The sequence below is a fragment of the Pelecanus crispus genome, chromosome 1 (genome assembly GCF_030463565.1).
Source record: "Pelecanus crispus isolate bPelCri1 chromosome 1, bPelCri1.pri, whole genome shotgun sequence".
Lineage (NCBI taxonomy): Eukaryota > Metazoa > Chordata > Aves > Pelecaniformes > Pelecanidae > Pelecanus > Pelecanus crispus.
Genome location: NC_134643.1, coordinates 223,605,090 through 223,666,803, shown reverse-complemented (window position 1 = coordinate 223,666,803; position 61,714 = coordinate 223,605,090). Strand labels below are relative to the sequence as shown.

General features: G+C 50.9%; 2 protein-coding genes across 2 annotated transcripts; both read left to right on the top strand.

Annotated features, from left to right (window-relative positions):
* The first annotated feature begins 3,389 nt into the window (after positions 1 to 3,389).
* On the top strand, positions 3,390 to 60,859 carry CAPN5 (calpain 5). The gene is made up of 13 exons (XM_075718908.1): positions 3,390 to 3,423; positions 20,668 to 20,844; positions 40,452 to 40,583; positions 51,580 to 51,788; positions 52,823 to 53,015; positions 53,586 to 53,779; positions 54,485 to 54,562; positions 55,100 to 55,295; positions 56,673 to 56,795; positions 57,316 to 57,512; positions 57,881 to 58,002; positions 60,059 to 60,195; positions 60,533 to 60,859. The coding sequence occupies exons 2-13, from the start codon at positions 20,683 to 20,685 to the stop codon at positions 60,713 to 60,715; spliced, it is 1,926 nt and encodes a 641-aa protein (XP_075575023.1). The 5' UTR covers positions 3,390 to 3,423; positions 20,668 to 20,682; the 3' UTR covers positions 60,716 to 60,859.
* OMP (olfactory marker protein) lies at positions 45,798 to 46,277 on the top strand. Its single transcript, XM_009486714.1, has one exon. It carries the CDS (start codon positions 45,798 to 45,800, stop codon positions 46,275 to 46,277), a length of 480 nt encoding a protein of 159 aa, XP_009484989.1.
* Positions 60,860 to 61,714: the final 855 nt, after the last annotated feature.

The following is a 61,714-nucleotide window of genomic DNA, read 5'->3' as shown; positions in this document are numbered from 1 at the left end:
GCTGGTTTCTCGGTAGCTTCAAAGAGCAGCAGAAGACTGAAACCTGGTGGGATCAACAGTGCCCAGGTTGCTCTCACCAGGCAGCTCCTGCATTAGGGATGGGGCCGTCGGAGGTTGTTCCCTGCATCTCCACGGCATGAAAACGAGGATATGGGCACCAGCCGCCCACCTGCAGTCATCTTCTCACTTTTCTCCCCCAAACATGCCCTCGGAAGGGGAGAGCTGGCCTCGTGGGAGCAGGGGTGGCAGGAGTGGGCGGTTCTCCGCCTCCCCCCGCCCCGGGCAGGCAGACCCTCACCTTGAACCACCCCAAGACCAAACCTCACCTTGGGGGTCCCCTGCATGAGCAAAACCAACAAGTTATTTCCAGGAGGGAGGAAAACCTCACTAAGTCATCTGCTTTGAAATCCCAGAAGGAATAACGAAATCCCATTTGTTGGAGGAATCACCATCTGCAATTTCCATCCTCCGCTTTGCCTTTTACCTTATTCCTACTTCTTTGCGGGGTCCGGTTTTAAAGCCTTGCTCTCTCTTCCTTCCCCCATGCGCAGCCCTTGCGTCGCCCCCGTCACTGCGGCCTCATTTGCATCACGCAGAGAAGCAACGAAGCGTCGTTATAAATCGTATTTACATAATTTTCCTTCCCCTGCTGAGGCTGAAATCGAAAATGCAACTAAGTTAATCGGTGAGATCTGGCCCTGCGATGAGAGCGGGCTCGGGCTCCGCGTCCCCGCGGGGAGATGGGAGCGCCTGGGGACCCGCTCGCTACCTTAATTCAGCGGAGGAGCTTTTCCCCAGTGTTTTCCAGCCTGTTAACAAAATAAAAGCCGGGCTCCCGCTGCTGATTTGTCTCAAGGGTGAACCCATTTTCTCTTGTTTTTCGTTTTTCCGTCCTCCTCTTTTTTTATCCCTTCGTCTGGTGCTGCACAGCATCGCCCATCACCCTCATGGATGACAAATTCCCCCATGTTCCCCCCAAGTCCCCACGTCCCCAGCAGCGAGATGCTCCCCCTTAGCAGCTTTGGGGTCAAATAAGTGAAACAGCGCAATAGGAATTACCTACTTACCTCCACTGCTGTTAACGCAAGCCAAGGGCTAACTGGGCGGGAGGTGTCTGCACTGGTGGGAGGAATGATGAATGATATTAATTAATTAACGCTGGTGGAGTGTCTCCCCATTTAAGCCCATCACAAATCAAAACGGGCTCTACCTTCTTGCACTCCCAGGGAGCAGCAGCAGTGCATCCATCCCTGCCCAAGCTTGCCTGGTAGCCAGTTTGAGGCCCATTACCACTGATGTTGGGCTTGGAGACCTGTTTCGGGTCCACTCTTCCCCCTTACAAACCTTCAGAGACTGAAGGTTTGTCTTGGTTGGTTGTTTTTTTTTTTTTTGTCTTTGCCTTTTGCTGCTGGAGTTTCCCACCGTGGTGGGGGTGATGGTTCAGCACTGCACATGGCCAGGCTCAGGACCTAATATCGGGTCCTAAATATGGGGTCCTAAAACCCTGTGGGTTTTAGTGTTATTTTCCTAGGTGATTTTTGATGAGGGGAGAGAAAAGGGGTGCGTGAAACAGGACCCTTGCACTGACCTGGTTTTGAGCACAGCTAGATCACAGCAGCTCCGAGATCCGTGGGGGAGAGGGGAAAACAAGCAAAGAGAAGAAAAACATTAGAAAATTACTTTTGCTGCCAAAGCAAGCATTCGTGGAACTGCAGATTTTTGGCTTCCCTATTCCTTTAACTAATAAATGAATTAAAATAATTGTAACAGAAATATTGCGCGAGTTGAATAAGTAATGGAATTATCATAATGTTAACAGGAAAATACCAAGAACATTAATAGGAAAAGTCCAGAAGGGTTTCAGATAATAAGAAACTTGTGGAAATGGCTGGCTCTAGAGGAGCTGAATCACCCGCACGATTCGTGGTGACCACGTACAGCTGCAGGTGACACCTCTGGGAACAGGAGCTCGTGCCAGGCCAGCGCTGCTCCAGGCACGGCCTCCTTTCTAATTTTGTCATCAAAATTTCACTGCATTACCGCAAATGTGGCAAGCAGATGTCCTTAAGTGTTCACTCTCTTGCTGGCAGGCAGCAGCTAACCCTTAGCCCTGCTTTTTTGTTGTCTAAAAGAGCCTGAGCACCCATCATTTTGAATGTGAAAAGTTCATTCCTGTCACTTACAACCATTTTAATTGTGCTTCACTTGCTGTCTCTTTTTGGCCTAATTTGTGATAAACCCTGAATACTGCCAATAAAGCTTTGTGTGTCAAGTCAGAGCATCAGATCAGAGCTTCCCATGACAGAGGGTCTGTAAAACCCCACCAGCTCCTTCCCGCCATGGGGGATGCACTTTTGGGTGGGTCGCGTTTATTTTTCCCCTCTTGGATGTGTATTTGTGGGCTGGGAATGTACGTTTTCCACTGTGGGGGTAAAGCCGGTGCGGCCACTTCGGCCCCATCACCAGCACCGTGGCACCCATCACGTGTCCACCTCCATGGATGTGCGGGGGGTCCAAGCACCCGCCCAGCCCTTGAACTCGCTCCCCAGTGCCTCAGTTTCCCTCCTGCAAAACAGAAAAGGGGAATAACTTTGGTCTTGGGCTGGAAAACACATCTCCTTCAACCCCGGTGATCCTGCCCCACATCATTCCTGACTGGGGGATGTCCCCTTTGCACCCAAATCCTGTGACCCCTGATGACTCTCCCCTGCACCCTCTTATGGGTCATGTCCTAACGCAGCCCTGGTGTGCAGGGCCCAGCTGGTGTCGGTGCACCGTGCTCCAGTTCGCCCAGTGCCCAGTCCCGGGGCCGGGTCCCAGGCAGAGCCAGCAGCACCTTGTCCCAGTATCCAGTGCCAGAGCGATGCTGGTCCCAGTGCCAGTGCCTGGGAGGTCCCAGTGGCTGCTGCCAGTGCCCAGGCGATCCAGGCACTGGTCCCAGTTCCCCGGTGCCTGGGCAGCCCCAGCTCCCCGTCCCAGATGGGGATCTGGCTGGCGCCAGCCCCCGTTCCCGGTGATGGGCCCATCTCCCAGATGATCCCAAGTGCTGGTGCTTGGGCAATGCCGATCCCAAATCCCCGTTTCCAGCGAGATTCCCGAGCTCACCGGACTGCTCCCCAGTCCCCGGGCGCAGGGACCTTGGAGCAGCGCCAGCCGCTGCCGCTCCCATTTCCCGGTGCCGGCGCCCGTTCCCCACGCCGGTTCCCATTCCCCCCCCCCCGCCCCTGCTGATTCCCAATTTCCCCCCTGCCTACTCCCGTTCCCTTTTTCCCGGTGCCCGCTGCGGGCCCAGCGCAGGCGCGGCGGCGGCGGCCGCTGCCCGCCCCGTCGGGGCGGTGCTTGGGGCGGGCGAAGCGCAGCGGCCACCGGCACCGGGCAGCGGCACCGGGCAGCGGCACCGGCAGCGGCACCGGCAGCGGGCAGGTAAAGGCGAGCCCCGGCCCCGGGGAGGAGGGAGAGGGCGGATTGTCCCTGCACCCCCCCCGCCGCCCCGGCTCCTGCTCCAGCCTCCGCGGGGAGGCAGCTCCGCGCCCTGCCCCGGGCTCCAGCCGCCCCCCTCGGGGGATGCTCAGGGCACCTGTGGCTCTGGGGATCGGGGGTAGCTGCATTGAAGGGGTGGGGGGGGTAAAACATTGGTTTGGGGCAAAAAAAAAAAAAAGGGAAAAGCAGGCAGCCGCCTCCTCCCCGGCGCTGCCTTGCGTGGGGCACGTTGCTGCTCTTGCCTGGCACGGGCGTGAGGGCTAGTTTTGGGGGATGCTGGAAGTCGGGGTGCTCGGGGCCGGTGCATCCGAAAGTGGCGCCCCGGATGGTTAAAACCCCGCAGCTGCTCCCAGGCTGGGTTGTTTCTGCTGGCGGAGGCAAGCTGGACAGAAACTTTCAGCTGCGAGGCCTCGCGGAAACCGGCGCTGGCTGGAGAGCAGGATTTCTGCGCCGGGAAGAAATCCTGAGGTTTCAGTATTGTTCTTTGTTCCATTTTTGGGGACAAACCCAAGGGCTTTTAATAAGTTGCACGGAAACTTGAGGCGAGAGAGCTCCTGCCCCCGGGGCAGGCCAGGCTGCTGCTGGGGCACGGGAGGCTGATGTCTTTTGGGGTTTCCAGGCAGAGATATGCATCTGATTTCCCGTATCCCGGGGGTGGGAGGAACCATCCCTTTCTCCCTTTCTTCCTGCCCTAAAAAACGTTATTTTGGACCTGACAAACCAGCCTCGTGCTTTCTAGCAGAAGGGTGTCCCATCAGAAGCGGCTCTGGTCCTCCGTCCCTCGCCTCTCACTCTGGTAGCCGCCAGGTGAGCCCGGGCTACTTGCCTGACCCTACAGATCCACCCGTGTGCAATGCTTGGATTTATTACCAATTATTTATTACCGATTATCGTTACGTTTCTGCTTGGATGCTGCGCTAGCCCTGAGCTTGGTGGGGAGCGCGGACAGACGTGGCAAATGGAGATGAGAGCAGGGCAGCGAGCGCGGCGGGTAGCGGAGGATGCTGTTAAATTCTCAGCTGCTTTTCTTGCTGCATCCAGCAAGGACCGTGCTGCAGACTTTCCCCGGAGCGCCTTTCACCTCCATCCACTCTCACATCTTAGGGGGCTCGGATCCCCCTCCCAGGCTCAGCCGGGCATCCAGGTGTGCTGAACCGGTGTTATACTGGGGTGAGGGCAACACAGGGTGCCTGCAGCTGCATCGCCCACCCCACGCTCTGCACATGGGTGGGGGGTAGAGCCCAAGGCAGATGCGGAGAGCCTGGCTGGCCATGCTGCTCTGGGTAGCAGTGAATTGAGGAGGGTCAAGTTTACGGATGCAGGCGAGAGCAGGTATCACCTGTTGGGAGCATCCCTGGGGCTGCAAGAACCGGGGAGGGGGAAAAGCAGCGGAGCCAGGTGTGGATGGAGGAGCTGGGGCCTGATCCGGGTGCTCATCACTTCGCTTCCGCTCGGTGCAATGTCTTGCTACAGTCACATCTGTCCTGCTGGTGCAATCCATTTTCCCCCTGCCCTTCCCAGGAACATAGGCTGCCTCCTACTTATTTAAGTAATTCTTTAATGTGAATTGCCTGGCGTTCAGCTCCAGCCCGTGAGCCAGGCAGCAGGGTTGTAAAACCCAAGAGGGACTGATGGATGCTCTTGGAGAGACCCTCCACCCTTGGGAGCTGGATGTGAGGTCTAAATCCGCCCTCCCTGCAACTGGTGCATGTGTACAAACGCTGCTGCGTGCGTGGGGGCTGGCTTGCTCATTGTCTGGCTCTTGCCAGGAGCCTTGCGCCAGAATTGGTTGGGAAAAACTTTCTCGTTGGCAGCAGAGTGGAGGATCAAGGCGTTAGTGAAAGGCAAAGCAGGTTCTGAAGAAGGCAGCGGGGCTTGCTGTAGCAGGCTCTGCTCAGAATAGAAATCAAGCCCCTTTGTCATGTCCTAGGGACACCCCGTGTGACACGCAGAAGCAATAATCCTGTCTGCAAAGCGGTGACACATCCAAAGGGGACAAAGTGACACGACCAAGGCACTTGGGAGGTTCGTGGCAGAGTTAAGTCCAACCCTGCTTTCTTCTACCAGCCCCCCCGTCCGTGCCTGTTCTGGTAAGAAATGACTTAGGTGGGGCTTTGATGTGGCCACGAGCCCAGCAAAATCCCTGCTTGGCTGCCGTCTCCCCTGCAGCACTGTCTGCTCAAGGGAGCTCTTTCAGCTGGTGGTGGATGCCCATGGAGAACTACCGTGGGCATCCTCAAGCCCCCGGGGTGGAGGGAGGTGGAAACCCAGGACTGTTACCAAAGGGGGCCGTGCTGGACCGACCTGTAGGTTTGCTCTCATTTTTAGGCAGAGGAGATGCGACAGGTCTCCTTTATCTGGACTTGGTGGGGCTTTACACACTTCTTACGTGCGGAGTATGTCAGTGGAGAAGACTTCTGCCAGGGGGCTAGGGGCGATGGCAAGGGCACTGCTGGACAGGTTTAACCCCACGCAGGAGAGCTTAAATCTGCTTAAAGCCTTTAAGGGAAGATCTGAGCTCGTTCGCATTTTTCATGCCAAGATTCGCCTGCCAAACCAAGCTGAGAGGCACCATCCGTACGGGGCGGATGAGATGCTCGGCCAGAGGGAACCCGCTAATCTCCAGGATGATTTGCAGGGTGTGGGGATGTCCCCTAGGACATACATCGGGCCATACAGCGAGGTGCTGTATGGCTGGGCTTTGTGCCGCGTTGGGAAGTTGAATCGCATTGGGACGGCAGAGACTGGGGGTTTGGGGCTGGTTTGGTCCCCGGGTGCCTCGGGGAGGGTTCAAAAAAGGCGAGAGGTAACCAGGCAAAGGGTGTTGGTGGGACAAGGGTATGGAAGAGTTAACGTGGAAGGACCAGGCTCTGAGATCTGGTGCTTGAGAGGGATTAACTGAGCCTGGAGCAGGTGCAGGGAAAGAGGGCTGGGAGGCTGATCAGAGGGATGGAGAGCTATTATACGGGAGGCTATAAAAGCCCAGCGAAACAAAGGCGGAGAGGGGATGTGCTTGCTGCCTATAAATACACCCAAGGGTGAGCACCAGGGAGGCAGAAGAGCTATTTATACTGGAGGACAGTGTTGGTGTGGGGACAAATGGGTGTGAATTCGTTCGCGTTAGCTTGGGAGGCTTATCTAGAGGCTCTGCAACTGCACCCCATTGGACGGGGGGAAGAGAGTGTTAATTAGAGCACATCACCTCTCTTCTAAGGTGCTTGACTGTGATCTAAAGAGGATTTGGGGCTTGTCGAGGTAGGAGGCCAGGACTCTGTCTCTGGTCCAGACACCCTGTCCTGATACCTCCTTTGGAAGGGCTGTGTTAGCCGAGCGGATCTCTCCACCAGACAAGCCATGAAGCAGATAAAGCCCAGCCATGTCACTGAGATAATTTTTTGGCTCTGATTATACCTCAAAAAAACCCCCAAAAATCCAACTTTCCCTTCCCTGGTTGCAGCACAGATTAATAACAAAGCATCAATACTTTAAGAAGGCTTTGGATCTGATCCCAAGAGGAGATTTAGACAGCATTTGTGCTGGGGTATGATGATACTAAGAACGGGTGCATCCTCTAAATCTGCTCACGGTTGTGCATTCATTACCAGATAATTTTGGCCCGTCCAGAGGTGCCAAGACCCCTCTCCTAACACTTACTCCAGGCAGGGCAGCAGCAGGTTAATACGTGGAGAATGAGAAGGATGCAGCAGTGCCTTGAAGGCTGGGATCAGGCACTCTCCCTCCTCCTCCTCACTAGTCTCTAGAGGTGTCAACTCCTTTCTCTGCAGGCGTCCAGAGGTGAAACCTCCTCCATACCTGCAGGAGGGTTTCAGCTTGTAGCGAGCTGTCCGTCGTCCTTTGCTCGTGCCGTGGTGTCATGGGGCACACTCAGGTACCGTTTATTTGCTGATGTCTTCATGCCTTTGCCTTCACCTGCTCTTCTGAGCACAAATGCTCAACAATGGGGATGCGTTGACGTGCTTCAGGCCCAGCGGTGCTGCTCCATCTCCTGGCCCCGCAGGCAGCATCGCAGATGGGGAATGAGGTGCAGCGGTTACTCGGGCTCTGCTCACTTCCAGTTGATTACCCAAGGAGAAAGGGCCAGGCTCTGAGCGGTGCAGAAAATGGGCACAGACCCATTGGCTTCATGGGGGCTTTTTTCACCAGTTGAGTATCTGTCTGGCTGCAACATTAACCCTTCCCCTGCTCTTAGCTCTCCCCTTCGCACCATGGAGCCTTTGCACCCATAGGTTATTCCTGCTAAATTGGCTTACGCTGTAGGAGAGACCCCCATTCTGGTGCCTCCATATAGGGGTAACTTCTTGAGGTCATGGTGGAAATAGGAATGGTCGCCATTGAGTTTTTCACCCCCTCTGGGAAAAAAAAATCCTTTCTGCTCCGCACTCTGGGACCTGGGAGGTTTCAACAGCTTTGGCCTTTCTGCACGATGCATTAGTTTTCAGCCAATCTTGCAGATCTTCATGCTTTGGGGATTCTCCTGTGCTGGAGATGTGACAGATGATACCTCTGCAAAGCCGTGCTGGGAGCCCGCGGGGTTTGCAGCATGTAGGTCAGAGAACCGGCTCCTTTGGGCCTGATCCAGCCCTTCAGAGGGGGCTGGACTGAGCTCCTCACCCCCCGCCTGCTCGCACGTCCCGCAGGCAGCTTTCATGTGCTCTAGGGGGTATGTCCCAATTCAATAACCTTTTGATGCATTTTACTTTAAAATACTCTTCTGGCACAGAAAAGCGCTCCGTGTCCCTTGGTTTGCCCTTGCACAAAAATGACCAGTTTTAGTCCTCCCACCGTCCATCTGAGCATCATCTCCGCTCTTTCGTGTCCTGCAATTTCAATCGGTCGTGAACATAGGTTAAGGGGAGAGGGGACTGTAAAGCATCCCAACCACCTTAGTGCTGGGAGGCTGGAAAACCTTTGTGGGGAGCTCTGAAATGATACGTGGGAGAGGGTTTCTTCTCCCCACGGTGCAGGTAGCTCCTTAGCTTATTGAGCAAATCGTCTCCCTGGCTGGCTGGAGCTCATCCTGGGATGAGGGAGGCTGCAGCCCTGTTTTATTGCTTTGAGGTTTATCCCGTAATCTGGCCATAACTAATCAAATGTGACTGCAGCAGCCCAGGGCAGGCCTGCGCTTTTACCATCAGGGAAAGGGACTCAACACTGCTTTCTACGGAGTTACAACATGACAGCCAGCAGGTTTCTCTGATCAGCGGGTACAGAGGGCAAGGCTCCAGCTCCGCTCCTGCATGGCCTACCCTTAAACCAAGATGCTTTTCCCCCACTGTGTTTTTGTTGTTGTTGCTGGGGTTTTTTGTTATATCTCCAGATAATTCATACAGTGAATTCCCTGGGTGAGAAAATAGATCCCTCCCTTGCAGTGAGCGCCCTCCATCCCAGCTCACATTGCATTTCTACTTGTTCGAGGTTCTCTGGCTCACTGGTGCAGGATGCAGATGGCTCTGGTTGACTCCATCCCTTCCCAGCCCGTCCTGAGTTGTTCCACCATAGCCCCCAGGCCCCTTAATAAAGAAGGAAGCATGCCTGTTTTGTTGCTCAGAGTTTGGGGTTGGTTTATTTTACTTTTTTGCAAGCCACTCCCTGGTAAGCAAGAGCTTCCTACAAAGCATTTGCACGCTTGCTGCGCCGGAAGCCTTGCAGAGCTGGTCCTACCAGTTGTCTGAGCATGCGTAAACATTGTAAAGATTGCTCCGGGATGATTAAGAGAAGCGATTTCTCTGCCAAGCAAAATCTTGCATTGGTACAAGATGCAGCTGCAAACTCTGCTTTTGCAAGGAGCCAGGCCACCCACTGCTGCGGGGGTGTTGGATGGGGATGGTGTGCGCTGGCTGCTTGCCTGGCAAGTCTTGCCTTCGGCTGCCTGGCAGGTCTTCACGCGGGAGCAGGAGAGCAGTGACTTATTGCGTCTAATGCGGGGCTGTGGCCAGGGCTGCAGCAGGTTTCTGTCCCATGAGGGGAAGTGAAACTCTTCCCCATGTCATGGGGTACGTCTTGTTTGTACCCTGTAACTTGCTGCTCCAGCTCAGGCCTGCTGCAGCATCGTATCTAAAGAGATACGGAGCAAGGACTTCCCCGAGGATACCTGCTGGGAGAGGAGGCAGGGGCTTAATCCCCATCCCAGAGCCCTGTGCTCAGCCCATGCTCTCCTGCTTGCCGTTAGCCGTGTGGTAATAACACGCTCTGAGCCACCTCCTGCAGGCGAGCCGGTGCCCGTTCCAGCTTCAGGCAGCGTTTCCAGACATTGGAGCGGTGACAGATATTTTTGCAGGGATGAGAGCAGGGGTGATGGATCCTGCTGCTCGGCATGGCAGCAGGAGCAAGCACCAGCCATGCGGGGCTGCAACAGAGCAAGAGGTCTTCAAAAGAGGAGAAATCCTTTTCTGGAAGAAATCTTTTGACTTGGGTGGATGACTGCTTTTTACCCTTTCTGTGTAGGGTCTCTCCTGATGCTGCTGCCTGTAATCCTGGCCTCTGGGGGATGTCCCTTAGGGGCAGCCCCAGGAGGGTGAGTGCCACAGGGCAGTGGATGATCTCAGAGGAGTGAGGATTTTGGATTTTGTCCCCAAACGTGAGGTTGGAGTTGCAGCACGAGGAGCAGGGTTTTGGTCTCACTGTGCTTGTGGCTCGGTGATGGGTTTGTTTGACCTGGGGAGCCTGCTCAAGGGCATAGCTTGGGGCTTTAAGGAAGGGCTAGCAAAGGGCACGGTCTTCTTCTGGGTTACTACAGGAAGGGCCCAAAAGGACCATGCGGAGACCCATGGGCGCAGAGGTCCTACCTTGCTCTCTGGATCGCATGGAGCAGGATGACATACGAGAGGAAATGGGCTTAAGCTGCGCCAGGGGAGGTTTAGACTGGAAATTAGGAAAAATTTCTTTACGGAAAGGGTGGTCAAGCATTGGAACAGGCTGCCCAGAGAGGTGGTGGAGTCCCCATCCCTGGAAGTGTTCAAAAAACGGGTAGATGTGGCACTTTGGGACATGGTTTAGTCTAGTCTACCCTTGATTGGCTTAGAGTAGACTTGGCAGTGTGGGTTAATGGTTGGACTGGATGATCTTAAAGGTCTTTTCCAACCTAAACGATTCTATGATTCTATGATTCTATGACATGGGGATCCTGTTACAGAAGTGCTGGGAAGCAAAAGCGAACAGAGATGGGTGCTGCACCAGAGCATGACCTCTTACCAAAGGTCATGTTGTGTTGGTGCATGGAGACTTCCTGCGCTTTCTGGAGGTCACTGTCCCTTGTAAAATGGATCAGCCCCTCCCTGAGTATTTCTGCTATGCACAAAGAGCTCAAAGCATCTCCACGGCAGGAGACAACACATCCCTACCCCAGCAAACATTGCAATGCTGCGGTGCGTGTCAGCCACAGTGCGTAGCAGCAGCTCTTGTGGTGCTGGTTGGCTTTGATCATCCAGCTGTAGGTCATGGACCAGCTGTGGCCCATGGGAGGTGTCCATCCAACCTCCTGCTACTTGATAGGGAAGACGCTTGATAGGGAGATGAGACTGGAGGTAACCTGTGGTGCTCAGCATCGTGACCTGTATCCATCTCCCTGGGGGAGAAAAGCTGGTGTCTAGTCCCCACCCGATAAAAGGCTGCGGTGTTTCCGTTCCAAGGGCAGTATGGCAAACTCGTGCCTCTGTATTAGAGAAGAGCAGCGCTGCTGAAACGAAGGAATAAGGGGAAAAAGTTGGCTGGGAGGGTGGAAGAGTTGCAGCATCCGAGGCAGAAACATGACTTGGAGAGCTCAAACTGGGACAGCGGGAACTTAGGTTCAGACCTTTCAGCTTGCAAGAGCCAGGTGGATCCAGTAGCAAAGATTTCTAATAAGCCTCACAAATTCGAGGTGGTTCAATCTACCTGAGAGAGGCTGCCCTCTTCAAAAGAACCAGCAGCTTGAATTGCTACAGGCCTTTAAATACGGCTTTTGTACTCGTGACGCTTTAGAAGAGTCACAGAAAGAAAAGCTCACAAAGGACAGGGAGGGGAAAAGGAGGTATAATCAAAAAATGGCAGCTCTTGCTGGCCCAGCCTGAAGGTTTTGCAGACAAGAGGAATGCTCTTTGAAGTCAGGCAGTACCCAGGTGTGGTCTGGATATTGCTGTTGTGGCTATGGGATTTACAGGACATGGGGCATAGGAAGGGGCTGGCAAGGGGGTTGAAAGGGGAAAACTGAAAATGGAGGTGCCAGCTTGGGGGAGGAGAAGGAGCAGAGTGCCTCGGTGCTTTTATTCAGGTCTAGGTCAGGCAAAGAGAAATACTAAAACTGTTTATTAGCCTAAGCTGGGTGATGTTGTCTTGGCAGGGGTTTGAGTCCTGACTTGGGGCCAGGAGCTGTAGGGTTGGGGCAAAGCCTGGGGTGTGGAGCCTGATGTCAGAGGCAGCGGGGAGCCCTCGTTGGCTGCAATTGCCGGTGATGTTTGGATCCCGCTCGGTTTCAACTGGAGCAGGTCAAGGGACACATTTCTGCTGTGGCCAGGAGTCTCTTAAGAGTTGTCCTGAAGGACTTGGTTGTATGTCTCCAGGCATCCAAGGGGACAGAGTTTTGGGCTCTGCCTGCACCAAGGGGTGAAGGTGAGGGAAGGAGAAGAAACCCGTAGCCCTGGGGATGGCGTTGGTGCTGTGATGTGATCTGGGCTGAAAGCTGCAGGAGGGATGCTTTTTATCAGCTGGAGGGACAAACAGCACAGCTAGTCTGGGAGGGACGATCTTGTAGGATCCAGCTGCCTCGATTCAGTCTCCTACAGAGTAGCTGCAGCCCCATTATCTCTTCTGCTCCTTGGGCACGTGTCTCCGCATCTTTTGAAGTTCAGTTGCTTTAATTATCCCACAGGCTGCAGAAGCTATTGAAGGCAGAGCATTTGCATGGAGACGTGCTGCATTTTGTCTGTGCTAATGATGAGTTTTCTGAATGAATTTTCCGGTTACCACGAACTTCTAAACGAAGCATCTCTGTGACCCATAATGCCCAAGAAAAAGGCTCTCTAGGCTACCTCAAGCAAAGCCCTGTGACTCTTCTGTCCTTCCATCTAGCCACGTCAGAGAGGTGCAGGTCTCTCTTTAGACCATAATGTTTTTCCCCAGCTGGCAAGAAAACCAGTGTGAGTGTACTGATGTGGTGCAAGGCTTCCAGTGGAGTCGGTGTGACCAGATTTAAAAGAAGCTGGTCCAGACATTCCATTAGAAGCCCTGAATAAATAATAGAAATACATGGTCAGTCCACTCCTACAAAGACAGCATCCTTTTGTTTTCTTTTTTTTTTAACCAATGGTGATCAAAATGGATGCTGAGAAGGGCACAGCACTCCTGTAACCTCGTGGGGTGGGTGGTCTGTGTTTAACGTGATGCATATGTGGGGTGACAGCCCTCTTGGGATAGGGAAGGCCCATGTGGCTGGACAGCCACAGGCAGAGGTGGCATGATTCTGCATGCACGACTCTGCTCTTCCTAGGCTGTATTTCTCCGATGCATGAAAACCTGCTCTGTGTGAGCCATGCCATGTTTGAATGTAGACCTTGCTAGATGATACCAGCCCCACGTCCCTGTGCTACTCCACCCTGGTTCGGGATGCCGAATATAAACCTGGGGGAGCTCTGGAGAAGGTTCCTGCTGTCAGCATGGTTTCGTTGGGAAGTCCCAGGGCTCCTGAGCGAACTCAGGAGTGCTTAATTGTTGCTGGTGCTCTGTGCTGCTCCTTGCAATTATTAACCAGGGTCACGGTCGGGTTGCTGGGGTGTGGAGCGTTAGCAAAGAGATGGCTGTCTGCAGGGGCTGGGCATTAGCAAAGCCCATTAATTCACCTTTCAGGGCTTGTCCTGCAACCTCTGCTGATCTACAAGGGTGTTTAACCCTGCCATGGCCTGGGGAATTAGCCTAATATAACATCTATATGCTGTGGTAAGGCTGGCTCAGTGCTTGAACAGCATCTGGGGGCGTGTTGGGGGTACCCAAAACTGAGCTTCCATGTTCTTCCCAAACCATGAGTGGGTTGGGGTGAGCTGGACCCAGAGCGGTGAGTATCTTCTGCTCCTGTCTGCTTCCTTCGGCCAAGGCTGGATGCCTGGTGGCATGTTACCGCCTTCGTCTTTCCACTGCTTTTGGGTCTGTCCTCCTGCCATCTCCTTTTGTTGTTCTTCCACCCTCGTCCCTGCTAGCCCTGCGTCTCTCCAGCCTCCTGCATTTGCTGGTCTGGTGGGGGATGCTGCCACCAGCTTTGCTTCGAGCCTGTCTCTCCTGTCTGTGCCAAGACAGCTTCAGGCGTGTGTCCTGGTCCCATCTGACCTTTGTTGAGCAGAAGGACCAGTCTGGCTGGTGCCACAAACGCATTTTATGTGCACTGCTCTTGCCAGGCAGAGCTTGCCGCCAACGCAGGGTTATTAGGGTGTTTATAGTGCAGGGCTGCCCTTTCTTCCAGCAGTTCCAACATCGACTCTGTTTGCAAACGGTGACTCATATCTGCAAGGAATGAGGAACTCCCGAGGCCAAAGGCCTCCCTGGTGTGAGTTATCCAAGTGAAAGGGAGCTCCTGGCCATCCCACTCAGCTGGCTCCTGCAGGAGACAGGCACCCAGGGATGCCCAGACCCTCCTGTTCACCCCAACCTGTCCAGAAAAAAACATATTTGAACAGTGCACCTCCATGCAAACCCACTGGCTGGCTATGTCTCTCCCTGAGCCATCTTGTTGCCATTAAGCAATGAAGGAGCAGTGTTCTGGAGGAAAAAAACAGAGGAAATAAGCAAGCATGATAAAAATCACCATGCATTGCTGGAAACAGCCTCCAAATGTGACATCGTATCTCTGGTTAATTTTGTACAGATGTTGCCAGCCAGGCTTGCTCTGGTGACACGGAGTCACTTGCACCAGTTTTCTGCTAGGATGAGTGACCCTGGCCCCTTCCCTGGCTGTGCTGCAAATGCACTTTTTAATGAAAGATGACTTTTTCTCTTGGGGTTTTTGCAGTAATAGCCAGCTGTTAGACAGTACTTTCCTCTGTAGGTCTCAGAGTGCTTTGCAGAAGGGACCAGGATCCCTGCAGAGGGAGAGGGATGCTTTTTCCCACTCTGTAGATGAGGAGGTATCATCAGGGAGCATTTGCCATACTTATGTGCTTGCAAAAAGCCATATTGAAAAAGCAGCGGGTTTACTCACTCAGAACAAACAGCCCTTAACCCCATCAGCATTTTTTGAGACTAAATCCACTGCACCGAGTTTTTGAGGGGGGCGGCTTGTCCCTGTGGGCATGCACACAAGCTTAACCCTCTGGCTGAAAGGTGCTGCGTTCAGGTGTCCGGATTCAGACCCCACCTGTGCTGCAGCAAATCACTGACAAAACTCAAGGCTTGATATAAGTATGATTAAGAGTAAAAACGGTTGTTTCACCTTTAGCCTAGTGGAATTTTTAGCTCTTAGATTAGAACAGAGATACCACCAGATGAAGGGAAGAGATAAAGGCCAGAAAGAGGTGTTCAGTCCTCCTGTCTTCAACAGTTTTGTTTCAGCAAGTAACTGCTGTAAATGCTCAGTAATTTGCATTTTGGCTAAAGCAGCTGCTCTGGAAAGACGTCCAACTCTGCTCAGAAATATCTGGAGATGAACTACCTATGAATTCCCACAGGAATTAGCTCCCTTGGTTAACCGCAGTCAATCTGAGAAGAAATGATGTCTTGTTTTATAATTTTCATCAGTGTGGCTTCACCTTCCAGTCCTTGCAGATGTTGCTAAAGCAGGATGCGACGCGGTCCTGCTGGCTCCGGGCCATGCCACTTCAAGTCCAAAGCAAAGCTACTGTAGATGCACAGCTTGGAGCAGGAAAGGGCTTTGGGAATGCAGCTCAGACCTGCTGTGGACCATGTGCTGCTGGTCCTGGTGGCCTTTCAATGGGACTGACACTTTTATAGCCCGTGACTTGAGGCTTTCCTAGAGATAGATGTTGGCTAAGAGATACGGAGCGCTATCTTGCATTTGGTGTAGAGAGTGATTCACAGGTTAACTGCATCTTCCCTGGGTTCTGGAGAAAGGGTGTATAAAGCTGTCCTTGCGTTGGCAGCATTTCCTCCAGAGAGCTGGACTGTTTTGTTGGTAGGTGGGAGGGCAACCGCAGTGTTGTCCAGTGCCTGTCAACAGAAACACCCAAGGATACTGTAAAAAAATTATGTAAATAGTATTTTTGGAAAGAGCCTGGCTGCTCTGAACACCCTGCTGTTAGGCTGCAGTGTTGTAGGTTGCCCCCATAAGATTGCACCTGGCTGGGGCTTGAGCAACCTCATGCCTGGTTCCTACGTTGTCTTCTCCTTGGCCAATCCTATGCCTTTGCAATGCGATATCAAAGGTGCCTTGTGTTCAGTAAGAGCAGAGCTGGAGAATACAAGCCAGCAGATCTTGTCCTCTAAGGACAGAGTGTTTTGTCTGACCTAGAGGCACACAGCTATACGGTCCACAAGCAAGGAGCCCTTTGCTCCTGGCCAGGGTGCAGCCTTGCGATAGCACAAGTGTGGTGAGCCCATGCCAGCTAGTCATGGTACAGGAGCCTCTGAGCTGGAAGGGAAGGAGAGGAAGCAGCAGTTTGGGGTGGGGGAAGGAAGAGCCTTTCAGCAAGTATTTGTTCCTGGCCAAGGCAAGCACTTTCAATCCTTCTCCCCGTTTCAGTGCTCTGAGCCGTGATCATTACCAGCTGGCAGGAGCGTGAACTCCTGGATGCTGGAGGTGAAAAGGGGGTGTCCACAACACCCCTGAGTCATACCTCAGGCTCCCTCCTCGAATAAAATAGTTTCCTGTTTAACTCCTTTGTGGCTGGTCTGAGGTTGGGCTCAGACCTCTGTTTCCAAAAAATTCAGCTCTGCTAAGAGGGTTGTGAGTTTGGATACCCCTCCCTGCTCACACACAAGCACCTGCACGTGCAAGTGTAGGGTTGTTAATTCAGACCAGGCATGAAAACGCCCAGTTCTTGTGCTCCTGGAGCATCCTAGCTTGGTGCAAGAAGGCAAAGAGTAATTAGGCAGCCCTTGAGCATTTTAATGTGGCAGATCTGAAGTTCAGCCTGCTAAGCATGAAATGCTGCAAATTAGAGGGAGTAATGAATTTTAACACTGCCTTAAGAACATTCCGCCTGCCCCTTCCTTTTAACTATTTTGCAAATTTTTTTTTAATGATCCTGAACAGTATTGCTTCTCATTCTGCTTGGCTTTTCCTTTGCAACTCCAATCCATCTCCACCCTCTCATGTGAGAGCAGCCCCGCAGTGAGGACAGATGGCTGTCAAGGTGACAGTCACCATGGGGTGGGATAGCAGGGCAAGGGGTTGACACTTTAACCACAGGCAACTTTAAGAAACTTTAAGAAAGGCTGGAGCTCCTTGGCTGAGAGGACCACGGTCCTGTTCTCGTAGGGATGGACATTGCCCAGGGTGTCTCGTGGAAGTTGGCATCACAAGGGTCATTGGAAAATGCAGTGCCAAGCTGTCATTGCAGAGCTGCCTGGGGAGGAGCAGTAATTTTATGAATGAGCAGCCAAGTGCCAGCCCTCAGCCACGGGACAGGCTGCGGAATAGCGTCCAGCATCTCCTGTGTCAAACCGATAACTCCTGCCTTAACTCGAGCATGGCTTTTAGAAAGGCACGGGACCTCCCTCCCCTCCTCTCCAGGCTCGTCCTAAATCTTGCTGGTTCTTTCTGCACAGCCTCCTGTGGAAATGTCTTTTCCCATCTGTCAGCCCAGCTCATGCACCAGTCCAAGCAACTCATCTTGCGTCTCAGTTAACAGCAGCATCCTTCTCTCTCAGCCTGTTGTATTCCTGCAGAAGGCAGCTGCCAACCATCCTTTTGCAGCACCGCTGCTTTGCCTGTGTCTCTCTGTAGCAGTGAGTGCTGTCACTGTGGAAGTCCTGCCTGATGGTGACTTGAGAGGAGCTCATTCACTGCCGAGATGTCCCCACGACCTCCCAGGGGATGTCTCTCCTGCCCTTCACCCCCTTCCGCTGCTGGCCATCTAGAGGCTAGCTCATTCCCTGGCCCCCTTAGCAGGGCGGCTGCATGTTTTGACTGCTGGGTGCGTTCCCTGACTGCTCAGTGAGGCTGTCTGCTTTTCTACAAGGAGTAAATCAGGTGTATTATTCAGGTTTTGATATCGCGCCATTTATTTTTAAGGCTTTTCTTGAGGGTAGCTGATGCACTTGGGCCTCTTTGCAGCATCTGGAAGCTGGTCCTGATGCCAAGGAGAAAAATCCCCTGAGCATCGCTATAAGCCCGTTATACCACAGCACCTCAATGCATTACTGAGCTGCCTTCAAAGGCTCCTGTGTGAATTAATACTTTATTAACTGGCCCCACGCAGGCAGATTCCTAGCAGGTCATACAGCGCACCGAAGGCAGAGCTGCTCTCCCTGTCTTTGGCCTGCAAGCTAAGATGTTACAGAATCATAGAATGCTTTGGGTTGGAAGGGACCTTTAAAGGTCATCTAGTCCAACCCCCCTGCAATGAGCAGGGACGTTTTTATAGTTATAAACTATTGTCGTGGTTTAGCCCCAGCCAGCAACTAAGCACCACGCAGCCGCTCGCTCACTCCCCCTACCCCGATGGGATGGGGGAGAGAATCGGAGGAGTAAGAGTGAGAAACGCTCCTGGGTTGAGATAAGAACAGTTTAATAATTGAAATAAAATAAAATAATAATAATAATAATATTATAATAATAGTAATAATAATATGCAAAGCAAGTGATGCACAATGCAATTGCTCACCACCCGCCGACCGATACCCAGACAGTTCCTGAGCAGCGATCGCTGCTCCCCAGCCAACCCCCCCCAGTTTCTATACTGAGCATGATGTCATATGGTATGGAATAGCCCATTGGCCAGTTTGGATCAACTATTCTGGCTGTGCCCCCTCCCAGTTTCTTGTGCACCTGGCAGAGCATGGGAAGCTGAAAAGTCCTTGACTAGCATAAGCAGTACTCAGCAACAACTAAAACATCAGTGTGTTATCAACATTCTTCTCCTACTAAATCCAAAACACAGCACTATGCCAGCTACTAGGAAGAAAATGAACTCTATCCCAGCCGAAACCAGGACAACTATAAAACCTCAAATCCGTAATCCTGGAGGATCATCGCTGAATGCTCGCTGTGTTCTTCCTCCCCATCGGGGACATGGGAGTAGAGAGACATTGGGGTAGGAGGTTTGTTGGCCATCCAGTGCCCACGGTCTCCTCGTGGGAGATGCATCTACCCTGCGCCAGTCCATCCTATGCAGTCCACCCAGGGTGGTGACTTTCCTGCAGTTCAGATCACGTTTAATTAAAGGCCTAACTGCCCCTTTGTGCAGTTATTTGCAGTCACTGTGTCTCAAGGCATGGGGCTGGGACATGCTAGGTGATTTGGAGAAAGGTGGTGGCTGGCACAAAGCGCCCCACAAGCTGCTTTACCAACTGATCCTCAGCAGCAGAGACCTGTGGAGCAGCCAACAAGGGGGTTATTTTGGGTTCACTTAAGCTCTGAGTGATGAGCACTTGTGCTGCTAATCAGGCTGATAAATACCATCAATTAAAGCCTATGCCTTGCTCTTCTGCTTTGCAGAAGTGAAGTGTTTTCATCTCTCCCAGAGGAGAGGAGGCTGGCTGGGCGGGTGATGCTCTTGGAGGATTGCTCTGATCAGCACAGGCATTGGTTTAGCTTTCAAACACCTACTTTCCTTCAGCTAATCCTAGCAATTCATTAACAAGGCATGCGACACCACTCCTAGATTGATGCCCAACTGTAAGTGATCCTATAATCCCTGGAATTTTTGATGTTTACAGATTAGCTGTTTCCAATTAGCCTTTATTACAATTTCCTTGTCCCATCGCATGTGATGATTTTAAGTATCTGTGGAAGTTCACCACAATAAGCATATAGAATCATTTAGGTTGGAAAAGATCATCGAGTCCAACCGTTAACCCCGGTATGGTTTCTGTATGTCTCACTGGGAGTGGTGGTTTAGGCCAGCTTGTTGGATGCATCTGCCCGCTGGACGGGGCACCCTTCGTTTTACTGTGGGTGGTGTTGGAGACTGCAGCTGGGATTATGTGGCACACAAACCACCCTTTCTTTAGGAAACCAGACTAGATGTTTCCAGACTAGGGTCACCAATGGTCAACGGTTTGAACAGGACATCCCATTTTGGGGAGAGAAGGATTGTACATGGCTGTTATAAATAAATACAGAGAAACTTTAGGGAAGGAGCTTTGGCAGAAGGTCTGTGATTTAGTAAAAGGGAATGATGTAGAGCACCCCTTCCCTTGTGCCTGCTGTGGGGCCAAGATGACTTGACCTGCAGGGTGGAGGGATAAGGACCCGACGGAAGTGGTTTGTACGCAGTGACCAAACAGCAGGGGTGACAGAGTGGTGATGGAGAGGTGCTACGCTCTCTCTAGAGGGGACATTTGGGCAACCGTTTCCTGCTGTCTTCTGGATAGCTAAATTCACGTCTCTGCCCTGGAAGCTAGACGCTTGTCAAGACAGAATAATTAATCCAGAAGCACGTGGCGCTCTCCCAGGAGGCCTTTTTTAAATTAAAAACAGATCTGATAAAGTCTACTGAGAAACTGGCGTCTCTGTTGAAGTCATGAAATGTATGTCCGTGATTTGTGGCTGCATGGTGGGGATGCTCTGGGTAGGGGTCAGCCCTCTTAAAATGTTTGCACACCCAGCTCGCAGGGGATGTCTTCTCCTCCTTTGCCTCCAAGGGCTGTGTTTTACCCAAATGAGTTACAAATTCACTCACAGGCAGGACACCAGTTATCATCTCCTACTGTGCCTGTTTTGGTGATGTTTAGCCAGCTCTGGGGGAAATAGGAGTCCCATGTCCAGGGGATCTGCAAGGTGTGCTTGAGCTTTGAAGAGTCATCCATCTCTCCTCGTTTGGATGCAGGATTTTCCCTGTCTGTTTAAATTGGTGATGGAGCATACTTATACCTCCTGGAGTGAGCCAGAGATGCCTCATGGGACTATAAATGTGGGGTCTAGCAATGTAGGACAGCCAGATCTGGGGGAAGGCAGAGGCAGAGACTGGGTCATTGTCTCCAGGCACAAAGTCTTCATCCTGCCATCCAGGTGCTGTGGAGGAGGATTGGGTGTCCCTAGCCAGACCCTGCCCCATCTCACTCCTGCTCTGCCTGTCCTCCCAGGGCCGGTGAGGAAGGATGTTTTCCTCTGTGAAGCCGTACGAAAACCAGCGCTACGCCTCCCTGAAGAAGGAGTGTCAGAGGCGGAAGCAGCTCTTTGAGGACCCACTTTTCCCCGCCAACGACGACTCGCTCTTCTACAAGTCAAGGATCCAGGGCATCCAGTGGAAGCGGCCAAAAGTAAGTGCACCCATCCCCTTGCACCTCAACACTGCTTTACACCATCTCTACTCTCAGGCATCCCTGAAAATGCACAGTGCATCCCCCACCAAGGGTGCCAAGCCCCAGCCGACATCTCCTCTCCCCAGCAGGCTTTATTTGTCCAGGCTCAGCATCATGAGCCTCTGGGATGACAGGGAGACCTGCTGCACCCAGGTCCAGGCTGTTCTGCTCCCAGTGAGGCCCAGGAGCAAAGGAGGCTTCTCTGTGACTCGGTTTCCCCATGCATAAAACTGAGAGATGGTTTGCAGCCAGGTTGGTGATGGGTACTCTTGTTAAGCCTGGTGGGCCCAGCAGGCCAAAGGGTTATCTCTGAATACTCTTGGTGGTCAATCTGGAAAGGGAAAAGAAGATAAGCTTTGGGTAGGTGAGGTGGTTTTGGGGTCTTTGGGAGGTGGGTGGCCTAACCCATCCTTCCTCTCCTGTTCAGAATCAGTGTCATCTGCACATTCTCATCAAAAAAAGCACTCTGCATGTCCTCCACGCTGCTGTGTCTGGCATGGGGGCAGGTCATGGGAGGCTGGGGGTCACATTGCCTGTCCCCAGTGCTGCCTGTCCCCCTTCTGCTATCCTCAGTGCCTGCCCAAAAGCTGCACATCAGAGCCTGAGGGCACTATGTCTTGGGGAATTTGTATGCCCTGGTATGACCATCTGCTTGGGGTTGACCATGAGGCCGCTTCTCTGACTGCCGTGAAATACAAAGCATCCCAGGGAGCAACGATAATTGCGACTGGGGAGAGGCAATATCACAGCATCTAAGACACCCGGGTCTCCTTCCTCGCCTGTGGCGGGGGGAGCAGCCCTTGCTGCCCAGCCTGTGCTGTTTTGCACACAGTTGGGTGGCATTTCAGCGTGACAGGGTCGCCTGAGCTGCCCTTGTCCCCCTCGCCCCTGCCAGCGGCCCAGAAAATCAGATGGCCTTTCGCAAGACAGTGCTGCGTCTGTCTGGCTGAGGGCAGTCTCAGGGAGGGGGGACAAAAAGGCTTTGTGTGGAGGGAGGGACGGAGATGAACTGATTCTTTCTGTGTGGCAGGAGGGGCTGAGCCCCTCGTGGGAGGAGGTCTGACTTCCCTCTGCCCTGCCTTGGGCTCTTCCGTGCTAGTCTGGACGTGGGGTTTGTGCAAGGCTCTGCATGCGTTTTGGCTTATTCCTCTTGTCCACTGGAGTGGAAAGATGCTCTGTGCACAGCTGCCTGCTGAAGACAGGGATCACCATGGTTTGGGCTCGCTGTGGAGGACAACATGAAAACCCCTTGCATGTCCCACATATAGGTGATGCCCAAGACTTTCTAAACAACTTTCTTTGGGACTAAAGTGTAAGGATGTATTTGACACCCGCTTGCTGTTTTGCATTCAGAGACACACATTAATTCAGCCCCACTTCTAATGACAAAGGGTTGGATGCAGTTGTAGAGGGGCAAAGTTTGCTTGTCTTCTGCTGAGCATCTATGTCTCAGAGCTTGCTGCATGGGTCATGAGTGACTGGTTATTCAGACTTTAGCATGCATAGATTTCTCGGTGCTTCTATTTAGGGAGGAGGAAGACTTTCTCTGAATAGGTGACCTGCCTCTTCTCCATCTGCTTTTCTGGCTTTCAGCTCACTTGCAGCCCTTGGTGTTCAGGCATGTAGCATCAACTCTTGCTTAGGAAGACGTAAGATCAGCCAGCAAGGCATCATCCTGTTGCTGCCTTGCTCCAGAGAGCATGAGGTCTTTCTAGGAAAGGTTTCTGGACCTGCTGATCTTCACCTGCGTGGTGGCATGCTCAACTAGGTCCAAGCCCATCCCTGCTGAAGCATGGGGTGAATTCAAGCTCTTTCCAACCAGCCATTCTGCAGTTTGAACAGAGGCTCCTTCTGGGATGGGCTGGCAGTGGGAATGGGTGTTGGAAGTGGGTCCCACACACAAGCAAGTTCCTGTGCGCTTAACTGGAGGTGGAGATGGTCCCTCTTTCGCTGTTTCTGCACCAAATGAAGGGGACCTTGCCAGCAATTTTGTCACCAGAAGGAGTCCGTGCTGAGCAATAGCAGTCTCGATGCCACTGTCTGGTAGGATCATCTGATCAGACCTGCCTAGCTGCCCTGACCACAAAATCACTATAAAAAAAGAATTTGAGCTCACATATGCCCTGGTTACCGCTGAAGTTTCCAGAGGCCTCTTTATCTAAAGGACTTCTCCAGGTTCTTTCCTTTCAGTTGTCCATTTTGGCAAAAGTGACTGAATTTCATGGGGAGAAGAACTGCTTTGTGCCAGCCAGCCAATGCAAAGTGACATTTTTAGTTACTGGACCCAATTCTGCCTGAATTCATACCGGCTCTCTAAGGGAGAAAGTCCAGCAAAAGTCCAGCATCTTCTGCAAGAAAGCAAATGCAGTGCATCTGGCTGTTAGGGATCTGGATACATATCTCCCTACTTTGCTGTCTGCAAGAGAGCTGGGAGAGGGTGTAAGAAACTGCATGAATGCAGTTGTAAAATCCCGTGTTGCTCTGAAACTATTTTACACCCACTGTAGTGGGTCTTGCTGTGTGTCCAGCCTGAGGTCTGCTGCAGAATTAACCATCCTACATCCTAACCATTTCCTACTTCTGTAAACTGCTTGGTCTGGTCTCTGCACGGGAGGTAGTGGCAACGCTTGGAGGTTGTGGAGGAAGAGCTGGAAGCAACTGTTGGAGGTTGCATGAGAGAAACTGGGTAGAGTCTTCACAGAGAAACATCATCAGCTTCTCCAATTTAATGTGGCATTCAATAAGGTCGAAAATGTCCATGAAGTTCAAATCAACTGCTCTGCTTGTGTGGTAATTGCACAGTATGGTTATTAAGCCACACTAAGTCCCTACAGCATCCTCTTTCTATTAACCAGCTAGGCAATCACATTTTATTCCCGTTTAGAAAAAACAGACAGAGTGACACTCCCAGCTTTTGGCAAGTGCAGTTTTGGGGAATTCCTGACCCAGAAATGGAGTCTGCCAGTCCCGGGGACGCTGTCTGCAGGGAGGGGATAGTGTGTACACACCTCTCTTATCTCATGGCCATGGCCATGGTTTGTTTTGGAGAGTTTCAGCTGTAACTGCATGATAAAACGCAAGAGCTCATCATGCCTCAAGCTTTGCTGTGAGAGCAGAGTGGGTGGAGAGTGGAAATAAAAGGCATCAGCTATTAAAAACAACTGTTTGCTTTCTGAGAAAGGGTGTTGCTTATGATCTATGCAGAGAAGTGATACGTAGGAGCTAACTTTTTCAGGCAAAGCACTTGCATGCGAAAAGTAACTGTGGTGAACTCACTGGGGTAGTGGGAGTGAGCGTTGGCAGAGGCAGGATCTCATTCCCACAGATTGACATGGCACTGGTACAGATCTAAACAGCCCATCCCTCACACAGGCATCTCTTCCTTCCCGACAAAGACCTTCCCTCATCCTTTCTGCTCTTCCACATGCTCCCAAAGCCTGAGGTTGTTTTGGGAGGGGAAAAAAAAAAAAAAAGCAGCAATCTCTGCAGTGCTCTCCCTCTTGCTTGAGGTTTTTCTGGGCAGGGGGTGGGAAAGGGGAGGCTGAAGGGCTTTGCTGGAACAGCTCATGAATAACCCTTCCCAGGTCAGGCTGTTTTGCTTCAACTTCCTCCTGCATCTGGCGTTGCAGCTTTTCCTGGAACGGGCTCAGCCTTATTCTTTCCAGCGGGGTGTCCTCCCTCCCTCCCTCCCTTCCTCCCTGCTTTCCCCTGGCCTCGAGCCCTGCTCTGGATGCCAGATCTTTGCAGAGGGAGCAGCTGTTTGAGCCCTCTAATCAGACTTTGGCTTCCGTGGTTGTTTGCTGGACGTCTTCGTGATGCAGCACGGCGAAGCCAGAAAGCTAATTGCTCGAGTGTATCGGAGGGAGGGAAGCCATAGCATCAGCCTGAGCTGGGAAGGGGGTCCTGAAGAGCACTGGTTTAGTACATCCACTGAAAAATGAGACTGGCTGCTCATTGCTGAGCCAAAGCAGATTTGGGAGCTGGCTAGGGCAGCACCAGCGGCTCTTTCTGGCAGCAGCACTTGGCTATTGCATTAGAAATGAAACCTAGTTTTTTGGACTAAGCCCAAATCCCAGTACCTTGCTTGAAAACCCTTTCCCTTGCACTCTGCCTGCTACCTTATGAAGGAGAAGGAGATCTCTGATTTCAGGCAAGTAGTACCGCCCGTAGCGGAAGTTTTCAGAGAAGGACAACAAGGCTGGTGAAGGGTCTGGAGCACAGGCCTTATGAGGAGCGGCTGAGGGAACTGGGGTTGTTTAGTCTGGAGAAGAGGAGGCTGAGGGGAGACCTTATCACTCTCTACAACTGCCTGAAAGGAGGTTGTAGGGAGGTGGGTGTTGGTCTCTTCTCCCAAGTAGTTAGCGATAGGATAAGAGGAAATAGGCTCAAGCTGCACCGGGGAAGGTTTAGATTGGATATTAGGAAAAATTTCTTTACGGAAAGGGTAGTCAAGCATTGGACCAGGCTGCCCAGAGAGGTGGTGGAGTCCCCATCCCTGGAAGCGTTCAAAAAACGGGTAGACATGGCACTTTGGGACATGGTTTAGTGGACATGGTGGTGTTGGGTTGATGGTTGGACTGATGATCTTAGAGGTCCTTCCCAACCGTAATGATTCCTAGCTTTACTTTCATTATAAATGATCCAGCCGCCAAGGCAGGAAACATGAAATTGCTACTCTCCCCTTAATTGGTTTAGTGGTGGACTTGGTAGTGTTAGGTTAATGGTTGGACTGGATGATCTTAAAGGTCTTTTCCAACCTAAACGATTCTATGATTCTATTCTATTCTATGATTTTAGCCTGATCCTCAAGCTCTGGGTTTTGCCCTCCCCATTTGAGACAGGAATGCTGGCAGTGCAGCATGGGAGCAGGAGTTTTAGTCTGTGCATTGGTGAGCTGGTCTGGGCTTTTGGGAGCTAGGTAAATGGGGAAGGGTGGTACTGAGGAGAAGGGAAGGGGATGGATGAGCGCAGGCTAGGAGGCAGAAATAAGGGGGGATCTGGGGCACCCAGCTGTTGATGGTCTGTTGATCCCTGGGAAAAAAAACAGTGATGGCCCAGGGTAGAAGATGCTCATCCACCCCGTGGGAAAACAGTTCATCTCCTCTAATCATCACTGTCCCAAACTCTCTTCTTGGGTACAGACCACTTCCAGTGATGCCATGGGATTGGTACAGGGTTAAGTTAGGGTTATTAGTACCCCTGGGCCTTAACAAGGGCTTGCTTTCTCTCTGCAGCAAGGAGGGCCACATGGTTCAGGTTCAGTCCACCAAGCCATGACCTGCTCCTGAGACTGGTCACCAGCCAGGACAAATTTGGGGAGGACTGTGCTCCTGCAGGAAGCAAATGAAGCCTGGGTGGGAGGCTTAGACCATGCACAGATGTGATGTTAAACCACATGAACTGCACGCTCTGGTCCTTCAGCTCTTCCCAGGGAGCAAGGCTGAGCCTGGAAAAGGTTTTTTCCTCCCTGTCCTAGGAGGCAGACCGGGCTGCTGGGTGCCGAGTGTTTCCCTGTCCACAGCAGTGTCACAGGACCTTGCAGAAGCACCTCATGGTTTTCCCTAAGATACAGAGTGGTTGGGACAAGAGATCCCAAAGATGCTTGGAGGGGACCAGGTGGCAACTCAGTGCTGAGCTACACCAAAGGTGGGGTAGTGAGAAGCTGTGATGAAGCACAAGGGTTTCCAAGCAGGCTGTTGTCACAGTGACTGGGTGGCTCAAGGTGACATGCAGAGATGGTTGAACCTGAGCTGCACCTCTGCACTGTGAGTTCAAGCCTGGCTGGTTGCAACCACCAGAGAAACTCTCTTGGATGAAGTCTACACCCTCGCGTCTTCAGGGGAAGAGTTTTGCCCTTCAACCCTGTTTCTCAATATTTTTATATCTCCTCAGCGTATGTCTGCAAGCACTGAGTTATCTCTGCAGGAATTGTCAAGGGAGGTTGTCACTGATTAAACAGCACAAAGGTAGATTCTTGCTAAATGGCAGTAATATTTTAGCAGGATGCAGAGGTGTCATGGTTTAACCCCAGCTGGCAACGAAGCCCCACACAGCCGCCTGCTCACTCCCCCCACAGTGGGGAGAATTGGAAGGTTAAAAGTGAGAAAACTCCTGGGTTGAGATAAAGACAGTTTAATAGGTAAAGCAAAAGCTGCGCATGCAAGCAAAGCAAACAAGGAATTAATTCATTACTTCCCATGGGCAGGCGGGTGCTCAGCCATCTCCAGGAAAGCAGGGCTCCATCATGCATAATGGTTACTTGGGAATACAAATGCCATCGCTCCGAACATCCCCCCCTTTCCTCCTTCTTCTCCCAGTTCTATATTGCTGAGCATGATGCCATATGGTATGGAATATCCCTTTGGTCAGTTGGGGTCAGCTGTCCCAGCTGTGTCCCCTCCCAGCTTCTTGTGCACCCCCAGCCTGCTCGCTGGTGGGGTGGGGTGAGGAGCAGAAAAGGCCTTGACTCTGTGTAAGCACTGCTCAGCAATAACAAAAACATCCCTGTGTTATCAACACTGTTTCCAGCACAAATGCAAAACATAGCCCCATACTAGCTACTCTGAAGACAATTAAGTCTATCCCAGCCAAAACCAGCACAAGAGGCAATGTCATTTGGAGGGAAAAGTCTGAGTGTCAGAGTAGGAGACAGAGAGGCCAAGTGTTCTGGGAAGGGTTGCGGGAAGCAGGAGGTCTTAGAGCAGTAGGGCCATGGCATTTTCAGCCCTGCTGTGGCACTGGGGAGAGATGCTGTCATTCACAGCCCTGCTTTTTTTTTTTTCCCCCCAGCCAGACAAGAGGAATCTTGTTTTAGAAACTGAGAAAATACCATTTTTCAGTAGCCACTTCCCTGTCGGCCTGACATATATCTAGCCTGACTTGTGTATAGGGGTTTTGTCAATTATACCCATTGCCTCCTGAATTCGATGCTATTGTGTTTGGAGGATGAGATGTTGCAGGATGGGAGAATATCTTTCAGATCCCTTTTTTCTTGCATTATAAAGCACTTAGCTCCTTTCGCTTGCTGAGTGAGGGTTATACAATCAATCCCTGCGGGGTTTTCCTGGAAGGGGAAAGGAGTCAATGAACTAATTCACTAAAAGCAGGAACGGCACTTGCCTGCCCACAAGTTTCTGCATTAAAAAGTCTTTTTTCCCAGTGTATAACACAGGCTGGGAAGCTGGCAAAAACACAAGGGTGAAGATAATGGGGAAGACAGAGGTTAATTTCTTGCAGTTCTTTGCTCTGAGGGCTCACCCGAAGCAGGCGCACGGAGGCAATTAAAATGGTAGTGGTCATTGGGAGCAATAACCTTCTGGTGCCCCACCTGGACCTTCTTCTGCCAGAAATACAACCTCTCGTACCTGTGCTCCAGGGATGTCTTTGCTCAGCTTTTTGCAGCTTTTTGGCCTGTCTCACTCAGTTTTGGTCCTGCCTGAAGGATGCTTGCGGTTAGCATTGATGCTGTGGCTCCTCTGTGCTGCTGGATGGACTGAGGGACCATCTCCTCCTCCTCTGTCATCTGTCTGCAATCCATCACAGGAGTCGGAGTCCTTCCAGACCTTTGCATTTCTCAGCTTAGGAATTTATGAGCCACTTGCCTGTTAATTTATCTGCCATTTTCAGTAAAGCCTGGAGCTGATTGCCAGTCTGGTCGCTCCTTGCCAGGAAAGGATTTGGTCACCATTTAATGCAATCTCTGAATTGACCTTGTTTTTACATTTTTAAGCCATTCACAGGCTTTGCCCCCCTCCCTTCCCCTCAAGGATGGAGAAGATAATTTTTGTTATTATTTATGCTTATTTTAAAAGGTCTCTTCTCTCATCAAACGTGATGCTGATCCTAACTGCGTTGCAGCAGATCTTGCTGGATCCTCCCAGGGCCACAGCCCCATCGTGCCAGGCAAACATGCTCTTCCCCTTTCCCCAGTGAGGATAGGGGGTGATAAGCTGCCCGGCACGAGTATGGCTCACTGCAGCCTTTGATAAGAAATTAGCCAGCCAGTCTGCTCTGTCCTTGGCATCAGAAGGACACAGCCTTAAATGCAAAAGCAACAGTAAAATCAGTGGATTGGATTCATTGCCTGGTTCTTAATGCAACTGCGCATCAGTGTCTAGAAATTATTGTATTAGTAATGGGGAAGAGCATAATGGTAGCAGAGGGTATCGCAGAAAGGAGCCCTGGGTATCCTCTGCCCTCTCTGAGCTCCATGGGAGGGAATGGTGCAAATCCTCCCGGATTTGGGTCTGGGATACCAGAGGGGCACATTCAGGCTGCGGAGCAGGCACAGAGCTAGTTATGCCCTGGCTTTTAATCTTGGTGCAAGCTGGGAGGTGCTGCGCTGCTGGTGATCTCTAATTTTTGAGCCCTCAGAGAGAATGAGATTTTGGGGTGATTTGCCTGTGTTAAGGGCAGGCTCAGTCCTGCTGGAACAAGTGCCTTTCACCGAAACTTTTGCAAAGTTCCCTTGCAAAGACTTGATCAGGCAAGGTGCTGCCTCTTGCAGAAGGAAAATAAAACATGAGGCGTGGTAAAACCGAGGGCTGACTCCGGCTGCTGCAAGAAGTGGTTAAAGAAAGAAACAAATAGGAGGAAGTGTTGGTGGGAGGATGACAGCCAGAGCCACGCTGGCCCTGCGGTTGAAGCAGAGAAGGAGCCGTTTCCTTGGTCTGGTGGATTTGAAGCCAGAGGGAACCGTTGTTGATGCTTCGGCTGATTTGTGCATAACGAGAGGTCACAGCACTTCCTTGAATTAACTCCCTGTTGAATTAAATTTGACCTGCTTCCTCTAAGCACCATGCAGTTTTATTTTTCCAGGAAAGGAAAATCCACTGCAGCTCTGAATCACTTGCTTTAAAGACCAGTCCCCGCCTCAGGATGTGCTTTTTTTTTTTTTTCTGGTGTGAATTGGCTTAGCTTCAGAGTATACCCCTTGGATCTTGTGTGCACACTCGCTTGCTTCTGCATTTCGGTTCTCTTTAAATATATGATAACCATGTAATGCATATGTGACCGGGGCAGAGGGATACCTACACCTGTAAAGAAGCAGGTACAAACCCTCCATCATCTCGCCTTCTTGCCTCGCTCACCAGGGCCTGGACTCCTGTCCAGTCCAGGAGCATCGATGAGTTGACCGGGAATGAGTAAATGCAGCTAGCGTCTGTCTTTGTAAAAACCCCAGGGCAAGGGCTTGTCCTTTCCTTGCTGCCAAACTGCTGATGCCGTCTGAATTATTTGTAGGGAGCATTAAATTCTCCAAGTCATCCCTTTTTAAAATAAAACCCCAACACAATTCGACAGTAAGTAGAATGGCACCATTTCTCCTCTGATGTATACAATTTAACACAGAGACTGTGCAAGTACTGCCCCAAAGCTCTGCAAAGATTAAAAACCTGTTTATGAAGCAGACTGAGGGGTGTAGTGCAGGGAAGAGTGCTAGGGTGGGATTTTTGTCCTAAGCGAAGGCACTTAGCCCAATGCAGTCATTTAAACCCGTGTGTGCTGAAACACTGCGCAATGGGGGGATGAATTTCTTTGGGATGTTTTCTGTTTGACCATCCTGCCCACGCTCATGACCATCTGTCCCCTGCACGCTGTCTCACTGCCACATATGGTTGCAGGGACCCGGTGCTCAGCTCCCTGCTATGTCCCAGGCAACCCTATGGACAAACCAGTCTTGAACTGGGGCACTCAGGAGTGGAGGAGAATGAAAAGCATCCTTGAGAAAGGACAAAGGCTTTAGGTGTTGGCAGTGCCCTGGAGCAGAGCAGAGGTGCTCCATAGTTGAGCTCGCCAGGACCAAGCCTGCACAGCGGGGTGAGAACCTGTGTGATCTGTTGGCCCCTTCACATCCTCATCTGGATGCTCATCTCTATGAAAACCCATGAACAGGTCCCTTTTAGACTGTCCTTTGGCAGAGAAAGTGCAACCAAAAGCAGCGCCCCAGGGTGATGCTCTCATGGGAGTTTGCTAGATGCTCTGGCTTCACCCCCTGTTTTGCCCTCGCTTCTCAGGCTCCCTAAATGAGATCAGTGCTTCAGCCACTGTTCCCAGTCCCTGTGGGGCAGGGGCAAGCTGGCATCACTTCCCCACCCCTTGGGGCTGGTGGTGTCTTGCTCAGATCTCACAAGAAGGAACCAGGTCAGCAAGGGTGAGCTGAAGCGTCTGTCCCCTTCGGGTGATAGCTGGGGCCAGCAGGAGCTGTGTTGACCAACAAGGCAAGAGATTGCAGCTTGGGAGGGGTGACCTCACGTAGACATGAAACAAAGCATCCCACATCTTTGTATTTCTGGAGCTTGGGGCAGAAAGCACTGCTCAGTGATGCATTCCTCCCTCCAAGAAGGAAAAGGGTGGGCAAACCATCTTAATGGAGAGTGATCATGATGGTTCGAGCTTGACTGTGGTCTGACACAAATACCACTGATAGAGTTATGTAAGAATTAGTGATGGAAAACATAAACAAAGTGCTTAATAACTGGAGAAACTGGCTGAAAGTCTAACCATACGCATGTTTAGCTTGTATACAGCCCATGTAAACCATGTAGTGAGTCTGTGTGAAGACCCTGTTCTACCTACTGCTGGGAGAGCTTGTGCGTGTTCCTGTCTTGGAGCTGCTGCTGCTGCACCTGCATTATTGTGTCTCTCAACAAACTGGCAGCAAACCGAGCATGAGTTGAAGGCTTCAAAGTCTCGTCTGGAAATCCTGCGTACTGCCTGTGTTACTGGGAAAATCGAGCAGATCAGGAGGAATCACCATAGGGAAAAGTGATGTTACCAAGGAGAGATGAAGCTTGCTTGAGTTTGACGTCTCTGTGAACTCCTGCAGTTTCGTTACTCGAGCCCATGGCCTCATGGGAAGATCCCTGCTGGTTGTTATATACAGGCTTCATCCTTTTTGGTGAACACCGCCCTTGGAGGTGCCAGCCAGTGCCAGCTAATGCTGGGTGCTTACGGCCAACCACGCTGCCAAGTTCCTCTCCACTTCCTTCTCAACAGTGGCAGGAGCTCAGCCTTTTCCTGGTGGCTGAATATTGAATCATTTTCTATAAATAATGCCCCTTTTTGTCCTTTCTCCCAGCTAACAGAAGCTCGTGAGTCTACATTTCTAGAGGGTGGTTTTCTCATAAGGCGGGCTTCTCTGTTTATAAAGCTACACCCAGGATATGAATTACCAGAATAGGTGTGGGCTGGAAGTCTTTTGTTTAAATAGCTTAAACTCATGATAATGTCTTCATCGTCATTGCATAGTCAGGGATTAATTTGGATTGTGGTGGGGTCAAGTCCTGGTCTTGGATCAAGGTGCCGCTGTGTTATAAATATGACACAATTACAAACCAAAGGGCAGTTCCTCACCCTGGGACAGTAGGGCTCAAGGGGGTGTGGGAGGTATCCCTGTGGAAAAGTAGCGAGGAGGTTTTGATCTGAGATATGCACAGTGGAGGGTGGAGGTAATTCTCCTTTGCAGCTTCAGGTTCTTTCTTTTCCCATCAATAACTTGGCTCTTAGGAAAATTAAAAAAAAAAAAAACCTGAACTAAACAAAAAGCCTGCATGATTTAGATTCCTAAATCCTGTTTTAGAAGATTGGCTTTTGGTGAGACATAGGAATTGGGATTCAGGCAGGGCAGTGCTCAGCAGGCACGAGTGCCAAACCTGAATTATGTCGCTTGGAGGCAGAAACAGTGCAGCCGAACTCGTGGCCACACCAGTTCGCTCCAGGATTTCACAATAGGTCTGTGATGAGTGGGTGGTGTTGGACCATTCCTCCTGAAATACTGTGATTTCTCACAGCAGGGCTTACTTGAATAGGTTCCTCCCTTCCCACTAACACATCCCCACTACCATGTCCTCCAGAGTGGGGAGTGATGGCTCAAAAGTGGTGCAAGCTGTGGACATCCTCATGGCTTATGCCTGTGGTTCACAGTCCCTCACTTGTACCAGCGTGACTGTGAGCCTCCCCAGGAACCAGTTTGGGGCTTGATGCAGACAGTTTCTAGCCAAAGCAGTTCCACTGGTTGAGGTTAGACCCCACAACTGGAAGTGCTGGCACAACTGAGGGAGCAGTGTGCCATGGTGAGAGGATGGGCTTTGGAGGGTGGGTGTATTTTAAACCCATGATGCTGCCAAACCAAGGTTGTTCCTCACCCTCCAAGTCCTTAGCACCGTCCCAAAGGAGCTTGGTCAGGGGAGATCCATAGGAGAGCTCAAGGCTGGGATATGATAGAGGACGGGGGGCACTTGGGAGAAGGTGGCCAGCAGCACTGTGGTGAATCAGAGGAGTATATCTGTCATAGGGTGTTGAAGTTAAAACAGCCGTGGGAGCTTATTTTTGTTGTCTTCCTCCACCTCTCTGGTGTAGCGCCCTATAGGCCATGCCTATACGTGCTAAGATTTAAGGGAAGGAGATCCAGGTGGAGCCATCCCTGAGAGCTGCTGCATTTGCTCAGTATCCTCTCCTTCACTCCTCAAGACTGTAGTTGTGTGCACTCATAAGGGTCAGGCTGGCTCAGGGGATGCAGCATGAAAAGGAGCCAGGTGACATCGTTTCCATAAAGGAACGATGCCTCATGCAGTGACTGGACTGCGCTGGGACTTGAAATGAAGAGGGACCACTTCTGCCTGTGGATGGGGTAACCTGGGGCGTGTCATCTCACTGCTCTGACCATCCCACCCCCCAGTTTGTCAGCGAGGCGTGTGAAGACTTTCCTGCTTCGGCACTGAGACCTGCAGATCTCAGGGCTGTCGGGATCCAGGCAGTATTTTTCATTAGCGGCTCTGCAACCAGACGCATCAAAACAACTCACTGCGGGAGAGGCTATCTGTCTGGGGACGGCTGTGTCTGGATGCATGAGGATGCTAAAAGCCAGGCTGTGGTGGCCTCTGCATCAATCTTGGCTGGCTAGAGTCCGAAGAAGTCCTGGGATGAGTAACGGTGAGGCTTTCCAAGAGTGCATCCCTCCAGAACACGGGCGGGAGGAATGGGAACAGCGGGTCAGAGGTCTCTGCACTTGTTCCAGTCTCCTTCCGATCCTTCTCCTGCTCCATTGGCTCCTGGGAAGGTGCAGTGCTCTCACAGCATGTTGAGTCTCTCCACATCTCATTGCTTTAAGAGAGACCTCTTTGGTGCCTTTGTGCTTTGGATACCTGGAAGATAAAACCGCAGAGGGACCTGTCGAGGCTGCTAAGCCTGCAAATTGACCTTTAGATCTTGTTTGCCACCATCCCCACTCTTTCTGGTGCCAAAACAAATAGCATGAGGCAGTGCTGAGGTACACAAGCAGAGTCATGCGGTTGGTGGGGAGTGTATTTTTTTTGATGCCTCCTTTTACAAGCAAGTCCTGTTGGCTGTGGGTGGAGTGTGCGACGCCCTTTGGATGGCGTGGGAGCTGATAACAGATGCAAATGTGTATACATTGAGATACTCTGGGTGAATTAGCATTAGGGATGCCTGATGGAGGCAATACAAACCCCCACAGATGGTTTTATAGGGTGTAGGTATTACCAACCAAACCTACCCTTTGATGTGTGTGAAGCTAAGCCACTGAGGATATAATTTTTAGTAGGCCCTGTAGCGATAGGACAAGGGGTAATGGTTTTAAACTAAAAGAGGGGAGATTCAGACTGGATAGAAGGAAGACATTTTTTATGCTGAGGGTGGTGAGGCACTGGCACAGGTTGCCCAGAGAGGTGGGAGATGCCCCATCCCTGGAAACATTCAAGATCAGGTTGGACGGGGCTCTGAGCAACCTGATCTAGTGGAAGATGTCCCTGCTTATGGCAGGGGAGTTGGACTAGATAACCATTAAAGGTCCCTTCCAACTCAAACCATTCTATGATTCTATGATAATCCCTCTGAAAACACGGACACCTGGTTTTCTAAGCTCACCCTATTTCCCTTCTCTGTGTCACTCTGGTGCAAATTTTTTAATTGCCCCTTTTGCAAAATCACATCCCAATGCAGGTACCTGCAGCGAGGCAGCACAGGGACTTTTGTGTCAGCTGTGTCTTTGCTGTGCTTGGATGCCTCTTGCTCTCTTGGCTGTGTGAGTGACGTTTAAGACACAGGATCCTTTTGGTTCCCCATTGCCTGGGAGGGGGGAAGCACTGCCACCCTAATTATTGTAGGGTGATTATTTTGCTGATTTTGCAAGTCTGAGTGAAAGCATTGTTCCTGAAACGGCCAGGCTCTGCAATGCAATTAGACTAGTCTGTTCCTTGCAAAATCCTGTTAGCAAAAAATGGTCCTGGCATGCAGCAGATGTTGTATCTCACATGGTTATTTTCTCCCCTTAGCTTTTTCCCTCCCCACAGCTGGCTTGACACGATCCAGATCCCCAGTGAATCTAAAGCACAGAAATCTGCACTGGGAAACATTTGTGATAAGACAGTCATCAATTATAAAGCAAATTAGAGGGCAATTTGCTCATTACTACCCTGTGTGGAATTGGACTAGCTGGAGAAGATGAGGGTGATGTTTTCTGGTTTAAATGCATTTGGAAGGAAATTGTGTGTGTTGGGTGGGGAGAGTACCAAAGGGGAGAGCAGAGGAAAAGCTCACATGCTTCCAGGTGGGAAGCAAAATTACACCATCAAGTGCAAGATAATTGCACTGATTGGGTCTTTTTTTCCTTAATGGACTTCAATAACCCAAAGCCTGAGGGAGCAAACTGGCCTGTTCTGGGCTCCCATAAGCCAGACCTGGTACCTCTGCAATCAGCCTCTGATCGACAGGGACCTCAAAGTCCTCTCCCAGCCCTGGCTCTGATTTCCACCTCTGTCCCACATTCCTTACAGGAGGAAGGATGTGGGAAGGAGTATATGAATCACCAGAACTTTGAATCACTAGTTTGGCCCTCCCTGTGTTATCAGACTATATCTTTCCATAGGACCATTGGCACAGGCTTTCTCTAAGCTGTATTTTGTAGCCTGGAGCTCAGCGGCCATTTCAGCAGCCACTTTTAGGCAGGGCAAATCAGCTCTTATGGTGCTTAGGATCCTTGGGATACTCCAAGACAGGTTCTCCTTGGGGGTGAAGAGGCATGGATGGCTGTCTTGGCCAAGGTGGAGTCAAGAGCAACACATTGAAGCCATAGCTTCCCTGCAGCCATAGCTTTTGGCTGTCACACCCTACTCCTTGCTGTTCACCATCTGTGTCCAGACTAGGAGCAGCTACTACCCAGGAGCTGGCTGTGATGAGATGAAGGACAGGATGGACTCACTGTTTGCTGAAGCCTCGGTTGCCACGGGGCAGTCTGAGCTGGTTCTGTGGTGGCTGATGCCTGAACCCAGAAGGCCCCCAGGGTGTGTGTGGGTGTGCGCATTTGTGTGCTGCCCTCTTCCCTTGGGGTCGTGGTGCTGGGAGGGTGACGTGGTGTTTGTTTTTTTGGAGAAGCGCCCGCCTGGGTAAATGTTATATTGCTCACCTGGTTTCTGTCTGCTGCACGGGAGGGAGGGGAGGAAACCAAGGTGATGACCTTCTATGATCAGAGCATCTCTGCTTCTCTCCTCCCCTTGCACATACAAACCCCAAGCCCTGTAATTCAGTCTGGCTGCAGAACAAGCTCTTTATCTCTTTCAGCTCTGTCCACAGGAAAAGGAAAACTAAGTTCAATGCTTTTCTTGGCTCTTTTTGACCTAGTTCCCACTGGTCTGTAGTTCATCACCCACCTCTGCATGTGAGCATGGTGCTTCATGGCTCTGAGTGTGCTTTGCACCCTGAAGGTGCTGCATCATGCACTGGGGCCCCACTGTGCTCCGTGCAATCCTGGGGACATTGCAGCCTTGCAGTGCCTTGGTCCCTTGCTCCCATCTCAGTACAGGCAGAGCACCCAGGGAATGTCATCCCTGCAGATTGAAGGCCACACAGTCTAGACCAGGGCCAAAACATGTGAGTGGGAGCTCAGCAGCTTCAGTGGGGACTGAAGAATCCAAGTAATTTAATATTGGGAAGCTCCAGTCTAAGGGATTTGGGAAACCTTCTCAGGAGGTTTTGCTGGGGAGACGGACCCACAGATGAGTCTTACCTGATGGGATCAGCTCCGCTGTGTTAGAGCAAGGAGGCAATGCTGCCTTCCCCTGTGTGAGTGCAGCAAAGGGCCATGGGGATCATTAAGGGACTGGAGCATCTGACATGAGGAGAGGCTGAGAGAGCTGGGACTCTTCAGTCTGGAGAAGAGAAGGTTCAGGGGGATCTTGACAATGTGCATAAATACCTGATGGCAGGGAATGAAGAAGACAGAGCTAGACTTCTCAGTGGTGCCCAGTGACAGGACAAGAGACAGCGAGCACAAATTGAAAACCAGGAAATTCTAAATAGAATTTTAAATAAACTCTAAATAGAGTTTTAAATAAATGTGAGAAAAGACTTTTCTACTGTGAGGGTGGTCCAAACACTGGCACAGGTTGCCCAGAGAGGTTGTGGAGTCTCCATCCGTGGAGATATTCAAAATCTGACTGAAAATGGTCCTGGGCCACCTGCTCTAGCTGACCCTGCTTTGGGTAGGTGGGATGGCCTGGGTGATCTCCAGATGTTCCTTCTGACAACGTTGATTTGGTGATTCTGTGCTTAGGGTCACTAGGAGTGCACTGGGACCAAGCTCAGTCCTAGAGCTTGAGGGTGCTGCATGGTAATTCTGCAGGGAATCATGGCAGCCCCTCTCTGCCCTTCAGGGTGGACTCCTGGGAAGACTCACTGAGCACTTTGGGATTTGCACAAGTTTTGTGCAGAGCTGACATGGTGTTTCTTTCCAGCCAGGGCTATATATCATGCTGGGTTGATCCTTGTGCAAAGCATCACTCCTTCTCCAAGGCCTGATGCATCTCCAGGCATCAGGCATGCAAGTTCCTGGGTCAAGGGAGAGGCTGTCAGCCCCTGCCACAGCAGAGAATTGTAGCATTTAGCAACCTTCGTGCTCCTAGGAAACTTCCAATTCAGCTGCAAACTGCCATGGGGTTTTGCACATAATGAGGGAAGGAGGTTAAAAAGTCCACGGGCTGCTAAATTGTAGAGCAAGTGTGTGCTTTCAGCCACAACCACACTGGACCAAAAGTACCTTGAAACGCCACATCCAAGCGTGCACCTGAATGGGAAACGCCTACTGCAGCATCTGAAGAGCTGCCTGAATGAATCCTTCAAGAACGATATGCCCCTAGGGACCCGTCTGCATTAGTGGGAAGAGAAGCTGAGTCAAATGAGAATTGTGTTTTGCAGAGCGAGCCTGCCCTGGCATGAGCGTTTCCAGCCGTGGCACCTTCGTTGCTGCCATGGGTCCAAGACAGTAGGGTCTAATGAGCTGCACCGCTCATCTGTGCCAGGGCAGGCACAGGCTATTTTGATGAGTACATAGGGCTTCCCGCTATTAAAATGAGCAACCACAGGGTTTTAATTTGTAAACTCTTTCCTGGTGATGGGGAAATCACAGCTAACTGGCAGCTCTGCTCTTAGGAAAGGTCCCTGAGCATCCAACACCCTCTACCCTAGGCTATTTTCTACCAAGCAGGAAATGCTTTTCATGCTTTCATGTTCTCCCCTGTCTACGTAATACCAAGTGACTCCTTTTTTGTACACTGCCGATTCACCCATGGGCAGAAAGGGCAGCTGTGGTCCTCAAATAAGGCAAACACATTGCATCTGCCCCCCAGAGCAGGCTCACTAAGAGCTGATCTTGCAGACATCCCTGTCACCAACAGGCAGGACGGACACATCCCCAGCTGCTGGGTGCTTCCTCGGTGGTATGAAACAGGAGTTAAACCCCACCGCTCCTCTCCCATCCCCGTCTGCACTCAGCGATGCTGAGAAGCGCAGGTGGTTTCGGTGGCTGTCAGCTTGCCTCCCTCTAGTGCCTATCCCAACCTCCTGCAACGCCTGCAGCTGGGAGGGGATTAGTCCTCTCCCTTGGCTTTGATCCCTGCCCAGTTTGTGTCTGGATGGAGCTTAAGTTATTTTTTAGGTATATGGTGGTGTCTGGGTTAGGTGGGAATAGCAGGAGGTGCTTACAAAGCAGCAATTCCTTTTCCTCCCTGCGATGGGCAGAGGCAATGCAAGTCCTCATGTGCAAAGTCTGGGGGGAACATGTTATTCTGCGTACAGCCAGCCTGAAAAACTGGGAGGTGTGGGGGAAGAAGGAAAATCTGCTTTTCCTTTCCCCCTTTCAAATTAAACACAATAACAAAGGGAAAAGATTCTTTCAGCTCTTTGTCTGTCCCATCCGCTCCCAGCCTCCAGCTGGACATGTCCTTCCAAACTGGATTGATCAGGAGAAAAGATTAAAAAAAAAAAAAGCAGTGTTTCACACAAAGCTTGCTCAACACCCTCTGTTATTTAAGTGCTTTCTTGGCCAGGCTCTAAGTGGAAGTGGGAAGAAGGGAGGGCAGCCTGGCAGGAGCCGTAGAGAGGAAAGGCAGTGTGGTTAGTGCCTGAGTGGTTGGAGTGATGAGCTCACCTCCTACCCAAAGTAGCTGCCTCCTACCCAAATTTCTCCATTCACGGTGCTCGTGCACAATCCACCATGCTGGTTTTGATGTCGGAATGAGCATATAATCCTCCTGGCCCAGCTGCAAAGCTTTTGGCTCACTGAATTTTCTCCATCTGCTGTGCTAAGATCTGGAAGAACAGACCTCCTGGTGAGGACACTTGGCTTCTTGCAACCATGGCTGAGCCCTCAATCCGCGTTGAGCTTTCCTGGGTGGACTGTCTGATTTAGATTCATCGTCTAAATGCCTGGCTGTGCCTTATTTATAATGAAAGTAAAAACTAGGAATCATTAAGATTGGAAAGGGCCTCTAAGATCATCAGTCCAACCATCAACCCAACACCACCATGACCACTAAACCATGTCCCAAAGTGCCATGTCTACCCATTTTTTGAACACTTCCAGGGATGGTGACTCCACCACCTCTCTGGGCAGCCTGGTCCAATGCTTGACTACCCTTTCCGTGAAGAAATTTTTCCTAATATCCAACCTAAACCTCCCCTGGCGCAGCTTGAGCCCATTTCCTCTCATCCTTTTGCTAACTACTTGGGAGAAGAGCCCAACACCCACCTCCCTACAATCTCCTTTCAGGTAGTTGTAGAGAGCAATAAGGTCTCCCCTCAGCCTCCTCTTCTCCAGACTAAACAACCCCAGTTTCCTCAGCCACTCCTCATAAGACCTGTGCTCCAGATCCTGGAGTCTCCTAGTCATGGAGTAGAGAGAGCTGAAGGCCTTATGAGAAATAACAAAGAGTGGACTTAGAAGACGGGATGGGTCACTGGGGCTGTAATGGTGTGAAAACGTACCATTATCACCAGGGATAATTATAGCAAAGCTGTGCTGATGCCAGAACAGAACAGGGAGTAGGTCTGGTGTCACTTTGGCAGTGATGCTACCCATGTCCTGGTGAGAGCAGAAGGCAAGACAGGGTCCTCCTGCCACCGGTGTGATGCACGAGGCCAGCAGAAAGCTGCAGGTGGGATTTAAGTGGAGCCTGAGGAAGAGAGAAAGAGATTTTCCTCTGCCAAGAAGCCTTGCTCCTGATTTCCCTGTCTCTTCACTTACCCAGTGTGTCTGTTTTTCTCATGTTCCACAGGAAATCTGTGACGATCCACATCTCTTCGTGGACGGGATCAGCTCCCATGACTTACACCAGGGCCAGGTCGGGAACTGCTGGTTCGTGGCTGCCTGCTCCTCCCTGGCATCCCGGGAGTCTCTGTGGCAGAAGGTGAGTGGTTCCCCATGCCAGGAGAAAGCCTGCCTTCAACACCTTGGCTTTGCGTTGTGTTTGTCCAGCTCAAAAACTGGTTCTTCAGGGATGCCTCAGGTCCTGAAAAACCTCCCTTAAAGGACTATCTTTCAAGGGGAATTAGTCATTCAGACTGCAGTCACATCACACTCAAGCCAAACCCTTGGCCAGTTTCTCCTTCATCAAGTGGATCAAGTCCTGTCCCGTCCTCCAGATCCCAAATCTGACCCTCCCCACTCCAAAATAACCTAAAAACCAAGATGACCAAAATTCAGGATGCTCAGCTGCAGCGTTTGGCCCCGTTTCCCTAGTTTCCATGGTGGTACCTCTCTTTGGCTGCTCAGTGTGTGCCTACCTTGGCAATGAGATACCTTGCGCTGGGGCAGGTAGGGTGATTTGAGAGTATTAGTATCTCCCCCAGGCCGCTGCTTCCCCAAAGCATCCATCCCTGGCATGTCCCATGGCTGGATTGCACCATGTGGCAGTGCTCCTCCGAGTGTGGGGTCCAAAGGGACCACATTGTGGGCCAGAAAGCCAGCAAGGAGCTGCACCAGAGCAAGGGGCTGCAGACCCAGAGAGCAACCACAAAGGTACAGGGGGGAAGGAGGTGCTCAGTGCCACATCCTTGGACAGTCTGTGCCCGTCTCCACCGGGTCCTCAGCTACAGAAGAAGTCAGTCCTAAGAAAGCCAAGGCAGGGGGGCTTCAGACACTAGTACAGCCATGCCTCATTGGAAGGCAAGAGACCAGCAAGTTGCAAGTGCCTTTTCCTAGATTTTACTGCAAAAGGCAGCCACCAAAGTCCTACAGTGTGTGCAGACAGCATCACCTGCTTCACCCACAGCCTTCTACTGCAATATACCCAAGAGAGGTCCCTCCACCCTACACCTTTGCATCTGCTCTGTGCACTGTGGTACTTCCAGTTTCTGCTGCGTGTGGTTTTTGTGATCATGAACACTAAGCTCAGGAATTTGTGTTTGTTGCAGCATACCCATTTTCTGTTAAAATCAAGGTTTTTTTCTTTATATGGAAACAGGACAGCTGTTGTTGGCTTCTGGATAAGCAGTAAGGTTTCCTCCTATTGTGGCTGTGGTGACTGTTGTGGCTGTTATTACAGGAGAGGTGCAAGGGGTTGTTTAGCTTGTTCCTCTGCATCGACGTCTCCCAGGGGCAAGCGGGCGAGTTGTCTTCCCTCCTCACCATTCACTTCCAGCCTTGCCCTGGGAAATGCCAACCAAACAGAAGCCAGGTCCCTTTGGACACCTCATTATTTCAGTTTGCCAATGGCATCGCTTTTCCTCCCTTGGCAATTTGGCTGTGGGTGTTTATGACTTTCATCTTCCATGCCCTTAACTCTCAGAGGCTCTTCTTTACCTGCCTCCTGTTTCTTTCAGAAAGGTTTGGTTTTTGGCAAAAGCAGAAGCTGCAGCCGTCTCCTCAAACCTTCCCTCCCCATTGTTTACTGTGGTGTTCGCTACAGCACTCTGGTCAGTCATGCTTCAGCACACCCCTCCTTTTGGAGACCTCTGAATTAGATGGGACCTTTGCTCACCCTTTGCAAGGTGCTTTGAGGGCTTATGATGAATTACAAGGAGTAAGTGTGGCTATAAACTGCAGCAGCAACTTTTAAAGCAAAAAGGGAGATGTCAGGTGCACAGATTGATCCCTTGGTCCAAAGAGACACCAGCTCTGCTGGATGTGCTGGGATTAGAGCGTGGTCCTTGCTGAAGATCTCAGACCCCTTCATCGGCTCAGAAATAACGGACCTCTTGGTACAGTTGCACGTGCAATCGTGATACCATTGCTGGAGGTACCCGTTGCTCCTTGGCCCTCAGGCATCTCCACACATAGGACCCAATGCCTGCAGGGCAAACCTCTACTCCTGACCGGTCAATGTGCTGATGTAAGCAACAGTTGAGAGGACAGAAAAGGCACTGAAACACTAGTTTTTTAAACCTAGTTTAAAACCTAGTTTTAGTGTCATTAGACACCAAAATGTCTCTGATTCAAGGTCCAGGAGGAGCTGAAAGATGCTGATATATGTTTTAGTATCACTGAAATATCAGTACAGGGATCTTGGGCCAGGTCTCCCACTGCTGCTAGAAAATGTAATCCTGATTTACACCAGGATGTAACTTAGGCTCTGTGTGTCCTGTGCTCCACTTCACACAGTGGAAAACTCTCAAGTGTGGGGAGCTGTAATACCTTCAAGAGAATAGGATGGGCCAGCCACATCTCTGTGTATCCCAAGAGAAGTTTTTATTCACATGCTTTCTTCCACCTTGCTCCAAGGCTCCATGACCCTCCTTCCCATTAAGCCTGTGGTGTTGGAGTCACTGAGTGGGAATGGGGGACTGGAAGCTAATTTAGAGCTGTTTTCTATTTCCTGACTCGTGGCTGGCCCTACATGGCCTTAGGCATGACCTGGCTCTATAACACCTTTTCTGTGGCCCTTCAGAGGTGTCTAGCTCTTATGAAAACAAATTAAGGCCTTGAAATGGCGGGGGCGGGATTTAAATAATTTCCAGCACCGCTTTGTCCTAAAGGGTTGTCTGGATCTATAACCTGTACTCCTACAGGTTGCATTGGTATTGCTCAACAAACGAGGGACAGGGGCCAGTCTCTGAAGCCAAGTGGTTCAGACAACCTGGCATCTCCACCACCTGGCCTCGTCTTCTTCCCCCTCAGTTGCTTCCAGAGCACAGGGCAGTCTTGGATGAGATGCCACAAGCAGATAGGTCTGAGGGCACCCATCTCCCAGAGTCCATTTTGCATAGGTCTTCTACAACCTGGGGTTAGTTATTGCTCTCTGAAGAGGACCCGAAGGCTGATCTTGTGCCTCAGCCAGGGCATCACATGATGCCTGGGGGCTGGATGCCACTGCAGTCAGTTCATCATCAGGTGCAAGGTCATTGATCCTTCTACTGCCACCACATAGGGAGGTAAAAGAAACAAGACAGTCCAAGCAAGGTCCATGTGACATTATCACATGTAGCTCAGTTCAAAAAGGTCTCCAGGGTTACCTGAAGGTATTTTTAACTGTTAGAACCTAATGGTTGGATCAACAGTTGTTGCTAAAGGTGTTTAAAAGCTAGCAAACAAGTGAGGCAAGAGCTCAGAGAACAGCCAGAAGGGTCAGATTTCCTCAGACCTCTCTTTTGTCCCTTCAAATGGGTCCCTGTGGCTCTCAGCTTTGTGGACTCTGTCCTCAGGGTCTTTAGGAGTAACAGCAGACTGGTGACTACAGGACAGTTCTGAGGATAATAACCCACCTTGGGCCTCTGGTGTCTGTGGTTTGTCCGGCCAGGGCCAGCTTCTGGTGGTCTTTTTGGGGACTTTTTCTGGAATTCAAAGTGGTAGCCTCCAGGGATCATTCTGGGTGGTTGCAAGTCAAGTGTGACACAGTCCAGGTGATGGCACAGCCTTTTGTAAAAATATTTTAGAAAAACTGTTTCCTGGAGTTCATTTAACACAGTCTGAGCTCCCAAAGTGCCCTGCAAACATGGCATGTGGCAGAAGCCAACCTGAATCGCAGATAGGACAGAGAGAACCCAAATGACTTGACTCCGCACAATGTCTAAAGCTTTGTGCTGAAACCCCTGCACTCTCCAAGTGTCCAAACCAGTGACTGCATCCCAGAGATACCACAGAATGCTTGCAGGAGCCAGGCCTTTTCCATGGTGCACCTAAAACTGGGACTGTGGTTTAGCTGTTGTGTCATGGGGCCACTTGGCAGAAGGGGGCATGGCTTGGGATGGCACGTCTCTTCAGGATCTGCAGCCTCATGGAGCCACCCAGCACCCTGCGAAGAGAAGCACGTTCACTACTATCCCCCTTTATCCTATCCACGGTCTGGACAACCCACCAGCATGGCACCGGTGCTCTGGATTTAATCATGCACAGTAATTGCTGCGGAATGAGTGGTTCCAGGTTGGGCACGATGGTGTTGCTGGTGCTCATGTGTGTTCAGAGCATCCCTACAGTGCCTGGAAAGAGGTTGTTTGGGTTGCTTGCATCTTGGACGTGCTTCTCCACCTAGCCCAAAGAGATAAGCATTAAGGCGCAGACTGTGCCTGGGTTCCCCTTTCCTAGGCGCACTAAGGTGAAGCCCACATGTGAGCTCCCTCTCCAACATCGGGCCAGTCTGTTTGAGGGCAAGCAGACCCATGCTGAGCTGCTGGCATCCACCTGCTGCTGCAGCAGCAGCGTGGAGCCTGACTCCTGCCAGCTGCGCCATCCAGAAAAAGACACGGGTTCCTGAGGGACAAGCTGACTATGAGTCAAACATGTACCATTGCAGAGACGGGGGCCAAACTAACATGAGCGCAGCCAGCAGGGCGAGGGAAATTATTCTTTCCCTCTGTCTGGTGTTTGTTAGTCCCCATCTGGGCACTGTTTTGGGGTCCCCAGAAGAAGACAGTGGCAGATGGAAGCGAACCTGATGGAAGCCACTGAGATGGTCTGGAACACAGGACATGCCAGGAGAGGCTGAGAGAGCTGGGTTTGTGTGGCCAGGAGGAGGAAAGGTGAAGGGGGAGCTTACTGCTGTCTGCGGGTACCTAATGGGAGGGTGTGGACAAGATGGAGCCAAACTCTTGCTGGGGATGCACAGTCACAGGAAAAAAAACAACAGCACAAGCTCCAGCTTATCTTCAGCATGAGCGGGGTCAGACCCTGGAACAGGGGCCCAGAGAGGCTGTGGGATCCCCATCCATGGAGATACTCAAAGATGGACTGGACAAAGCCCCAAGCAACCTGATTTAACCTTGAAGTAAGTCCTGCTTTGAGCAGCAGCTTGGACAGACCCCTCCAGAGTCTCCTTCCAACCTGAATTATCCCATGAGCCTACACTCAGCCACTGCCGCCCAGACCTGTCAGGTGGCATCCCTGGCTGCACGCCTTCGTTTCAGGATAACGAGCCACGGTTGTCAGGGAGGTTGCCAGGGAGGCTGACATCAGACATCCCTTCCCTATAGATTATCGTGCACAGCAGCACCATCAGTTCCCAATCTGCAAACGAGGTGGGAGGGCACCCAGAGGAAGGGTGTTTTGCGTCACTGGCCCGCGTTGCCTAGCACCACTGGGACTGTGGAGAGGGGGCACCAGCTCCAGGGGCTTGGAGGCTTTTTTGCCCTGTGTGTCCTGTTTGAGAGCCAAACGTTGCTGAGGACGTAGCAGAGGAGCAACCAAGGCGATGGCAGCTGAGGCAGGGATGCTCAAGCTGCCCTTCGTCCACGATGACCAGCTCACCCGGTGCATGCGACTGCGATTCCAGAGCCTGCAACAAAAAAACATGAGGCCCCAGGATGGTGAGAAGCTGCTGCATCCCAATGAGCACATCTACCGAGTAGATTTCATCCGGCAACACAACCTGTGTTTTCTCCGCTGGGACATCCAGCTGGAGAGACCTGGGAAGGTCACGGTAACCGGCACCTCCCAGCACTGGACTCCTGATCTCACCCACCTTATGAACCGGCAGCTGCTGGAGCCAGTGGGCATCTTCTGGAAGAAGCCAGGGGCCAAGGAAGTAGAGTGCAATGAGGCAGATGCCCAGGAATTTGGGGAGCGGATAGCGGAGTTAGCCCAGATCCGCAAGGTGATGTATTTCCTCCTCACTTTCACTGACGGCCTTGAACCAACTCAGCTGAAGGGCTCTGTTGTTTTTAAAGCCTGATCCCCTCTTTCTCAGCCCTTCTTGCTCTATGCTTTTGTCTTCATTTTTGTTTCTCTCAGTTCAGTTCTTGGTTAATTTTTTACGTGGTTCTTTTTTTTTTTTTTATGAGGGACGGCGTCACGAAAAAGTGGAGGACAGCTTGGTGCTGCTGGAGCCCCTCAGCCCTGCAAAATGTTCCTCATACCTGCTGTCCTCTGCCTGAACGATGGGGAGGAGGGGGCCATGAGCTTGCTGCTATATTTGCCTAGACCATAAGACTGCATGCTTGTGAATTCAACAGGGATTCTCCAGGTCTGACTGGTGCAGGGTCTTGCTGGCTTGGAAATAGGAGGCTGCCCTAAGCCCTCCAACTGTGGCAACTGCATACCAAAAGCCTGATGGAAAAATAAGAAATTTCCATACTAGAAATAAGAGAGACAACCTGGAGGGAGCCCTGGCTTCCAGTTTCCGTCCTAGCCATTAAAAAGGGAGAGCTTGTTTGCAATGAAGTGCTTCTCCTTGCTGCAACTGTGGCTGCTTGGTGTCTCTGAAGACCAGTCCCATGGAGGATCATCTTGCCGTGAAGCTGAAGTACATTTGGACGCGCCGTATTCTGCAGATTGCAAACCCACTGGACAAACTGGTGCAGGGAGGTTGGACCACTCTTTTCCTGACAGCCGCCACCATTTCTTGCTGGGGGTCACTGTTGAGAAGTGTAGTCCAGCACATCGCTCACCTTGTGCTGCCTGGAGATTGTTGGTCCTGAGATGGGTTGGAGCAGGCGTGCGTGTGTGTGCAGAGCTGGGCAAGTGAGCTGACAGCTCAGAGCAGGCTGTAGGTCTGAGCCAGCATTGCATCCCCTGTGGCAAAAACAATTTGTTGTGGCCTTAAAGCACCCATGAATATATTTATTCTGAAGCATCTATAGAGAGCTGTGAGGCTGCAGAGCACTTTGCAAACCACAGAGCAGGAACCTGCTGCTGCTGTCCCCAAAAAGCAGTATCTCCTGCCCTCTACAAATGCTGAGGCAGGGAGTGGTGTCTGGGTGGCCATGGGAGCAGAGAGGGGAGATGGTACATTTGCAGGTTTAGGAGCAGGAGGGTGTTTTGTGCCTGGCTTGTCCCATGACTGTGAATAAACTACTAACTTTGGATGTTCCCTTTTCCTCCACGAAAAAGCGGAGGATACTTTGGTGAAGCTTCTTGAGACCCACAGATAGAAATGTCCTTTGAAAGAGTAAAGTATTATTAGTATTGGTCCTTCACAAAGATTGCACTCAAATGTGGGTGAGTGCCCCTCAAGGTATGGCCTGAGATTTTCCAGAGATGTCTAAGGAGAGGGCAGTGATGGGAAAACCAGGACAAGGTGGCTTTGTACCCATGGTCTGCTGACTTGTGCGGACCATCCCAAAAAGAGTCCAACCTCTTCAAAGCCTCCAGAGACACAGATTCCATGCCCTCCCCAGCCCAATAACAGTGTATGAAATGAGTTGCACAAGCTATGCCAGGCAGAGAGGAGAAGGAAAGCAAGGAGATCAGCTACTGGCTGGTGAGATGGTCAGAGCTTTGAGTCTTGCCCACAGCCAAAGCTCAGCAACCACCAAATCATACAGCCATGCCAAGAACACTGCTGGAGAAGTTGATGTCTTTGCTTAGACCCCAAGAAATGCTGGACTCAATGAAGAGAGATAAAAGGGGATCCATCCCTGCTCTGCCATAACATGGACCCACTCTGGGCCAAACCCACTTCTAGGGTCCTGGAAGACTTTCCCAGGGGAGAACCCTCCTTATACATCCCAGAGCAGAGCTCCTGACCACAAACCACATTAGACCCAATAACAGGAGCCACTGCTAACTTCCAAAGGGGTTTTTGCATGCCAGGTCTCACAATATGCCATTGCGACATTGCTGGTTACTGGGGTAGAGTTGTTGCTGCAGATACCTCGCTGGGTATTGATGTACCACAGTAAATAAAAGTCTAGTCAACAGGGTTCCCCTTAAGGACTGAGGCTGTGCGCGTCTTCTTCATGCCCTTTTTGGAAGCTGCCCCAGTCCTGCACACAATAAAACAGCACCCACCAATTTTCCAGTCACTGTCGGTATTTTTGAGCACCTTTTTACCTCCTGTAAAAAGTAAAATGAATATTTACCTTCTTTTCTCTTGGTGTGAAAGACTTAATGGAGCATTCAGCAGTTTGCGTGGTTTGGGGAGGGGTTTGAAGCTGGGCGGAGGAGGGGAAACAATCCTCAGATGGATCCTCAGGTAGATCCTCCTTTCCATCAGAGCTGGGGGTGGGAGGTGAGTGAGGCAGTGTGATCTCTCTCTGCTGCAGGGAAGATGAGCCTTTTTATACCAGTCACTGAAACTCTCCCTATGCAGTTTCAGCATCCCATAAAGGCTTTCAGGTACACCACTCTGTCCCAGCTCCCAGCAGAATTTCATCCTGGTTCTACCGTGGTTCAGCAGATTGGCACAGCTGGGTACCTCCCTCCCCTTCCCAAGCTGGCAAGTTCCCAGCAGAAGAGCCCCTGCTTGGAGGATTCAGCATCTACCAATTGCTCCTTCTAATCAGGGCCATTTCTAATCAGGTCACGGGCACCTTTCCTCTTAATTAGCCACTCTTAAGAAAAATGAGAAAAGCCCTAAACCAGCTTAGGGAAATGAACCTGGTGTTCCTGGGCTCCCAATTTACCTGTCTCTGAGCCCTTTCACTGTAAATTTGTCCCAGTAAAGGGTGTTACAGCTCCAGATTTTGGGACCCCCTAAGGAAAGAGCAGCACAGTTGGGTGAATGAGAAGACGTGCTCTCCACTGCCTTAGTGTCATGCAATGGAGTCCAGGACTCAGTGGATGCTGGGATGGGTGGTCCATGGCATGTTCTCCAGCGTCCACTGAGGAGGGTTCCTGGGAGTGGGTGGGAGCCGTGGACCTCAGTCACATGATGATCTGGGGATCTGGGCTCCAGCTGCTGCTGGGGTTTGTAGATGTGCCCCAGGTTAATCCTTTAGGTAATACGCAGTGTCAGGTCACAGGCAGGGGTTGTGCTGTATGCCTTGAAGTGTGGTGTCCCGACAGGCAGTGTCAGGTCACAGGCAGGGGTTGTGCTGTATGCCTTGAAGTGTGGTGTCCCGACAGGCACCACATGCAGAGCTGCCCCCTCTTCCCTACAGCCAGGAGAGTCACAGACACCTTGACCAGGGGGTGAAGCAACTGGAGGGATCCTTGGCCTGGGTGGGATGCTGTGCTCTAGGAGGAGCTGGGGGGAGGAACCTGGTGTTTGAGCTCACACCTTGCACTTTGGCAGGTTGAGGGCAGACTGGGATCCGGAGATCAGGCTCCTCTCATTTCCCCTTGGGTCAGCGTAGAAACACGAGGAGTCCTTGTTCCTGGATCCTGCTCTGTATGAAGGCTGACCGCTGTGGCTGCCTTCAGTGGCAGAGGGTATTTTCAGCCCTGTCCCCGAATGAAGGGATGGAGGAGGATGGTGGGGACCGGTATCTCCTGCCACCACTGACAGTAATGGCAAGTCTCAGAACCAGCCAGCTGGAAGCTGTCGCTACCAGCTCTGGCTGACAAGCTGCCTCTAATCAATGCCGTAATCATTTCTAAGCCCACATTAATAGTGAGTTGATTAGCACAATGGTCCTCTATGACAATTCATTAGGATGAGCTCCAGTCAGGAGGGAATCGATGGGGACTGATGGAGGGCTGTCTGACCTTTCCTGGCGCTCTTCCAGAGGGAGCCTGGGGCATCGTTGTTAGCACTCCTGGAAAACACCAAACCCTCCAAAAGTGGCTCTTTTTCATGGCTCTGTCTGCTCTACTTCTATTGATCCAGAGAACTCACGAGTGCCAGTGAACTCACAGGGCTGATGGCTTCATTAATATTTCAGTGTAAGAGCAATAAAAGCCCTGGGCTGGATCATTGCTGGTAGCTAAGGAGTCAGGGGGCTCTCCAGAGAGAAGTCTCTCTGCAGAGTTACAGCTTCATGATGGCAGCCAAACAATAAGCAGAAGGCTCAGGCAGCTGGCCAAGGGTCCAGGCATGATGCAGGGGGTCTTACCATGGCCTGGGACCTTCTGAAGATCCTCTTTCCGTGCAATGTAGCTGTGTCCTGTCCTATCCCACCCCAACGCTCGCAGCTGTCTCCCCAGGCCAGTGATTATTTAGGTGTACTGGACCATAATTTTCCCTGTGGGCCCATTGGGGCTTTTCTGCGCTTAGGTCATGACACTTTAGGAGCAGGTAAGTAAAGAAGCGAAGGTGTGGACAGTTGGTCACATTACTGTGGCTGAATCAGTCAGTACTTGTCAACTATCAACTACATTAACTGTACATGGCCTCACAGCCCACCCTGACCATGAAGTAAAAACGTGTGGCCTTCACCCTCAACAAAAGCTAAGCTGTGGTGGGGTAGTTCCTTGCTGTGTGCTTCTATGTCCTGGTTCTAAGTAAAATGCCGATCCTCCTAGATGTAGCATCTGTGCATGTCTCTGCCGATTTCTGTCCCAACTGTTGGGTGGATTTTCCATCCAAAGCAAAGCTGGTGGTGCCCGCAGCCATGAAGGACTATGGACTTTGGCAGTTACCCTTCACTTGTGCCTTGTCCCACTGGCAGTGCAGACAGCAGTGACACCAAACCTGTGCTCCCTTAGCCCCTCAGCTGCTCTAGGGTTTCTTTCACCCCAGACCCTCTTTTCCTTCTTTCAGCAAGTCACCTCCCCATGCTTCCTTGGATGAGTATGGTAGCTCTTGACAGGGAAGAATGGGGACCTTGTGGGCATGGGGAACTTGCTTTCCCCACTTTTATTTAGCAGAGTAGGTGTATGCAGACTGTCTGGTCCCTGTTCATTGCCACAGGTAGATGAGTACAACACTTGCTCTTGGACCAGTCAAATCACACCGGAATCAAGTAAGAGAATCAAAGAAGGTGCTCTTTCTTAGTGGTACCCCACTGACACTAAAATGAACAAAAATGTGGCCATAAAAATAACCATCCCTGGTCAGACCAAGGACTCTTCTGCTCCAAGCCTGTTTACAGCAGTAGATAGCAGCACATGTCTAGGGTAGGATTATAAGAAAGAGGACAAGGATCTTTAGCTCCATCTTCCAAGGCGCAATGAAGTGTAAGCTATTCCAGTACATGTTAATCTAGTCTGCGTTGGAGGAACCATGTCCAAAATCTGGCCCCAACAGGCTGTAAGCAAGTCCATGCCCCTCATATTCTTCCTTGTCTTTGATACTGTCTGCATTAGTTCTAGGATGAGAGTCAAACCCAGCAAAAAAGGGAGTAACCTAGGTGCACGTGCCTCCTCTCTTGCAGGTCATCCCAGACTGGAAGGAGCAGGAGTGGAATCCCGAGAAACCCGAGAGCTACGTGGGGATCTTCCACTTCCAGTTCTGGCGTTTTGGTCAGTGGCTGGATGTGGTGATAGATGATCGCCTGCCCACACTCCACAACCAGCTCATCTACTGCCACTCGAACTCCAGGAACGAGTTCTGGTGTGCATTGGTGGAGAAGGCTTATGCCAAGTAGGTACCTGGGCAGTTGCAGAGCAAACTGGGACCTGGGCACCCTGTTTTTCCTCTCTGTTCATTCATCAGTTGGTTTGCACCAGTGGGAACAACAGCTTTCCTGGGGAGGAGTAGGACATATCTCAAACAGACAGAAACTGTAAGAAAAAAAAACTTCTCTAGCCTTAATTTACCCTCAAAGCAAAATATCCTCTAACTCCACGTTTGTTTAAGTAACGCCTATCCTAGGGATTTCAAGTTCCCTTCTGTCGTGTTAACCCCAGCTGGCAACTAAGCCCACCCAGCCGCTCGCTCACTCCCCTCCGGTGGGATTGGAGAGAGAATCAGAAGAATAAAAGTGAGAAAACTTGTGGGTTGAGATAAAGACAGTTTAACAGGTAAAGCAAAAGCTGTGCACACAAGCAAAACAAACCAAGGAATTCATTCACTACTTCCCATTGGCAGGCAGGTGCTCAGCCATCTCCAGGAAAGCAGGGCTCCATCCCACATAATGGTTACTTGGGAAGACAAATACCATCACTCCAAAGGTCCCCCGCTTCCTTTTTCTTCCCCCAGATCTATATGCTGAGCATGACACTATATGGTATGGGGTATCTCTTTGGTCAGTTGGGGTCAGCTGTCCCGGCTGTCCCCACTCCCAGCTCCTTGTGCCCCCCAGCCTGCTCGCTGGTGGGGTGGGGTGAGGAGCAGAAAAGGCCTTGACTCTGAGTAAGCACTGCTCAGCAGGAATGAAAACATCCCTGTGTTATCAACACTGTTTTCAGCACAAACCCAAAACATAGTCCCATACTAGCTACTCTGAAGAAAATTAACTCTATCCCAGCCAAAACCAGCACACCTTTGCTTTGTCCTATGACAGCAAGAGTGCTGCAAGCAGCATGGGTCTTATTTTTTTTCACCCTAGTTTTCTGTCCTCACCCACTGAAAGTTTTATTACATATCTCTGTTCTCCAGGCTGCCCTAAGAACTGTTCCAGACCCCTGAAAATGTCAAGCCAGTGTTGTTGTGCCATCCCTGTTACTCTCTTTCAGGTTATCAGGCTGTTATGAGGCCCTGGATGGAGGCAACACGGCTGATGCCCTGGTAGACTTTACTGGCGGAGTCTCTGAACCTATCGACCTGACTGAAGGGGACTACATCGCTGATGAAGCTAAGCGAAACCTCCTCTTCGAGCGCGTGTTGAAGGTGCACAACCGGGGAGGCCTCATCAGCTGCTCCATCAAAGTAAGCAAGATTACCTCTATGGTCACAGTGTCATGGGAATAGGCATTTTAGGATGCAGTCATCTTACACTGTTGCAGACTTCTAAATTAGGTCAGATATATTATGACCAAGGGTTGCTACTTCTCCCCATGAATGGCAAAGGGAATCAAGCCTGGATGCCAACCCTTTTTATTCCTCATTGCTATGTCCAACAACCCAGATTCATCGCACCACCCTTTGAATGTTAGGAGAGGGTTCACTTCCAGAGAAAAGCATTTTGGTGTCTGCATGTAGACATCTCCACAACCACCAAGTGCCAGACCTCTCATTATAACCAGTAGGATGAGCTTTATTGTTTGAGAGTATGGGAGCTCAGATACCTCGCGCAGCAGATGAACACCAGAAAGGTTCTAGCACCTAAAATGGCATCTGATACATCTCCCAAGGCAACCGGCTCTCTCCCTGAGCATTGGTGCTCTCCTTTTGAGCTCAGAGAAACCTGTGGGGAAATCTGAGCTTCGTTTTTTCCCAGTCCCTGCAAAGGCGGTCACATCTCCCTGGTACGAGCACTGTCTGTGTCCCCCTGCCCAGGCCACATCAGCGGCTGACATGGAGGCCCGCCTGGCCTGTGGACTGGTGAAGGGCCATGCATACGCAGTGACAGACGTGCGGAAGGTCCGCCTGGGCCACGGCCTGCTGTCCTTCTTCAAGTCAGAGAAGCTGGACATGATCCGCATGCGCAACCCATGGGGCGAGCGGGAGTGGAACGGCCCTTGGAGTGACACGTGAGTTAGGATGGGCAGCAGCAGCACCTTTTTTTGGTGGGAAAAACTGGGCTGGAGCAAGCCTTGAGACATGAAACAATTTGACTACATCCACACCTGTAGCATATAACATTGAATGGGCAGTTGTAGGATGCTGCTTCAACCCATTGTCCTAGACCTACTGTTTCACTGAGTAGATTCATTCTTTCCCCTTGGGTCCCTGGAGGTCAGCAGGAGGGTGGCTGAGCTTGGCAGACCTTCTCATTAAGGCTCTGGTGGGCGTTGTGGTGAAATTGCCAGCATGTTAACACTAGTGAAGGGTGATTATAGTTCACCTTTCCGCTCCCAGTCTTGTTCCAGCAAAAATAGCACCCAACAGAATCACCCTCTGCCACCACTGACTGCTGTGGTGTCTGTGGATGGGATGAAAAACAAAGGGCTGGTGTAACCAGAGCCTTTGGATGGAATTCATTTTGTTGTCTTCACTGATAGGATTGTGATTGTACTGGCCAAATAAAATCTTGCGAAGCTGGATTCAGCTCCACTGGTCAGGAAGGAAGTTGAAGCTCCAAGCCATGCTGCACTTCCCCCATGTTTGGAAGATGAGCTAACCAGAGCAGTGTGGGGACTGGTTGCATGGCTGGAGCTTTACAGAGGCCTTGTGCCCTTGACAGATCCTGTGTGTCCCCTTGCCCTCGCAGTAATGGTCCTGTACTCTTCCCACAGCTCTGAGGAGTGGCAGAAAGTGAGTAAAAGTGAGAGAGAGAAGATGGGGATGACGGTGGAAGATGACGGAGAGTTCTGGTGAGTCCCTCGTAGGGTTGTTGCCACAGGCCATGCCCACAGAGTCCTCCCACCCCATGAAGCATGTGAGTCATTTCCATGCATACCGCTATCCAGAGCAAACGGCCTTCCAAGCCCTAGGATCTTTAGTGAAGCCTCCTCCTTGAGCCCATGGATATTAACTTTGGATGGCTGTGACCCTAGGATTGCAAGCTGCTCTGTATCACACTGGGTCCAAACGATTTCACCAGGGTACTGGGGACCTCTTATGAATGTGCTGAACTTAACAGCCTCACCAGGTGCATTTCAATACAACATGTACCCATGTGTGGAGGAAGGGCCACTACGCTGCTTCTCCCACTCCAAAACACATAGCTCTGTTGTTTAAACTAAAGAAGTATTTACTGCATGCATGGAGAAAGGTACCTCCATCTCTTTTGTTATTCATCAGCCATCAGAGCCTACGCACACACAGTCTTTAACAGGTGATCAAGAAAATCTGTGCAGTGTTGAGGGGAATTAAGCAGCATAACCCAGCTCTGTCCTTTCCTGACATAGGATGACGTTCGAAGATTTCTGCAAATACTTCACGGACATCATCAAGTGCCGTCTCATCAACACGTCCTACCTGAGCATCCACAAGACCTGGGAGGAGGCCGTGCTACATGGGGCATGGATCAGAAACAGTGACCCCTTGAAGAACCGCTGCGGAGGCTGTATCAACCACAAGGACACCTTTTTGCAGAACCCCCAGGTGAGTCATGGAGCAGAGGACCTTCTGGAGCCTTCACATGTGCTTCCAAGTGTTTAAATCTCCTACAGGGACCTAGAAGGCCAAAATGTCTACCAGACCCCTAGTAGATTAAATGTGGTCATGACCATTCTCTGGGTGAGACCCCTGGCACAGCATGACCAGCATCTAAGCCAACTCTATTAACCTTATCCCTCTTATCAGGGAGACTGCATCCAAGTGCCTGGTGTGGAGCATCTTGGCACAAGCAAACAGCAAACTGTGCCACCGGGTAGCAGTGTTAGCTGGTGCCAATCAAACAGGGCCAGGAACCATTTCCAACAATTTAGAATCATAGAATCGTTTAGGTTGGAAAAGACCTTTAAGATCATCCAGTCCAACCATTAACCTACACTACCAAGTCCACACTAAACCAATCAAGGGTAGACTAGACTAAACCATGTCCCAAAGTGCCACATCTACCCGTTTTTTGAACACTTCCAAGGATGGTGACTCCACCATCTCTCTGGGCAGCCTGGTCCAATGCTTGACCACCCTTTCCGTGAAGAAATTTTTCCTAATATCCAACCTAAACCTCCCCTGGCGCAGCTTGAGCCCATTTCCTCTCGTCCTATCATTAACTACTTGGGAGAAGAGCCCAACACCCACCTCCCTACAACCTCCTTTCAGGTAGTTGTAGAGAGCAATAAGGTTTGGATGTCTGAATGATCAAATTCCAGTTCCTCTGACCAAACCTTGGCACTGTTAAATTTACCAGGACAGGTGTAGTCAATACGGACATTTCCTTCTAGCTTGACCTTCAAAAAAGGCCCTGCTCAGAAATTCATCTCCTGGAACAAGCTCTTCTGTCCTGTGCTGCTCTGAACTGGGATTGTCAGTAACATGAGACAAGTTCTTGTGAGTCTTTCATCTAACAAGCAGATGAAGGATGGTCTGGTCCATTGCAGGACTTGTCATCAAGGATGTGGAAGAGTTGTTTCATGCTTCCAGCTCTGTATTAGCCTCCATCTTAGGCCTCTGTGAACATCAGCTCCTCCTTCCATGCCTCATAGGAGGACTTGTGGCAGACTGCAAGAGGTGAAAGTCTCTGGTATGAGACTGCATCTAGACTCCTTAGATTCTGCTGAGCAATTCAAAGACTGGATTTCCCAATCTTTTTCTAAGATGAGCCAAAAAGGTCTCTGGCTTGACAAGATGATGCCAGTTCCCAAGAGGAGTGGGTGTAGGCTGTCAATGCTGGTACTGAAGCCAGGCTGTCCCTGCAGTGAGGTGGGTGAGGAGGAGCTGAGGTTAACTCTACTTAGTGTGTCCACCCCCACCCATGCCCAGTGGTCCTTTCTCAGTAGAAGTCCTCCCTTACCTTTCTCCCTTTTCTTCCAGTACGTGTTTGATGTGAAGAAGGCAGAAGATGAAGTGCTGATCTCCATCCAGCAGAAGCCAAAAAGGACCAGTCGCAAAGAGGGCAAAGGAGAGAACTTGGCCATAGGCTTTGATATTCATAAGGTAGGCCGGGGTTCTTGCATATTGGCCTGAATACCCCGATAAATTTATTAGTGGTGGAGTGCTACATCAGTCCTGCATGACCATTGGTATTGTTCATTTAAGCATTATCTGGGTGCCTCTGGGGTGCCTTCAGCGCAGCCTGCCCCCCTCTAGAGATGACAAGAGATTTCAGAGGTGAACAGTGACAGCATGGACAAGTTCTCCTTGCTAAAAGCAATAGTTAGTTTGTTGTCTCCAAATGTTGAAATCCGTTAGACTGATCCTTATGTGTTGCTTGCTGGGCCCCCACTGTCAGGCTGGGATGCAAGAGACAACGAGTCCTTGAGCCAACAGAGTTGGGAGAGCCACATCCACACTTGTTTTCCATCCAGCCCAGTTGGGACCGTTTTGCTGGTTCTCTTAACTCCAGCTCTCCCAGCATTGTGGGGTTAGTCCTTGCAGTCTGGCCCCTCAAAGTGGATACCAATACACTGTCAGTCAGTGCTGTCCTGCTGACCATCCCGCTGTGGTCTCTGCCCAGGTGGAGCTGAACAGGAACTACCGGATGCACACCCTGCAGCAGAAGGTGGCCAGCTCCATTTACATCAACTCCCGCAGTGTCTTTCTGAGGACGGACCTGAAGGAAGGCCGCTATGTCATCATCCCCACCACTTTTGACCCCGGTCATGTAGGCGAGTTCCTTCTCAGGATTTTCACAGATGTGCCTTCAGATTGCCGGTAAGGAGCAAGAGCAGTGATGGGGAGGAGCTGCCTATTTGGAGACAGCCCTGTGCTTTTGACATGTGGTTTTCCTGACTGCAATTGGTCATAGCCTTGCCTGGAGCTGGTGTTTGACTTGCTTTCAAGGGTGGCCAAGAGACAGGGCATCTTTACAGGTCTCACCACAGACATGCAGAGAAGCTCCCACTCTGCTTCTAAGCATGACATGGGAGAGCATCCCAAACCCAGGTTGAGGAGATTGGGGTAGGGAGCAGAGTCTGACAGTGGACAGTGCATAGTCCTTCCATCCTGCTAGAGCAAACCCTCTGGCCTGCCCATAGGGTAAGGCTGGGCACCTCTCAAAGGCCACATGTTTTTTCCTGCAGAGAGCTGACGCTGGATGAGCCACCACACACCTGCTGGAGTGGGATGTGTGGTTACCCGCAGGTGGTATCGCAGATCCATGTCATTGCTGCAGCTGGGCTCAAGAATCAGGACTCCCAAGGAGGTACTGGTCTTTCCCTGCCTGTTGTCTAGTTCCAGAGGAGATGGGATGTGGTTGTTTCAGTGGGAAAAAGGGGAGGTGGTTTTACGAGGTAGGAGGTTGCTGGGATTTGTAATGTTCTCAGATACGTTTTTCAGTGAACGTGCCTGATTCAGACACCAGAGGAGTCCATGGAGAATCAAACTCACTTCTTGCTGTGGACATGATCTGGGAGCTGTTGTATTTAGGCTGTTTTCTAAGATCCTTGGGACATCCTCCCAAAACTTCCCCAAAGCCCTTAGCAGTGGTCCTGTAACAATACAGGCTTTCCTCCTGAGGATGAGCAGCTGTAAAAGTCAGGAATTGTATTTAAAGGCTTTTTAGTTGGGGTTGTGTTCATCACCAGAGGCTGGATAAATGTCTATCAGTAGAGGGTAGGTCAAATTTAGCTCATTTTGGGACGGTGTGGATCGAGAGCCTCTCCCTCTATTTCCTGGAAGTCCTGTTCCATGCTTGGCTCCTAGGAGTCCTCTGAGGTGACCTGAGCTACCACCAGCGCAGCCCACTGTATTTCTGCCTCATTGGTCCTCTAAAGGTTCATTTTCATGGTCCTACCATGCTCTGATGCAATTTTGACATCCAGCACTTCTCTTGCATGAAAGACAGCAGCAGCACCATGCCTCACCATGTCCTGCAGCCACGCAGAAGCTCATGGCAAGAGCCCATGTTCAGTCCTCCCGGGGCATCTGGACCAAGAAACCCAGGGGTAGAGATGACTTGTACTGGGAGATCATTGAAATAGGGATGAAAGGCTTAGAGGTTGCGCTTAGAGAAGCAGATGCCTTTCCACCCTGGGAACAAACAAGATCATAGCCTTTCTCCCCCATTTCCTGATCAAGGACATGTGTTGAATGTGGCAAGGCTTAGCCAGGCACCTTCAAGACAAATTTAAAGTATAAAAATCAAAAACTTAAAATTTAAAAAATCTAAATTAAAAACTCAATTAAAATATGTTTTTTTTTTTTTTTCACCCAAACGTTATTGTCAGGGCTGCGTATCACTAGAGCCCTGAAAGTAATGAGCAGGATCCTTCCTTAGGGCAAGGACTAGCCTGATTTGCTTACTTATCACATGCCACAAAGGGAGTCCTTCTATCTTGTTTGGTGTTTGAGGAGAGAATTTTACCCTAGGTAGGTTGTTTTTTCTTGGGTTACTCACAATAGCTCAGTGTGTCTGTAGCAATGCAGTGAAATCTATAGCCAAAGGTCCCTGAACTGTTCACAGAAACAAGGAGATTTATCTTTCCCTCAGACAAAGGTACATGTGGATTCTGGAGCCATAAAACATTTTTTCAGCAAGAGGCCCTTGGGAATGACTTTTTTTCCAGCTGTTTTCTAGCTGTTCAGCTCCCACCACCAACAGCCTGTATGTTTGGTGCTTTCCAGTGCAATGGCATCTCTCACATACATCTCCCAGCCCAGACCTTTCACACTACTTTGGAAATAGTGATTTATGGGTAGGAATCTGGCTCCAGCTGATGGAATATGAGGATTTAATGGGACATCCCAAAAGACAAGGCTAGTTTGGAAAAACAGCTGTGAAATCCAGCAGCTGTGTCTCACCAGTGGAGCCAGGTCCTTGCAAACAGAAAGCTAGCAAGGAGGTCTGGCTCTCAAAGATGTGGTTCTTAAATCCCTGGCCCTCAGAAGGGGGTGGTTTGTTCCTCCTCATTTCCACATTTCCCTCGGACAAGAAAACTCATCCACCTGGTCTGTGTTTCCATCATAGCCACTAAAGCTCATGGTGAGAAAATGCATTCTGGCATTTAAATTTCTATAGCAATAGCTCATTCTCTACTGAAATTCCCCAAACGAGCACTTGTTTCGTAAGGGGAAAATGTTCGCTAATGAGGGACTCTTTGCCTCTCCTGGAAGCTCAGGTACCGTCCAGCTGTGGGCTGGTAGTCTCTGAACTTGGTAACTTCACTCTCCATCTTTGTGGCTGCTTGACACCCCTGCAAAAGGGCTCTGAGAAATTACAGGAGCTACAACAATGCAAAAATTCCCTTTTCTCTCCCCAGGAGCTGACCCTTATGTGATCATAAAGTGCGAAGGGCAAAAGGTTCGATCCCCGGTGCAGAAGAACACGGTGTCTCCAGAATTTGACGTGAAAGGTCTCTTCTACCGCAAGAAGCCAGGACAACCCATCATTGTTCAGGTAACCAGCAGGCAAGCAGTGAGCCAAGGGATGGAGACCCTCTCTCACTTGGACCTCCCCACCTGCCTTCTCCTCACGCTGTCCACAGCGAGTCTGTTCCCCAAGGCTGAGCATCATCAGCTCATGCAGCAAAACCTCTCACCACCGCGGCTGAGCCACAACATCTGGTGAATGCATGTCCTTCACCCCTCTCAGTTACAGAGCGAACCCCCCACACCTCAACCACCTCCATGACTCCAGCTCAGAGCAGGTCCCCAGTAACCCCTTCTCCTCTTTGGTGCGTGAAGGTTGGCTGCATCCCTCAAGGAACTGCACTCTGTCTGTTTTGTTTCCCTAGATCTGGAACCACAACTTAATAAGCGACGAGTTCTTGGGCCAAGTGGTGCTCACGGGGGATCCCAGTGACCGGCAGTCAGTGCACACGCTGCACCTCCAGGACAAGGGGAACAGGAGATCAAACGATCTCTCTGGAACCATTGCTGTGAAGCTGCTCAGCAGTAACATCCTCACCAACGTCTAAGTACTCAAGGACTCTTCTTCTGGTGCCACAAATGTGTATATAAACATGCACACATACATACATACATATATATACACACACACACACAGAGCCTACCTACCATCTGCAAAGTGTATATGAACTATGCATGCATTCCACTCAAAGGAGCCAATTTTGTGTTTTCAATGTTAAAAAATGGTGCCTTTTTGGGGAACCGCAACGATCCTTCTGCTGGCATCCTCTGCAGCCCCCATCGCTGCCGTGTGCCCTGTGGGATCGCTGCGAGCACGCTGTGTGTCCTGACAGCCAGAGCATGATGCCCTGATGCTGTTTGTTTACACGGGCTGGCACGCATGTGCCACCATGCACACTTGTGGCCACTGCGGTCCCACCAGCCGCTTCAATGCATCTTCGATGTGTCTGCTTGGTTTTAGAGTAGTGTGCATGGAGTCGTCATCCGCAAAACTGCCATTTAATTGCTTCTCTGTGGAGGCACCTCAGCAAAGGAGAAGTAGAAAAATAGATTGGTGCCTTTTGGATGTTTCCTGGGTATGGGTTTGCATACTGCAACTGGAAGGAAAATGCACCAAGGCAGTCCCAAATCCCAAATCCACAGGAGCAACAAGACTAATGGCTCCATCGTTTTAGGGATGGGCTGTCTCCTCCTGAGTCTTGTTCAACGCCATGCAACTCTGAAGGATACAAAGACACCAACAACGGTGGTGGGACAACTATTCTCTGGGGTCAAGTTTTTGAATCGGTCTGGACTCAGCTCCTGCGTGTGCCTCTTGAACTGCCATGGTGCCTGCTGTCTCCATGTCTTCATGCAGTCCCCATCCCAAGAGCTCACCCCAGTAGCTGGGCTGGGTTGTCTGCTGGGGCCGTTCAGTGTTTAGATAAGAAGAGATCAGTTCCTCTGAAGGCCAAAGCGTCAGGTCCAAGGGATGGGGAGCTTTGCTCAATGGGTGGCATCTTTACTGCTGCATACAGTGCATCATTTCTCAGTGCCTCGCTTTCCCA

Coding starts and splice junctions, on each gene's coding strand:
- OMP (XM_009486714.1), top strand. CDS start 45,798: ATGGCAGCTGAGGCAGGGATGCTCAAGCTGCCCTTCGTCCACGATGAC.
- CAPN5 (XM_075718908.1), top strand. CDS start 20,683: ATGTTTTCCTCTGTGAAGCCGTACGAAAACCAGCGCTACGCCTCCCTG. Junction 40,584..51,579: donor GGGAGTCTCTGTGGCAGAAG/GTGAGTGGTTCC, acceptor CCTCTCTTGCAG/GTCATCCCAGACTGGAAGGA. Junction 55,296..56,672: donor CCTTTTTGCAGAACCCCCAG/GTGAGTCATGGA, acceptor CTTTTCTTCCAG/TACGTGTTTGATGTGAAGAA.